We start from the raw sequence: 61,882 nt of genomic DNA, 5'->3' as shown, positions 1-61,882 counted from the left end.
TTTTCCGAGATTCTGAAAGCTCAACACACCCACTCGTTTGTCTGAGCAGAAAGCAGAGGAGTTACATATCAATCTTACATCACTCAACAGTCAGCCTCAGACTTTTTTCATAGCGGCAGTGAATGAGCATCAACACTGCATGACGCACACCAACTGTCAGGCTGAAGAGTTTATGCGTGTGTGTGTGTGTGTGTGTGTGTGTGTGTGTGTGTGTGTGTGTGTGTGTGTGTGTTTTGTGTGTGTACATGCATGTGTGCTTGTGTGTGTGCATGTGTGTGAAAAGGAATGCAAATATGTGCAAATGTATTAGTGCATGCAGATGGTAAATTTATGTACATAAAATATTTCAAATCTTGAGAGAAAGTAGTTCCATTGAATCATATAGAATCGTAAAAGGCTGAGAGAGTTATTCTCCATTCCTTTTTCTCTCCAACTTTTTAAGGGTTAACAGTACTCATAATTGGACAAAGCAAATACAATTGCCAATCCACACCTACTCAGTATACGTGTGCATGCTGTTTCCAAAGCTATACATCTCATCGTGCACAATGACAGCATCCAAATTACTAGCTATTGCACTGATTAATAATGCTACACGTAGGATTTTCAGTGCAAAATTAGTGCTGATGACACATTCTAATGCTGGCAAAAAACACAAATTGTGACACACAGTTCCACACAATACTGGTAATCATCTGCTTTGTGCTTTCATTTCACGAGCCTCGTAAAGGTCTGTGACGCTGAGTAAACCCTTCAAGCTTTCTGGAAAAAGTGCAAACGCTTCCGGTGCAACTGGAAAGGCAGATAATGGCATAATCTTACTGAAAGCAAAAGAAGAAACACGAGAACAACATGAGGATGCAGCACTGATGGTCTCATCACAATTCACTTGACAGTGGTATAGTCTGAGGAAATCCTCCTCGGGTTACATGTAATCAAATTGCCTTCCCTTGGAGCTACAGGCTCCCATGGTGAGTTAGCTAGATTACAGCATCTCTTCTACAAAGACACAGAAAATGAATGGCTGGTTTGTCAACTATCGATGTTACTTACAACAAACTCATTGCTTCTATATCCACCGAGAGTAGAGCATGAGCGAGTTTACCCCTCTGGGGGAAGAAAAGGGGCTTAAGGGGACAAAGAAAAAAGTGAGTGAACAGCTCATCATCTTTCTCAGTGGTGGTGAATGATTGTACAGACAATCAGACACTCAGACAGCTGTGAAGCCAGCAGATGCAGGAGCGAGAAGCAGAACAAGGGAATTGGTAGTGAGAAGGTGGAGACGTAGCAGGTAATTCTCTGTGCGTGTGTGTGTGTGTGTGTGTGTGTGTGTGTGTGTGTGTGTGCGCGTGCGTGCGTCTTATTTCTCTTTCTTTCTCTCTCTTTCTCTCTCTCTCCCTCCCTCTCTCTCTTTCTCTCTCCATTAGTTAATACTGCACCCGTAGGAGTCATTAAGCTCTTACAAGATATCCCATAATGCCATGCGGGTGAGACAGTCCCAATTCACAGAGTGACATCACAGGCAGGGCTGGAGGTAAGGGTAGTTGTGTGTGTGTGTGTGTGTGTGTGTGTGTGTGTGTGTGTGTGTGTGTGTGTGTGTGCGTGCGCCTCCTGTGCGTCTACTCATGCGTGTACATATATACAGTACATGCGTGTTAACTTGCATTGTCCGTGTGTGCGCATGTGTGTGTGTGTGTGCATGTTTGTGAGCATGTGTGTGTGTGTGTGTGTGTGTGCATGTCAGTCTGACGTCAATACTCCTCCTCCAATCCATATGGCTAGTGAGGGAAGGCACCCAGCACCTTGTAGGTTTCTTGTCTCAAAGTAATTATAGACGGAATTCAACTGTGTCAGTGCGGCAGGTGAAGTTTCTCCTTCTATCTCTCTCTCTCTCTCTCTCTCTCTCTCTCTCTCTCTCTCTCTCTCTCTCTCTCGCAGACAGAGGCAGAGGTGAATTAAAAGTATATTTCTGGACTGGAATCACATAGGAATCTATTGATTAGGTAAACTCGGCTTTCCCCTCCATTTCAGAGCGAGATAAGGAGGGGGGAGTGGGAGGAAGAAGATGATGAAGAAAGTGATGAATTGTTACATCATCATATTACACACTTAATTGTAAACTCTGTTAAATGAAAAATGTACGATAAAACACTTGAACACTGTTAAAAAAAAACAGCTATTAGTGATGTACCTTGCATTTCTGGGTCAATTTTGTTGCTTAATTTTTCTTAATCCCACTGACAACTGGCCAAATGTAGACAACATGATGTCACGCTGAGATCTTTCCAGCTACATCCTACAATGTTTGATTACATTTTTCAGCTATCTAAAACCTCAGCAATAAACGTCAGGTTTTGGTGTCAGTACCTCAGAATCAAAGCACGACGGCTTCTTTCTAGATTCACCATTTTTCACAGACGCTCAACAACCATACAGGGAGAAATCCATCGTAGAAGAGGCGGAGAGACCGATTTCTCCACCGACAGCAGCCTCAGTAGACCAGAATGCAATGCAGCCGCAAGACATGCTGCGTTTTTGAATAAGGAGCGCGACACTTTTTCTCGACTGGAAAACGTCCAGCTTTGCTATCGGTATCCTTATTTCTGTCGTTCTCTCCACCTGCACCTACAACCCACAGCTGAAATTCAACAAGTTCAGCACTGTTCTCTGGGCATTGTCGAAAGGCATCCTGGGAAATGTAGGAAAATCAGTAACTGAAATAGTAGAAGTAGAAGTAGAAGCAGCAGGTTGAGGGAAAAATGGGAACACAAAAAAACATAAATTACAACACAAAAATATACAAAAAATAACTCCTAGAATACACTGAACATCACAGATTGATGATATATATGTAAGAGTATCAGAAGGTAGAACTTTGCTTTATGTATGACCATATATACTGTATGTTGTATGATATTGTTGTATATATTTTTCCTTTTTGTCAAACTGCTTGGTCTGTTTTTTTTTTTATATATATAGAGTTTCAAGGTGTTTTCTTATTGGAGCATCCTCTTATCATTGATGACAGTGCTGATTTTTTTATGCTTGGACAGAAAGAGTATGCTGGACAGATAATAAAGGAAGAATAACAAAGAATATGGAGAAGATGGTCTGAGCTTATTACTGTAACCAGTGAATCACATCTGACATATATCCAAATCCTCATGGAAACCGTCATCTCCGGGCTAACATTGTTTATATTTACTGATATTCATTATTTTTCAGTTTACTGACACTTGCCTCTCAATGGATATGAACAGGAAGCGCTCTGAACTATTTAAAAGCTCTGTTCCGTGAAAGTCTGGTCATTACTGACATCACTGAGGGGCCATGGACCAATCACAAGGCAAGGAGGGATTCTGCACATTAAATAATGTAATGCATGCTGGTTGACTTTTTGAATATTTGATGAGCGTTACTGGAGTGAGAATTGCATAATTTATTGACACTGTTCTATAAAAAGAAAGTGTGAAAGCCGAAAAGTGGCGGCATGAGAGTCGAAGCCATTCCTGCGCTGACGTCTGCAGACCACACGACGCTTCAGCACACTCTTTGGTGAGATAGATAAATGATGCACGAAGGCATTCATCATACAAAGTTTCAAAACATAATCTGGTGTTTTAGACAAACACACAGAGTGCTTTCAGTGGCTTCAGAATGCTGATCCACTGTGTTTCCCTTCTGTGCAAATCAAATCTGTCCTTCTGCACTACAAATTATGCCGAGCGCTAAAGACATGAGTTGAACGGGAATAGAAATCACAAGCTGTCTCAAGGTGAAGCCTACTCTAACAACAAAGCCACTGAGCTGGTTGATCCTTGAAGTTATAAATACCGTATTAGTCAACAAAGTACAGTTGGCATCTTAAAGGAGAAAGCATCAGCACATTATTTTCATTTTTTTTTTTTTTATTTAAGTCACACCCCTTAGGCAACATTTTTGCCACATAGGGCAACATAAATTAGCTGTGTCATTCCGACTTTTTTCAATGAAGGTGTACCTAAAATTTACATTTGCTTTTGTAATATCTGCATTGCAAATACCAAATAATGAGAACTTGAGAACTAGCTTTCTAAATCAATCAATTAGTAGTTTAGTTTGGTTTAGTTTAGTTTAGTTTAGTTTAGCTTGTTTTCTTAGTTTCTTTCTTGAGGAAGACACTGGACCCCTAACTACTCACTCAGGATAAGAGCATCCACAAAAATCCCTAAAACATCATAAGCATGTATAAATGAAAGAACCAGTCATTTAAAATGGAGCAGGATGAGAGAGCGTTTATTTGGGTTCAGGGTTGATGTGGCGTCAGGATCTGAGTACAGTGAACAGGAGAGAGAGCGCAGTGGACCGCCAACCTAAAATCTCTGTCTGGCTGTGGCTTCCTCCTCTCTCAGATCCCCCACCACACAAACACACACAAACTCACACTGGTGCCACACCCAAAATCAGTCTACTAATGGGCTGACTGAGAGGGTTGAAGAGAGGCAGAGGATGGTGAGATGAAGAAGAGGAAATGTGTGAGGGGGGAGAAAGGGAGGGAGGGGAGGATGGGAAGTGGGGGGTGGGGGTGGGGGTGGGGAGCTGACAGACAGAGACGGTGAGAGAACGAGAACAAAAATGGAGAGAACGTTTATTATCATCAGACCCAGTCTCGACGGTCTGTCAGTCGTTTCCTATTCATTTAATAATTACTTTTGGTTCATCGTCGTCTGATCATCACTAGATTATAACAATGTGTCAACAACTAGAGGGCGTTCAAAAAAAAATGAAATTAAAAAACTCTAAATATCTTCCCCCTCCATCCCGCGCTCGAACCGGCAAGAGATTTCGGCACAGGGGAGGGAAAATTACACCCTCTCCCTCCTCCTCTCCTTCTTCGCCCTCACTCCTCCTCCTGCTCCTCCATCTCTCTGCCCGCCCTCGCCCTCCATCTCTCCACCGCTCCCTCTCTTCCTCGCCCTCGATGGATTTCACTTGGCGGACATGGTGTAGCAGCCATGGGGATGCCACTGCATGTCGCGGATGCGCCTCATGGACTGCATCTGGGGGCAGCGGGCGCCGTACTCGTTGAAATGCCTGTACTCGCCCTTCTCCAGCAGGTACTGGCTGCCGCGGTAGCCGGGGAACTGGTAACCCACCCAACTGGAGAGAGAGAGAGAGAGAGAGAGAGAGAGAGAGAGAGAGAGAGAAGGAGTAGGAGGGGGGAGGAGAAGAGAATTTACATTTTGAGAGAAAGTGACAATGAATAGAGTGATTACAGGAGGAAAAAGGTGATTGAACAGAGAGAGAATAAAAAGAGAGGAGGGAAAATAAAGTATGTGGAGCAGAGAGAAAGACAAAAAAAAAAAACATGAGATGAGATTGAGCAGAATGAAAGACCAGCAGGAGTGAGAGAGAGAGAGAAAGATGAGGCAGGGAGAAAGCTGGGATACGGGAGGATGAACACCCTCCAACAAATTAAGGTATTGATCTGTTTGTCGTGCTTTCAGGCTGCCAAACCGCAAGCCCTTCTCCTCTCGGGTTGTTTGTTTCAGCTCTTTCCTCCCAAGCACCGGGGAGAGTTATAAAATGATGTAATCACAGTGTCTGCTGCTGCCACATCGTGACACCCTTGGCTAGCTGCCGATGAGAAAAGAAAAAAAAAAAAAAAAAAAGGCTCTATTCTTCAACTCCTTTTCCAGACAAACAGCTAGAGCACTCACACAGCCTGCTAATGACAACACTGCTGTTTTTCTGAGTTCGAGAATGACGTCTTGAATCTGGGAATTGTCTCAGACAGGCAGAGCCACATGGAGCTGAACTTTATAGACCCAACCATTAGTAAATCCTGGAGTATTTACAGAAATGTTGGGTGCTGGCCCTGTTGAAAAAAATGTGTCTTGTGTGCATTCCCTATCAGAAACGACATATGGAGCAATGATTAGAGCAGTAGGCTATAATTGAGGTCCTGCTCCGTAGGCGGCTATAGGAAAGCCACGGGCGTTTCTTCTTGATCTTTAAAAGAGGTGTATTGTGTTGCCACGCGTCTCGAAAGCTCTATGTAGGCAAATAACCCCATTAAGCGCTTCCTATGTGTCAGTCTGAGCTGTTTTCCGTGGGTGTGTGTGTTTGAGATCGTGGTAACGGCTGCCACTCACGTTCCGCAGCTGACCATGATGCTGCCCACTCTGTCGGTGAAGCCGTAGGAGAACAGGCTGGGGACGTCGTCGTCCATGATCTCCATCTTACGGCCCTTGAACTCTCCGACCTCGTACAGGCAGATCTTGTGCTTCTCGGGATCCTGGGAGACAGAGGGGAAAGAAAACGAGGGGAGGAGAGGAGTTAGAGTAAGGATAGATACAAGGGTGGAAGTAACTAATTACATCTACTCCCATTACTGTAATTGAGTCGCTTTTACTTTTTGATTATTTTTCAAAGTCAATGATTTTACTTTTACTTAAGAACGTTTTTGCTTAAGTATTGTTCTTAGCTACATTTTAAATCACATCCATTACAGAGTACAGATTTTGTGGCTGTCCATAAGGATCAGAAACTGGACCAACGTAAATTAGCCAGTTGTGGAACCAATCATAGCGAACGGTCAGTCAGCAAAGGAGAGAAGAGATCCACTTTAGTTTGTAATTTATATTTTTTCCAATTAAAAGACTCCAGTTTGAACTCTGTAACCTTGTATTCAATATTTTATAATTACATGGAAAAGATTACATGTAGCAACGTTCTCTTCTCCTCAACGTACTCTAAAAAGTAACTTCTGAGGACATTTTAAAAGAGCTACTCTTTACTGTTACTTAAGTAGATTTTTACACCAGTATTTTTACCTCTAGTTAAGTACATTTTTTGCAAGGTAACAGTACTTCTACTTGAGTAGGATGTTTTACTACTCTTTCTACACCTGGAATGATAGAAGATGAAGAAAAAGAGAGCTACCCACTGTGGGGAATGTTTTAGCTACATGAATGAATGATAGATGAATGGATGGATAAAAGCCACCAAAGCCAGGTATACATTTTTTTTTTCCATTTGCAGTCAGACAGACAGACAGCTAGGGGGACAGAGGGACAGAGGGACAGAGGGTTTACCATGCGGACGGGCCTGAAGGACAGCAGGTAGTCGTTCTTCTGGCAGTTGCTCCAGGAGTCCCAACGGGGATACTCGCCCTTCTCCAGGATAAACATCTCACCACAGAAGTTCATCTGCTCATAGCCCACAAAGCTGCGGAGGGGGAAAGGTCAGGAGGAGCGGGGAGGGTGGGCGAGGAAGAGAAGGAGGAGGTGAGGTAAGGAGAGAGGAGGGAGGAAGAGTAGGGTTTAGGGAACGAGAATTTCACCTCCGCAAAGCTCAGAATAGGATGCATGGTGATCACATCGCTTTAAGTGTAAAGAGCAAGGGGATTATTTTATATGCAGTATACACATCGCCTGTATGCCTTATCCCATCTCTTTATTCTCCCTCCTTCTTTCTTTCTGCTCTAATTTGCTCTTAACTTGAAAAAAAAACGGTCTCCATTTCTCCTTAGTTCTTATATTTATTTATTTTCCTTGCACCTCTCTCTTACATGATCATTATATGTTCACAGGAATATTGTCATGGCAATATGTCTCTGTCCTTCACAGTCATTGCTGCTGGTTGCTTGTTATGTTGGTGTTCCAGCAACTGAAGTTTCCTCTACTGTTGCGCTCATTGTTAGTCACTCTGGATTAAAGCATCAGCTAAATGCCTAAAATGTGTGAAATGTAAAATGTAGCTCACAGCAAATGAGTGTGTGTGTGAGTGTGTAGTGTGGGTGCATTGCTTGCGTATGTGTGTGTGTGTGTGTGTGTGTTTGTACGTGCATCCATGGGCTACTTACGGTCCGCAGTCGACACGCAGGGAGCGCACCCTGTCCATGCCCATGTCACACACGTTCATACACTCGGCGTTGATCTCGATACAACGGCCCTGGAAGTTCTCCTGGTCGAACACACACATCTGGAAGGAGGAGGGGGGGGCGGGTTTCAGGGGGTGGTGTGGGGGGTGAGGGGAAAGGGGGGGGGAAATGGAGGTTAACGTGATGGAGAAGGATCAGTAAACAAAGATAGACGGAGAATGAGAAAGGAGCAAGGTTTAGGGTGATAGCAGTGACAGTGAGAGGAAAGGGAGGGAATGAGGGATTTGGAGGAAGGAGAAAGCAGGAGGAGGGGGGGAACAGATGACTACAGAGTCGTTGTAGTAGCACAGAGGTGGATTCAGCAGCTGGGATGTAGGAGGAAGGCAGAGAGGGGAACAAAGGGAGGAGAAAGGGAGCGATCAAAGGAAAAGAAGCGTGCAAACAAGACACAGAGAGAGAGAGAGAGAGAGAGCAAAGGGAAGCGAGTCTGTTGTTGTCACAGCTTTCTCCACAGAGGCTGAACTCTGAGAAGCCTTACATGGTCTGTTTTTTTTTTTTTTTACATGGTCTTGTTCTGTCACTTCTAGTTGTCCACCGCCCCCTCACATAGCTATGGAAACTAGCAGCTGTGTGTGAGTGTGAGGCCAGCTGCTTAACAAGGTGTCAAGGTGTGAGATGACTGTATAATATTATGTGTGAATGCTTTTTCCGAGTGTGCATTGTGTGTGTGTGTGTGTGTGTGTGTGTGTGTGTGTGTGTGTGTGTGTGTGTGTGTTTGTGTGTACCTTGTAGGACATCATGCCCATCTCAGACCTCTTAGACTGGGCGGCCTTCCCGTCAGTCTGGGAAGCAGCCTTGGATTTCTCTCCTCCAGCAGACATGATGACTGGAATGATGAACGAATGGAGAAGAGAAGAGAAGAAGAAGAGAGAGGAGAAAAGAAGAGAAGAGCAGAGAAGAAGAGAGAAGAGAAGAGAAGAGAAGAGAAGAGAAGAGAAGAGAAGAGAAGAGAAGAGAAGAGAAGAGAAGCTGTATTAACACTGTAGCTCTAACAAAGCTCAAATTCAGTCCAGACTGCACCGCACAAATTCCTATCCTGTCACCTGATCCTCCTCACACTGATAGTTAAAGCATCAAACTAGAGCACAAAATAATCCCCCCGGTCTTTTGAAGTCCCCGCTACAAAAGGAAATAAAGAATCAGACTAAAAAAGTATAAAAAAGTATTTAAAAAAAAAACATTTCAATTTGGAATTCAAAAGGAGCATTTCCGACTCGTACACCCAGCAATCTCGGTGCTGCGTTTCTGGAACCAATGCGATTACATTTGACTTTCCAAAGACATCAAACATTAGCCGTAGCATAATTTATATAAAGAATAATCCCTAATGTATAAGTAAAAAACACCTATGCGTGATAGGTGCTGTTCTTTTATTGATATTACATTACATAACAGGAATGACCTTTGTGTCATCCTTTTGCTGTAGCTGTAATCTACTCCCTATTTCACTCTTCTCTACATCTGGTGTTTCTCCCTGTCTTTCTCTCTCTCTCCTCTCTCTCCCCCCCCCCTCTCCCTCCCCCTTCTCTTTTTTTCTGTCTGTATGTTGTTTGTCCACTGTCTTACCTGTGGCAGTGTGTGCGTACAGGAGTAGACTCGGGGCTGAGACTGGTGGTCTGTGTGTGAGTGCGCTGGGCCCCCCTGGGCTTTTATATGCTGGCGCCCAGAGAGAGGGGATTATACACACAGAAACAAACTCGCTGAGCCCACAGCCCCCACAGAATAGAAATACCCCCATCATCAAAGAGAGAGAGGCAGAGAGAGAGACAGAGAGAGAGAGAGAGAGAGAGTGGCAAAGAGAGAGAGAGGCAAAGAGAGAGGGGCAGAGACACTAAGTCCGAAAGTGAAGGAGAGAGAGACTTGAAGAGGGGGAGAGAAAAGAGAGTAAGAGAAGGAAAGAGAGAGGAGAGTGAGAGGGAGAGAGAGAGAGAGAGAATGAGTATGAGTATGAGTATGAGAGACAGAGGAGACAGAGGAGAGAGAGAGAGACCCAGAGAGGAGTATAAAGATTTGATTTGATTTGATTTGATTTGAGAAATAGAAAGAGACATGATGAACTAAAATCCCATGTATATTATCAGGTTTAGGTTTACTTAAAACAATTATTTCCATTGTGATCCTCGACAGAAGACAAAATAAAATTAACTTGACACGCAACACAAAACACAATCAAAACACAATCATCTGTTCGTGCTCGGCACTCATGATTTATTTCAGGCTCTGTGATCATGTCACGAATCCGTGAACTGAATGAATGTATTTGTGTCTGTCTCCTTGGACACATTTTGAACTGAGCAACACAGCTACTAAAGCAGTTTAGAGAGAGTATAGTGAGACAATTACACTGTTTCAACACTGGTTGCGAAATGTTAAGTTATTCTAGCTTCATTGGTAGCATTACATACTACCTGACACTGTTGAATCTACATATAAAGTGTTTTCTAGGCCCTTTAACGTCAACATTGGTTTCATAATTGTGAAAAGCTGGCCGGGTGCACACTTTAGAGCCAAAATGATTCACTCTTATTCCCTCAACAATGTAGCGCTCTAATCAAGAGGTGCTGAGGCAAATAATAACAAGAAAAGCAATAAGCTGAGAGAAGCAATAACCTCAGTGCAATGCCACTGGGTGAACAAAGAGGTTAAGACTGTGCATGGACGAGTTTTGAATGGAGTTTGAATGGAGTTTTGAATCTAAGTTCATCACAGCGGGAGAAAGCTATTTAATTAAAGCCTTCCACTTTTCTCGTATGGGTGGTAAGATATTATGACGGGTGTAGCTGCAGGAGCATCGCTTTTACGTATTTCAATGTACGGACAGCGCCAAACATGACACATGGCACGTGTGGGTCACATGGTGTATGACATCGAGTCGGGTCAAGTGAGCAGGCGTGCTGACGAAGGCCAGGAAGGGGAGGGGGGGTGATACAGATCGGGTGATACAGATGTGGGTGATAGCTTCCAACAAACAAAAAACTCCAATACATTCTAGGAGAAAAAAAGGAGTGTGCCACTACTGCAGCCAAATACATCTCAGCCCGTCATCGTCTCAGGCAAGAGAACCGACGACAACGTAAAAAAATAAACATGTGTGTGCAACACTGTTTGAGAATGTATGTATTTAGATAAATTGGTTGACTGTTTATTGTTGTATTTACTAATTTAATGACACATTAAAGTTATTCATTCATTAGATTGATTACTGTCATTTTAATTTGATTTTGTTAACTTTGCTTTGGCAATAAGTACTTTGGTATTTCATGCCAATAAAGCACCTTGAATTGAATTGATACAGACCACTGAGTTTCCACAGGCTGTTGCTCCAACCAACAACATGACTGAAAACTGCAGCGATCCATCCATCACTCCGTCAGTCCATCCATCTATCTGTTTATCCATCAATAAATCAGCCCATTTGTAAGAGATAAGACTGCAGATGTGAAAGCCCATGAAGTTAAACAGTTTTTAGGAAACTCTGCCTTGATTAACTATAGTTAGTGTGCCATATAAAACAAACAATATAAAACAAACAAACCAAACAAAACAAAATAAAATAAAAATGCACCTGAGAGCAATGCTCATCAATGTGAGAAATGAATTTGTGAATGAATCTCTCTCTCTCTCTCTCTCTCTCCATTAATTAATACTGCACACCTAGGAGTCATTCTGGCTCTCTTACTATAAGATATCCCATAATGCCACACGGATATGAGACAGTCCCAATTAGTAAGTAAGAAAGACTTAGTTTATGTATCGCTTTTCAAAGTCGTTTACAAAGAGAAATAAAACAAAAGGCAAGTGTGTGTGGGTGCACACACACGTATTAGTAGAGTTGGTGGAACTTGGTCCCACCTGCCTCACACGCTCTGGTTCAAAGGTCAAGGGTCAGGTGAGGCAAGGGGTAGTGATGGGTGGTGGCATGTTGTCATGGCAACTGTGGCCCATTGTCACACAGGGAGGTGTGGGGCGGGGAGTATTGTATCACGCCTATACAGTACAGTTACATTACCAAAATCATATCACTGAAAAGACTGCTGGGGTGCTGACAAAGGTTGAAAAAGTGCATTATCCCCTGTGGATTTGACACAGTTGCAAGTCCATAGACTTTCAGAATGGCCTTTTCACTTATGAAATGTGTATTTATGTTGTATTTATTGCTGTTTAAATTTGTCTTAGTAGTATTATATTATTTTTTCTTCTTTATTTGTTGTTTTTCTCAAGATTTATTATCCTGAAAATCACTTTGTAACACTGTTTTGAGAACTGTTCTTTATTCATTATTATTATTATTAGTAGTAGCCTAGTAAAAGCAGCAGTAGTAATAGTAGTAGTAGTAGTAGTAGTAGGTAGTAGTAGTATCGTCGTTATCAGTATTATTATAATTATTATTATTGCTAGATCCCAATTTGCTCGACTTTTGTGACATTCAAACGCTCCCCAGATGTCCAAATCCTTCTCATTCTCTGCCTATAGCCCGGGCCTTTGTTGCGCTATACGATGGCACTGCTGACCTATACGAATAGACCAACAACAGCTCCCCATTCACTGCCACCTCCCTCTGTGCTGTATATGATCTGCTGAGTCGACAGGCCGCATAGGGTTACACGGCGAAACAAAAAGAGACAGGAGAGAGAGAGAGTGAGAGAAAAAAAAACTGGGTGGCAAGCACACCGGCGCGCACACAGGATGTTTTACGCACAAACATTGGACACACGGACGCTCGGGCCGTTCACTCTCAGCAGCGTCAAGCTCGTCACAGTCAGCCAGAACGATACCGGAAAGCAAGCGATTTTGCCTTCAAAATAAAAGTGCAATATTTGTTACTGTTGAAAATAATAACAAACAACATTTTAAAAAATAATAGTATTGTGTATTGTGTGTATATATATAAATACAAATAGTATTCCGTTTCAGTTGAATCAGTATATTATACATGGGGTGTAAAAATGATTATATTGTGGTACAGAATGCCTTGTTATATGGTGAATTTAAGGCTAAAAATAAAATTTGATGACTTAAACACATATATATGATTCCTGGATGACTGTATTCTTTATTTTCACTTTGGTACTTATAATAAATCAAAATAACGTCCCAACACACATTGGGCAACAGTCGTCAACGAGAGCTTTTATTTTGAAAATAAAATTGACCGGAAGTGTCTCCTTATCATTCTGGCGCGCTTGACACGTGACACTTTCGCCGTGCTCATAATTGTTTATGCGCTGTGTGGAGACACGTGCACGCGCCCGGTGGACAAGCGCCGACCGAGCGTGGACGCCGGTATAAAACAGAAGCGCCAGAATGTCACAAAAGTCTATGTAAAGAGGATTGGTGCGTGACGAGCGGTAAGGAGAGTGGAGAGCAGCCAGGTAAGCTCAGCGGGGAACGGGGAAACGGTGCGGGACTACTTGACTGTTAACAGAACTTTCCCACGGGATGGATTTACCGGAGGAAATGCTTATTATGGCTTTGGGTATTTTTTTAGTTTATATCAGGCTGTATGAATATTTTAATAATATTAATCCAGGTTGTGAAATTTTGACATTTTGACAGTAACAACTCAACTCTTGACATTATTGGCCTACTCATTAAAAATGCATATTATAACTTAATTTAAGTTTTTAAATTTTTAGATTAGAATTTTTTTTTCTTATGGTGTTATGCACTAAATGTAGTAATAAAGGCCTCTGGTTTATGTGGTTTATACAATTTGACTCTGTTTAGACCTCTGATCCATTGTTCTTGTTCTCTCTCTCTCTCTCTCTCTCTCTCCCTCTCTCTCTCTAGAATGAATAGAGCCACTAAAACCCACATGACCTCATCCATGTTCTTCCCTAGCATGGGAATGGCCCCTTTCTACAAGGTGAATTCACACACACATCACACACACCACACACACACATACACACACACACACACACGCGCACACACATACACACACACACACACACACACACACACACACACACCTTCACACGCCTCCTCTGTGCTCCTGTGTGCAGGTGTGTGTCTTTGAGCAGGAGCACTTCCAGGGCCGGTGTCAGGAGTTCACCTCCGAGTGCTGCAACATCCACGACTGCGGCCTGGACAACATCCGCTCCATCCGAGTGGAGAGTGGAGCGTGAGTCACACCCCCCCCCACCCTGTACGCCTGCAAGTCTGTGTGGATGGCTGTATGAGTATGTTAGTGAGTGAGTGTGTGTGTGTGTGTGTTTGTGTCTTTGTGAGAGAGAGGGAGAGAGAGAGAGAGAGAGAGAGAGACCAGGAATGGACCAGGTGCGTAAAGCATGTAAACCCTGAGGTCACTGACTCGCTCCCACAGTGCATTGTGTACACAGCATAGGTGTGAGGGTGGGTGGGTGGAGGGGTGGAGGGGTGGGGGGCAGTGGGTCGCCCCTCCCCTTTTTGTCCTAGCGGCCCTTTTCAGACTGAAACACCCAGATGGAGTTTGTAAAGGAGCATCGCTAACACCGATCACCTGAGGAGCGATAAGCTAAAAAAAGGGCAGGTAACCAGTGTGAAGGGCTTTTATACCGCAGTATTTCCACTACATGTAGGCTGGTCAAACCTGCTGCACATGCCTTAACTGTTGAATGCTTTCATCCTCTCCATAAAATCATACAGCTCTTGCTTCCCTCTCTCATCCACTGTGTGCGGAAAAAAAACGTAGAGCTTCTTTGGATGAAAAAAAACAGACAAAATTCGGAGAGATTCCAAACTGCACTGAGAAACAACTATCAGGGGCTGTAAACGTAATTTCAAACCCAGGCCAAAATCTGTTTCTCTTCTCTAATTTCCACACTGTTAACTGTATGATTACTTTTGGTCTGAATATCAGCCATAGTTTTTTTCTTTTGAAAAGCATGCCAAACTATCAATAAAGTGATTCTCAAAATGCTTCTTCTCTTCCAGCAGCCTAGTGCAGTTTCACCTGGAATTCTTCAAGGCCTCAAAAAGAGTTTGTCTCATATTAATTTGTGGATCAAGGTGGAAATTTCAATTATTGAACACCAACATTGTATAAACCAAGTAACTGAATTCAGGAATAACAATACTGATCGAGTGCTTTCTTATCTAGTATAGATACATGTTTTTAATTAGTTGCTGGAAAATTGAAAAGGAAACTATCTTGCCAAACAAAGAAACTATTTTTGGCATGGTCCTATTTGATATTTCAGAGTTGTTTAAGTTCAAATTGTATTTCATTTTATACCTATAATTTTTATATTTGATCACATAATCTGGGTGAGAGATGATACATGCAAGATTATAGCATTTTCTGCCATGAAAGGATATGTACATGCCACTGTCCAAACCTCAGTAACAGTAAAGGAGTTTCCGCTTTAGAGAATGTTGCCCCTGTCCCTTTCAGGGTCAGTGAACGCCACTGGGACCCGGTATTTTCTCCTCCACTTACTCTCTGTGTCCAAATTGGAAAGATCACTGTTGTTGTGTGAAAACCTTGTAACTCCAATTTTAGTGATTGTCATGTTGTAAATTCAACCGAAGGATTACATGCTCCTCTATGGGTTGAGAACATTTTCTGATCCACTGGGCTTATGGAAAACCTTTCAAAGCCAACTGAATAAATTCAAAAATGCTGTTTCAGCTTGACCGCCAAGCATATTTGAATTTTGAACAAAGCTTTATTTCTTAGTTCATGAAAAGTTGACATTTAGGAGATTTCGGTTTTAAAAGAGTTTTATTAAAAAAAAGAAAAAGAAATGATACATCCATTTTGAAAAAATGTTATCTAATGTTAACTGCTCATCTGTCTTTCATAGCAATCGTTTTATAAGACTACGAGTCACATTTTGTAAATACTGGATGTCTCATTTTGGAATGAAACATGCTGATATTTGGGCATTTTGCACTGTGGGACTATTATATAAAAAACTATTACATCAAAACAGCACATCTTTATGCACCTGGCCCATCATTGTTGCCTGTGACCACTAGAGGGACAAATCTGGTTCAATCTGAATTTGGACATCACCATGTATCATTTCACTCCGCCATGTTGACCCTGTCCCCCCCTCCCTCTGTCCAGCTGGGTCGGTTTCGAGCACCATGACTTCCAGGGCCAGCAGTTCATCCTGGAGAGGGGCGAGTACCCCCACTGGGACGCCTACAGCGGCTCCCTGTCCTACCACATGGAGCGCCTCATGTCCCTGCGCCCCATCTACTGTGCCGTGAGTACCTGCGGTGGGGGGTGGGGGGGGGTGGAGGGGTGAAGGGGTGGAGGGGGCGGTGGCGTGTGGGGAGAAGTGGGAGAAAGAGCAAGAAAGAAAGTACGGAAGAGAGAAGATAGTGAGTGGCAGAACGACAGAAGGAGGGAGCGGATCAAATGAGTGAGCTCAAAAATAGAAATATTGTGGAGCGTCTTCTCTCTGTGTTCGTCTGACAGTCTAACTCTTCCTCCCTCTCCCTCTGCACCCCTCCCTCCCTCCCTCCCTCCCCCTCTCCCTCCCCCCACCTCCCTCAGTCTCACCCTAGCAGCCGTATGACAATCTACGAGAGGGAGAACTTCATGGGCCGCTGTGCGGAGGTGTGTGATGACTACCCCTCCCTGCAGGCCATGGGCTGGTGCATGCCTGAGGTGGGCTCCATGCACGTGCAGTGCGGAGCGTAAGTCAACACACAGTCATACTTATACCACTCATACCGGTTCAGGCAATTTTAGGAAGCGGATTACCATCCCAAGCGTTCTTATGTTTGATAATCTGCCATTTCAGTTTCTTTGTTGTTAAAAAAAATAATCAGTTCTAGAGTAGGATTTATGACAGTGCGAGATCTTCTGGGATCTTCTTTCAACATAATGTATTGCCATTCTATCTTTAGTCATTAATGGTCCCTTGAATTTACTCCAATAATGGATCCATAACCTGAGTGAAGTCCAGAGCTAAAATGATATGTCCCTCCATGTCCCCTAAAATGTTATTCACCTCATGAAAGAAATGCAGGTCTTCCTTATTAGGTGCACAGATGTTGCATATGCCATTTCAGTTTCTTGAATCATTTTTCCCAGTTTACTTCTGAAAACAAGTCATCCTCAACCCTGATTTACACACTTTATAACTACTATCATGTGTACAACGTCACTGCTGAAGTGCTGCCACTCCATGTGTCTTTTCTTTTCTATTTTTTATGCCTGCATCTGTTTTTTATCCTCTCTCTTCACCTCCTTCATTTCTCACAAACCAATCAAGTGTTCAGAGACATCTGGAAATTGGCTCCATGCACTACAAAACCAAATCCCTTCATTTTTATCCCTGAAATGTCCTTAATTTCTCCATTGCATAAACATGAACTATCCATTAAAAATAACATAGCTTTTAAAAAAGTAAGGCTTACTATCGTGGGTGTTTAAGGGATTTTGTTCATGGGATTTTTTATACCTTTTATTCATGGTTGACAGGGTTATTAATGAGTTAATAAGGGAAAGTTCCTTTCTCCCTGAATTTTTCATTATATCTGAATGTGAAAAATGAACGGGGTGTTTCAGGAGGTTTATGGATTCTCCTGCATTAGTAACTCCCTTAATTTTAAAGGGGATTGTGGATGAATTAAGGGGTGAATTAATGTAAAATAATGTACATGTAAGGTTATTTTACATGTGAAGTAACCCATGAGATTCAAGCCTCACTCTGTCTCTCTCCAGCTTCGTGTGCTATGAGTACCCCGGCTACAGAGGCCAGCAGTACATCATGGAGTGCGAGAGGCACAGCGGAGACTACCAGCACTGGAGGAACTGGGGCTCCCACTGTCAGACCCCCAAGATCCAGTCCATCAGACGCATCCAGCACTAAGACGGGACGGCTCAGGACCGGCGGGGGCGACAGGGCGTCCCTCTGGGTTTAGGCTTAACGTCTGGATGCTGAGGCTTAGGACGCAAGCCTGGACTTGGGTTTGGTTCTGGGTTTTGGGCTTGCCTCATTACTCAGAACCATAACCACAACGCCTAACCAAGCCTTAAACACTTTACACTCGTCAGTCAGACAGCATCTACTTCTTCATCTTTATCCTCTTTAATTCTCTGTTGGATAGCTCACAGAGTATTTTTTTTTTTAGTACGACAAACAAAATAAAATTCAGATTCAGCGCATGAGAAGTCATTTTCATAATTCCTGTGTGAATGCGTGTGGCGAGAGAATGGCTGCCGTTTACAGTTCAGCGCATCTGTGAGTGAACAAAGGGGCATTAGTCCGCTAGCAGCAATAATTTCAGAGGAGAGAGAACAAAAGAGAAGAGGATGTGAGAGAGAGGGAGAAGGAAAGGTTACCAAGCACTAAACCCACGCTGACCTCAAACCGGTGCAACGTCATGTTTGCAATTTCACTTTGTGCGTGTGACCTTTCACTTCAGGTGGAAATTATTCAGGGAAGCGAAACTTGTCACGGGTTAAAGAGGGCATGAGCATGAAAAACTCTCCCAACAGGCCCTTCCACAGATGTACTCTACCTTTATAAATATGTAGGCAGACATATATCACTTCTCACTTACAATGAAACATGTTCATTTGGTCTTGTTATTGTTACTTGGCACTGGTCTCACTTTCAAGTTTCCATGGCGATAAGTTTTTGTCTTTCGTAACGCAACACCCACAGCAAGACAAGGGAAAGACAATCACAGACGGCAGAAGTCAGCTTCAAATGAATTTTTTGTACAAATGCAGCCAATGATTTCACACACTGTTGGTCTAATATGTTACATAAACAACAAAGTACTTCATGGGGATCAGTACAGTATAAAGTAGCACTGGCATCAGTTCACTAAAATTTCAAGAAGTGGATTTTCAGTACAAAAATGTTTAATCTCCATTATAGAATTTGGGTTATGTTCCATCTACTGATAACTGGGTTAATAATGTGTCTTATTGTAAATACTGTCTGAATTTGAAAGTGAACCAACACCAACTCTCATCTACATCAGTCTATAAAAAATCTGAAATATATCAGCATGAATATCTGACAGCTCACAGTCCTGAGTGGATTACAGCTTGGGCCTGCTTTTCTCTTAATGTTGCCTGACAGACTCGAACCAACTAAAATGTCCCAAAAGTGACACAGAAATCCAGGTGGGCTCAAGCTAATGCTCAGAGGTCCTTGCAGGGTATCTGCAGGTTTCAGGAACACTTTCTACTTTGGAATGGATTTTAAGGCCAATTTAAAAACCAAGATAAAGCAAACCCAGGCTATTTCCAATTGAACATTTAAGTTATGAATCTATAAATGAGTAGCATAAGACAAATTACACCAGGAAATTAACTGGCATGAATTGAACTTTATGTCAGTTAATTTCCTGGTGATATATATACTGGATATACAGTACAGTATGTTGCATTACACTACTAACCCTGTTATGTAAAAGTCAACATTCAGTGCAAATGCAAGCATTGTTGCATAGTGAAAAGATAAGACCTCTTATAACTGTACATAAGACATTTTGATACTTTTTAAGGCCTTAAATTAGGTAATTTTAAAGACTTTTTCAGACTAATTGAAACATGAGTTTACAAACATGCTCTACCCAGTCCTAGTTAGTTATCACTAAAACTCTAACTGAACAACAAGTAATCCTAAGATAAAGACACTTGAGCCAACAGAAACAGACCGTTTCTGAACCAGAAAGTTTCAAGCTTCTGACAATGTCTAAAGTTAGCTTACTAATGTGCACAAGTCAAGGTGTTGAATGTAAACATAGATATACTGTAGCTATGACTACACATGCAATTGAAGAACTATTTTATAACCACCAGTTTCCAGGCTCTTGAATCCATCAAAAGTGTTATTCTAAACACAACTTCACCCTGTAGTTAGAAATTCAATTCCTCATCCTCTTTCAGTGACTTTTCATTATTTCTTTGCAGATAAGTTCTCCAACCTAAAAGTTTGCAAATTACAAAGTAATTTTACTATCTAACCTTGAACCAAAGTAACTTTTTTGCCCTCTCACAATAATTGGTACCCTTTCATAAATATGAGCCACAAAAGCTGCAGCATATAAACCAAGAAATGAGCTGTCTGTAAAAGTATTTTTATCCATAGAGATGACCTTTAAGATTTTCCTCATTATTGTTCCATAACAGTTTATTTACAATCCGTTGTTATCTTTTATCTTGAAAAAAAAGGATCATTGTCTTAATTATTGTTGGATAGCTAATTACAGCTTTTATTTTGCATATTTTGTTTAGTATAGTATGTAGTATAAATGCTTCACGTATGACTCATCTTGATCGTGGCGTATCTTCACCCAGCGTCCAAAGACTCACAGAAGCAGCGTTTAGCTCTTAGCTTAGCTCTCTCTTTCCCTCCTGCATCTCTGTCCTCTTCTGTCCACTTTTCTCCCCTCCACTTCCCTCCTTCCTCCTCCCTCATCCTCCCTCATCTTCCCTCACGCTCTTCCTTCTCGCCCTCCTGCCCATGGGCGGCGTCCTCCTCCCGTCTCCGGCGGCACCCCCTGGCCCCTCCCCCCCTCCTGGCCTGGGCCCCTGCGCCTCGGCCCCGGTCCTCCCCGTCCGCTGCTCCCATCTCCTCCGCCTGCTGCTCTTCATCATCCCTCTCCCTCTCCTCCTGCTCCTCCTCCTCCTCCTCCTCTTCGTCCTCCTCGCTGTTCTCTGAGTCTGACTCATCGGAGTTGTCTTCTTCCAGGTAGCGGTAGCCTTTGACCTGAGGAAACAAATAATGTATTATAGTGATGACTGAGAGGAGGAGGCAGTGATGTGTGAGGCACTTGTGTCAAAAGTGCCTGCAGTAAAACTCGGCTACGGAGACCTCAGCAGCGACCTTCCGGTTTCCAGATGAAAACGTTCTCATAATGCCGCTGTGACTCGTCACGTGTTCGTCTGTAAGGTTTACACGTGCAGCTGGATTGACTCGGTTAGCTATGTCATGGAAGATCTCCGACTTTTTTACTACAGCGTTATCTCAAAGAAATGTGCGCTTGTTTTGCAGTTGTAGCACCGTGTCGCACATGAGGTTTTCCATCGTGGCTCACAGCAACATCTGTTACCATGGCGACGAAATTAAACGCAATTAACAGAGCTATGTGGCCAAAACCAACCATCACAATCATGGTAGTGTAAACTCATTGAAGGTATCAGGTATTCGATATATACCGAGGTGGACATTTTGGATTTACAAAATTTTTAAGGCCACATAACACCCAGGTTTAAACAGAGAAACTGATTTCTCTGTGTATTTTTACCAGGTACATTAGTGCACTGGTAATGTAATGTTAAATACATTTTTTGCAATACGTAGGTCACAGTAAGAGGGACTTTAATGTTTGAGCCGCAATGGAATAAAAGCCTCTTAACTCCTCACCTGAGTGCATTAAACACTCTGAAAGAGCACCAGTGGAGGTAATACAAATCTCCTAAATAGCACTCCACATTGGGGGTTTTTTTCCAACATGAATTTTACATTTTGTCAACAGGATATGTAAAGCAGCAGTATTTACAAACATGTTTCTTATTGTTTAAAGTGCTGAAATGTAAAAAAAACAAAACAAAACATAACACATATACAGTGCGATTCCTGACGCTTATTCTCACACGTCAAATGGACACCTATATACTGTTTGCAATGGAGGAAAGTGCCTTAAGTGCATGCATTTTTACCATGGATGGCCCCAGTGGAAATCAAACTCCGCACCTTAGTGGTTTTAGTCAACTCACTGAGCTAAACCAGTACACTTTCCCTATGGACTGTAAACAACATATTTTAATCATTCCTCAGTAGACAGAGGCATCTTTAGCAGTGATGTTTTCCCTTTGGATAAAGCAGGAAATAGGCTGTGACCTGGGTAGATCCAAGCGGTCACTCATACCAGACTGTGACTGGTTACCTTGTGCCGTGGGCGAGGGATGCGAGGCAGTCTGAACGGCACCTTCCTGGCCAGGCGGCGCTCCATCACCCAATAGCAGTAGCAGGCCAGCAGCAGAGTAGCCAATAGGATGGAGAGTTTGGCCTGAGGAGGAGGGAAGCAAGGAAATATGCATTTTTCCTCTAAACTCTCAGATTCTCAGATGTACTGTACTCTCCACAAGACAAGAGCACTGAGCAGTTGTCTTTTTTCACACAGTACAGAAAAACATTATCCAGAGAAGTGCAATTTCACACTGTGCAGTTATAATAGTATCTTTGTCTGAGTCTGTATAAGAAGAGCTCATTTCCAAAATGTTATCTGTTTTATGAAAAATCTTTACTGAAGTTCATCAAAATGTACGGGAACCACTCTGTAAAAGTGCAATATTGCATCAAACAAGGATGTTAGTAACATAATTTATTGTTACTTTCTGTTATACTTTATTGGTCGGTGTGAAGATGTCACTTTGTACTGTACTGTCCACAAGACAAGAACACAGTACCAAATACGGATACAAGTGCACAAACACACACACTTACTCCCTCTCAAAACACACACACACACACTCACCCTCATAGGCAGTTTGGACCAGAGGTAGACTATGAAAATGGCTATGGCCTGCCACCAGTGATAGATGGTGTAGACGAAGTCCAGACGCTCCTTGTCCTCATACAGCATACCGAGCAGAGCTGACAGACAGAGGGGAGTTCATACAGTCAGGACCGGATCAGTACAGACAGAACATGCACACCTGGATGTACCTGAATGCACATGTACACACATGCACTACCAGTCAAAAGTTTGGACACACCTGATTGAATATACTATGTTTATTTATTTATTTATTATCTTAAAGCCATTTTGGTCTAAAGGCTTATGCTTAAATGCTTGAAATTTGTTTTTTAGACAAATATAAATTGTGAAGTTGATCCTATGTATGAATTTCTTTCCAAAGCGTTTGCCTTTCCATCAAGGCAAAGGGCGGCTACTTTAAAGAATCTAAAATATAAGATAGTTTGGATCTGTCTAACACCTTTTTGGTCTTGATTCCATTTGTGTTATTTCATAGTTTTGATGTCTTTGATGTAGAAAGAAAAAAGTGTGTCCAAACTTTTGACCGGTAGTGTATATCAATTGTACTGCAGCACATTTATATTGCAGTGTTTGGTATAGAGTACAGTCTGTACATGTTTTTGTGCGATTATGTGTACATGCGTGTTGCTGCTGCTACTCACTGCTCAGGCCGGTCTTGTTGAGGGCCGTGCCGAGTCCCCAGAGCACAGACAGCACCAGAAGGGGGGCCAGGAGGTTTGGCTGGCCCCTGTATGGAGACCAACACAGGAGAACCACCAGCAGCACCAAATGCACGGCGGCGCCCCCTAGCAGAGAAACCCAGCGCGGGAGGCGCAGAAGAGAGAGAGAGAGGATGGAAAAGAGGGAACAGGAGAGGCCATAGACAACTATGAGGAGCCAGAGTCTCTTCAGGCCCAACACACATACACCATAGGACTGAAGGAAAGAAGGAAGGAAGGAGGGAAGGAAGGAAGGAAGGAAGAAAGAAAAAGAAAGAAAGAAAGAGCAAGTATGACAGGTAGGCAGGCAGACACACACACATACAAGAGTTGTTTAAAGCATGATATTGTCTCTGATATCTCTGTTATTTATGAATGTAAAAAATAAAAATGTAAAATGAAAATGAAATGAAACCATAAGACCCATATGAAACTGTCCATATCCACTGTCCCCATCACTAAATTGCAAATATGCACGTTTTAATTTGAGTCAGCTTTTACACTTGCACTTCTGCACTTCTGCAATTTCCCCCCTGAAAAAAGTACATAAAACTGGCCATGCAAGTAACAGCTACTCTCAGCTTAACAAAGTCCATTGACAGCTTTGTACCAGGGAGAGTCCACTGACGGCAAAGAGCACTTCAAAGCCGCTGTAGATGAAGAAGGGGCAGAGCAGGCGCAGCCGGTAGTCTCTCAGGTGTTTAAAAGGCAGCTGGAAGATGTTTCCCCAGCCGATGCTGCGCAGGTCGATCTCCTCTGTCGGCCGGTAAGCTGCTCCACACAACACCAGGAACTGTGGGTATAAACACAGAGCGATCGCTTTACTTCGAATCCTATTGGATGACTGGGACAGCTATAACATAACTCACCAAAACACACCACACCACAACACTGGCAACACAATCTAGTGAAGTACGACACTCAACAGGATGGGAATCCCTGAAAGTCTTCACAGCCCTCTAAGATCACCTTTGCCCACTGGCAGGAAAAAGTACAGCAGTAAGTGGTTTCTCTCTATTCATTCAGCAGCAGTGAGCAGCTGAAGCTAAGGGTCTGTGACTGCTGCTAAAAGAAATGTGAAAAGGAATGTATCACTGTAATCTAGCCCAATTCCCTGAAAAAACACAAACAACAGAACCGACCTTATGTATTATATCAAGCACCGAAGCAAGAATAGTTTTAGCACTGCAACCGGGCCTAGAAAGCTAGACTGGGACTAATTACCACCCACCACTGTTAGAAAAACAATTAAACTAAGAAAATAATTCAACTCAATATAACAGCAAACAATCTCTCTCTCCCTAGCGTGGTTGTTAAAGTTTGGGATTTTTCATTAGTTTTAATTTTTATATGCTAATTTTTATTTCAATTTCAGTTTAGCTTTAGTTCATTTTCAAAGTGGGTTTGGTAGTTTTAGTTCTAGTTTTAATATTTTTGGTAGGGCTGGTATTTTTTACAGGCATAATGATAGAACCCTAACCCTTTGCAAAAGGTATTGCATAATGCAAACATGTTTCCTTACATCCACAAATAATTTAAAGTTGGTACCATGTGGATTTGTGCTGCACAAAAGAAATGCACTAGCAGACACAACAGTTCAACTCATTTAGCTCAAAATAATCCCAAACAGGACTCTGGCGTTTCAATGGCTTTGTATTTAACACCTAGTTTTTTTCTTAGTTTTAGTGTTAGTTTACTATAATAACCTTGCTCCCCAGATTTAATTTCTCTTATTTATTTTCCCAGCACTTCACATGACCGCTCTCACCGCCACGGGAAGCACTATGGCACTGACTCATGTACTCCTTACTACTGGTTGCCTTTAACGTTGGCGAACTAGGAATTGAGGCTCATCTTATGTACAAGATTATATATGGCTTGACGACTCCTCCGCTCAGACAGTTTGTCAACATAAGAACAACTGCATATCGGTTCACCAGAGGTGCAGCACGAGGGGATTGCATTATCCCACTCAGGAAAAGTACTTTCAGTCAGTCTGCTTTCTCTGTTAAAGCTGCACTAGAATGGAACTCCATCCCAGCAAATATTAGAGAATTGGACACATACGGTTTATTTTGAGCTCATTTAAAGAAACGGTTAATTAGTACTCAGCTCTGTCAGCACTAAAACTCAGTTGCACCTTACTGTCCTCAGCCTGTCTGTGCTGAACTTCCCTTGCCGTCTGCTGTCACCTGTCGCTATCTTGCTATCGCCAGCCTGCCCTCATGTACCTGCATGCATGTCTTATTGTGGTTTTGCTTTTATTGTGTCAGACTGATTTATGTATTTTATACACTGTGCATGCTTTTTATGTCTGTGATTAACATTAATAATAATATTATTAAATAATATTATTGTTCTGCATGCTTATAAATGATCTCAATAACTTTAACATCTGTCCAGGGACTACAGATGAAAAATAGCCTCTTGGCTAACTCCGGCACATTTACAGCAATGTTTATTAATGTGCACTGTCCCTGTTAAATAAACCAACAAATAAATTCTACTACTCCAGAGTGCTGCACTCATTCTGAGTCGCTCAGGATAAGAGCATCAGCTAAATGGCTAAAATGAAAAATGTACTAAATGTAACGGAAACAAGCAGAGCAAAGCAGAACAGACAGAACAAGCCACACACAACCTGAACACATCAACTGTTGCAGGGTTGTGTGTGTGTGTGTGTGTGTGTGTGTGTGTGTGTGGGTGTCTTACGATGATCATGGCCAGGAAGGCAAAGCCCATTAGGACGCTCTCCACCTGGATGAGCAGCATGGAGCGCGGCAGCTTCGTCAGCACAGTGGTGTTGAAGCCCGGGATCACTCCTTTGATCTCCGCACCTAGCAGCGGAAGAGTGGAGATGAAGAGGCAGCGGGAGGGACAAGGAGTTTGGGTATATTAGAGAGGGAGAAGTGGAAAACAACTGACACCGTTTCAGTCCTGCGTGGATCTTCGTCAAACCAGACCTGATGACGCTGCATGTGTGAAAAACCAGCTCATACTGTGCAGGTTTTATCAACTTTCTACTGATTCACCCTCGACCCTTCAGAAATAGATAGACAACAATAAAAGTGAACTAAAGTTGCTCAAATGTGTAATGGAAAGTTGTGAGTAAAACTATCAGACACAGAACAGAGCAGCAGAAAGTTATAAATAAAACAAGGGCCTGTGTCTGATCATGGGTTTTGGAGTTTGTAGAAGTCTTTTTTTGGTTGTGTGTAAACTTCTATTCAGTGCTGGCTTCTATTGTTGTTGTTGACAATGAAAAGGAAGCACTGTTGCCAGAAATGAGACCTTTTTTCAAGCTCAGCATGCCAGAAAAACATTTCAGCTTCTGCAAAAAAATTTTGCACTTCACTAGTTTCATAGCAACAGTGGGAGGCCAGCCAGTGCTTCCCCAAGCACCCTGCTGCCTACAAAAAACAGCGTTTGGTGGACACAAAGTATTGTGTATTCATGCCTAAGCAACGTTTTTTATAAAGTCATGAGTCTACAGGGGAACGAAAACTGAGCTGTTGTCTTTTTTTCACACACTTCATACAGAAAAACAGTAACCAGAAAAGTTAAATTTTGCACTATACAGTTAAAATTAAGCTCATTGCCAAAATGCATCTGTTCTGAGAAAACTGTTGAGCTGAAGTTAATCATTCAATGTTAATATAGTTGTAATACTACAACCAAGCATAGTTACATAAGATAGTGTGGCTGCTACTACTACTCTTACTACTACTGCTAGCCCAAATACTACTAATGTTTCTTTTACTATGACTGCTAATACTACTACTACTACTATTATAACTACTGCTACTACAACTACAAAATATTATTACCTATTCTTCAATGTATGATAACTAAAGGACTGCTGGCTAAGAAATTAATTGCTTTAGTAATCAAAGTATTTAAACTTTTTCTAATTTCTAATGAATTCTTTCTAAGTTTCCACACTGAAGCAAGTTGAACAAATTTTCTACAGAAAATTTAACCTTTTTTGGGTGTGAAGATGGCACTTTTTTTTTACTTTTTTAATCTAATTTTGAAGTTGTTGAATCATGAGAGATGAATAGGGACAGGACAACAGCAGTGGAGGTGAAGTGACAGGTGTCTTTACCGCAGTACTTGACGTGCCAGAGAGTGTGGTTGTACGGATGCAGGTAGTCGTGGAGGAAGAGACGCATGGGGAACTCCGCAAAGACAAAACTCAGCTGATGAGGAAGAGAGAGCAGACATGGACTCATGTACATATTTGTTGATTTCTGCAGCTGTGCAAACATCTTTTCTGAAAAATTACACACAGCCCCACCATCCATCTGCACAGTGATTCTCAACCTTTTTCATATCAAGGACCCCTAATTTACTGCACATTAGAGCCACGGACCCCCATTTGATGAGATTTTGTCTCTCGGACCCAAATCTGAGAATATTTTTATTGTTAGATATAATTTTGTCCAGAATTCAATGACTATCTGTATTGTAGGTAGAGAGATAACAGTGACGCTATGATCAAAATAGTCATTCTTCTACATTCTCTAATTGTGTTCACAAATTAAATAATGGTGAAGTTTAACAATTCATCAATTCGCCGGCGACCCCCTGCAACCCCCTCAAGGACCCCTGGTGGTCCCTGGACCCCACGTTGAGAACCACTGACACAAGCTCACAAACAACATAAACTAACTTGAACTGTTGTGAAATGAAAGATGGTCTGACCGTTGAAGACTCACGTGGAAGATGACGTAGAAGACGGACTGGAAGATGATGATGTAGTTGTGGCACGCTCCTTTGGGAAGCTTCTTCTGCTCCTGCACGTGCTCCTCCTTGTAGTTGGCATACTCATAGTACTGCTGCGCCATCCTGTGTGTGAATGCGTGTGTGAATGTGTGCGTGTGTGGTGTGAGAATAGAGATAGACAATGAACAACAGTGAGAATACAGACATATTAACGGCAAAAAAACCAACTCTCAGCATGACTTAGATGTATTTACGCATGAAATGTGCAATAAATGATAATATGTGCAAACCACGTATGTGTGTGTATGCATGCATGTGTGTTTGAGGTGCGTGTGTGTGTGTATGTGTGTGTGTGTGTGTGTGTGTGTGTGTGTGTGTGGTGTGAGAATAGAGATAGACAATGAACAACAGTGAGAATACAGACATATTAACGGCAAAAAAAACAACTCTCAGCATGACTTAGATGTATTTACGCATGAAATGTGCAATAAATGATAATATGTGCAAACCACGTATGTGTGTGTATGCATGCATGTGTGTTTGAGGTGCGTGTGTATGTGTGTGTGTGTGTGTGTGTGTGGTATGAGAATAGAGATAGACAATGAACAACAGTGCGAATACAGACATATTAACGGCAAAAAAAAACAACTCTCAGCATGACTTAGATGTATTTACGCATGAAATGTGCAATACATGATAATATGTGCAAACCACGTGTGTGTGTGTGTGTGTGTGTGTGTGTGTGTGTGTGTGTAGTCATCTGTGCATGTTTATGTCTATGCACAATCACATAATTGAAAAACAGATGAATACACTCCAGGTTGAGCTGTAACTTGGTCCGTATTTATATTTATATATTTTTTATTTTATTTATTTTCTTAAAAGACAGCAGTAGTATAATCAATGATCAGTTGTTCCTAAGCTGCCTCTTCTGCCATCAGCCCCATTTGGAACGTGTCAGTGTGACATCTGAAGCATCACTCGTTACATCCATCTGACAGACACATTTCAACATATGGCTCATTTCACAGCACTGGTTTGAAGCAGATAGTGTGAGGTAAAGTGTAGGGGAGTATCAAGCCCCGGCAACATATGAACCACATCATACCCCATCCACCCCCCCCCCCCCCCACCCCCACCACCACCACCACCACCACCACCACCACCCTTCTCCCTCCTCTTCCTGTTTCTTACCTAGTGATGTAATTCCCCAAAGAGGCCCACAGCGGCACGATGGCTACACCAATAGCGACGGCCGACGGAACCAAGGTGTAGTAACGCTCCCAGTAATTGGTCGAGACAAAAAGTGCGTAGATTCCCGAAGCCAGGAACATCATCCACTTAGTGCCTAGAAACCTGTTAGAGAGAGAAAGAGAGGGTGATAGAAGGGGTGAGTCGTGAGTGCATCATGCATTCTGTTTCTGTGTGTGTGTGTGTGTGTGTGTGTCTGTGTCTACCTGATGAGTACAGGAGTGTACAGCAGGCCTATGATGGGCGTGACGTTGATGCCCATCAGCATCTTCTGGTCGATGTCCTCCAGTCCGAGGTTGCTGTACTTCACCTCCCGGTAGGTCACATCGTAATGTAGGATCAGCTGCATCTGCAGCAGGCCTGGTAACACACACACACACACACACACATACACACACAAATGATAAAAGTAAAAACATATTATCATAACATCATAACTTATTATCTGCCTGTTCGCAAGTCTGCCTGAATGTCTTCACCCTCCCTTTTACTATCTGTCATCTTACTCTCTCATCAAACACACACACACACACACACACACACACACACACACACACGGTCACATGACAACTGTCCACTTTCAGACACTTTATGAAGACTATGACACTTTATGTCACATCACTGCAGTAGCCATAACCTGCACTACATTATTATGTTCTTATGTTTTTTTGTTTTTTTTTTCCTTTTAACTTTTAATCCTATTCTGTATTTCAATTCCTTATTTATGTTTGTGAATTATATGTCCCTATTCTTTTTATACTGACAGGACCCAGCATACAAGCATTTCATTGCACTGTTTATGTTACATTACATTATGTCATTTAACAGACGGTTTTGCGCAAAGCGACTTATAATAACTACATTTTTTGTCAGCACCAGTCAAACGGACCATATGTTTACCTTGTGTATGCTGTGTATATGAGAAATAAACACACTTGAACACACACACACACACACACACACACACTCTTAAATCAATACCCACCCATGTATACACTGTATACGATCATGCCTCCAACACTGGCTGCCAGGACGTTCTTGATGACCCCCAGCCTCTTCCTCCTGTAGTACTTCCTCTCCTCCTCCTCTTCATCGTACTCTGCCTGTGGGCCCAGAAACTCCTCCATCTGACAGAAAAACAAACCAGGAGGGAAAAGGGAGGGGAAAAATGCAAAGAAGTGAGTTCAATGCTTAACAGTGATATAATTTGTAAGGGAAAAAAACTTGAGGGAGTCTTACAGGAGACAAGTACAGATTTTTATTTTTTTTTATTTTTTTGTGCCTTTTCCCTTCCAAACCGGCCGTAGAAGTCCACTGGACTCTAGCTTCTGTAGTGTTTTTAGACCACCTAAATACCAGTTTTTGTTGCGACAAAATCAATTTTAATTGTCTAAATGTTATCAGATCTCTTATTATAACCCCAATATTTCTGCTGCCGAGAGTCCAGAGTCCAAATAGCATAATTAATTCTGGGTTATAAAATAAAATGTTACACTTGTTTATGAATACATGTGTAAATTAAACGATTCAACAGATTTATCTACTCTAATATCACCCATTTATCGTTAAATAGTGTGTTAAAATGAGCTGAGATGTCAATTTTGCTGTGTCTGCCTGTAACTCGTTTGGCCTCCGTAGTCCTAATGATTGTATGCATGTGCACAGGAAAATACTTGCTAAATACGAACTGTACAGAGGCCAGAAGCTGCTGGTGTTGCTGGAGTTTACCTGTCCCTGAATGTTTCCCTCCTGGCCCACATTCAGCAGTTCGTTGATGCCGCCGTTAGGAGGCGCTGCAGGTTGCTCGGCCTCCCTGACCAGGTCTTCTCGGTCGGTTGCCTCCATCTGGTGGCCAATATGAGTCGGTGCATTGGATTAATTGACTGTAAACTGCATCTTCTTCCATAACCACACTGTACACCACGCTGCTATAATATCCCTATAGGGACTTGCCATGCCTGTGGCACTCAATAGAAGACTGTAGCTGCTCTCAAGATTGTGTTAAATGCTGATAAAACAAAATGTATGTTGTTTTCCCAAACCATATACATTGACTATGGTAATACTCAGATTTGTACTCTAAATGTTTAGAATACAAATCTAATTGGTACTCATTCAGAGTAGAAACTAAGGCTAGCCAGATCAGTAGGCTATCATCTTTTAAATCACTCCTCAAAACGTAGGCTACTTCCAAGAACAGACTTTCGCAAAATTCGCCTATTTTATTCATAGTTTTATGTTTTATTTGTTATTTTACCAGTTTATCCTCTCTGGTCTTCTTGATCCTAGAGGGCTCTCTCCACCTATCCGGTTTTGTTTTAAGTTTTATTCAGGTGTAATTGTTTTTTTGTGTTCATTTTATACTATTTTATCCGTGGTCCTCTCTTTTTATGATTCAGTAAAGCACTTGTAACTTGTAGGCTACAAGCTGTACAACTCAAGTTTTTTTTTTTTATAGATTTGATTGATATTGTTTTCTTATTATTTCGTTTTTTGTAACTTGGCACCGTTGTAAATGAGGGTCTTACACCCTCGAATGAAGGCTTTTAGGCTATAATAGTGCCTTATAAACTTAATGTACGCTATAGTAGGCTATCACTATAACATCCCTATGATATTGGGCCTACACTTACAAAATTGTAAACCTACATGGCCTAGTATGCTTTATCGTATCCTTACAAAATTGATAATAGACTTAGGCCTACTTCATGTCTTTTTTGTACAGATGCAGCATCCAGTTTGCCTTTCATGTATATGGGTGCAAAGCATAGGCTGGTTACATGTTACAGGTCTAAAAGGGCCTTATCATCATACAAAAAACAGTTAAAATTCACAATGCTAGCCTACAGAAAACGCAGCACTAATTCCCAGTGAGCTGTCAAAACAACAACATAGCCGAAATTTGGTGTATTTAGGCTGTTTAACAATTCAAGTTAGCTGTAAGAGCCTCAATATCACAGCAACAATACAAACTAATTTTCCTAGATTTCATCTTTAAAACATTTCCAGTTTACCTTATGAATCATTTTTTACCAATATCTGGCCACATTCCAAGGGATTCTCTAGAGAGTTGGCCATGGGTGCCAGGCACCCACAGCGCCCATTCACATTCTGCTTATGAGGACATCCTATGTTTATTTTTACAGTATGCTATGCTATGTTTATGCCTTGCACTGTCCTTGTCCACTTCATGTGAGGTCCTGTTATCTTTTCACCCAGTGTGACAGTAGACTACGGTCTGTGAAACTCTTTAAAGCTGGCAACGTGTCCCAACGAACAATCACTATATTACTATTTTTTGTTTTTGCACTATGCCAACAATACAAATTAATTTAAAATGTATTGCAACTGCTATCGTTGTCTACTTGTTATATCCTACTCTGTGCGGAATCATTTCACAGACAGCTACCCATGAATAAACACTTTTTCCCCATTTACAAACATAATGAAAAACACTTAGCCTACCATGTTTCCAGCATGGGGCGCCTCGCTGTTACCGGACTGGAAACCTGGGTTTCTACCTGGGTGTCTGTAAGACCGAAAGCACCGATCACTGATCACTGACCCATTCTCATGATCTGCAAACACAGTTCCCCTTTCTGGTGTAAGGGTGTCGGTATAAATAAAACTTTCGCGAGGGAAACGAAACTAGAGCCCGAATTCACTTCCTCATTGAATCGGCCAAACTGTTTGTCTTAAAGGTGCAGAGTCAGTTTGTAAAGCCCTGATGTGTTTTCTCCTGCATTTCCCTCTCTTTAATTGTTTTAATCCAGTAATTTCATGTAAAACACTTTGAGTTACATTATATGTCTGTATGATGCTATAAAAATAAAGTTATTGTTATTATTAATGCTGGAATAAAGACAACTTGAACCTATAAGCTTGACTATTGCAAGTGTTTGTGTTGGTGAGGATGTGTGTTTTTCTGTATTATAACATCACTGACAACACCGATACTGTTAAAATAAAGGACGACAACTTTATTAGGCTAATGAATAACCGAGATAACATTGTGCAGCTTCACCAACACACAGATAAAAAGCCCAGCAGAGCAGAACAGCCCTGTCGCTCACCAGATAAAACCCCTCTGCTCACACAACGTGGTTCAGTACATGGAAAATCAATATATCACAGTCAAAAACATGGTCCACTGACATATGACACAACACAGTCTATACAAGCATGAAAAACGACTGCAACAAAGTTAAGTCCATCATAACTTATATATATACTTTTTTTTTTAAACTGATGTCCACGTAACCAAAATCAGCCTGTTGGCAGTCTGTATCTGTGGTGTCGTGACGTACAGAGCCAAAAACAGCACATTTTGTGCCGAAGAAGAACAGTAAACTATGCATAGTGTCTCGTACAAAAAGAAACTATTTTGGCTCAAACCACATTTTTTTTCCATACATAAATTATTGTCAGCACACGCCCCCTTCCCCTCCCCACTTCCATTCCTCAGGTAAGACCTGAGAAATGCAGTATTTTTTTTATTTTTTTTTTACTATTATTTGTTACTGTATTTCAGTTAGAAAGGTTTTGTACAGAAGTGACTCTTCTTTGTCTGCATAACAGACAACTCATACTTGTGAAGAACAACTGCTCTACACACTACATCTCTACCTGAATATTATGTTATGTTGCAACCTTATGAACAGGACCCATGCTCCAAAAAAAAAAAAAAAAAAAATCCCTTCCAGATCTGGGTCAAACAGCATTACGCAAACAATTCTTAGTGTTTGTTTTAACCTGCCTGTAGTGCCAGATGGGTGGAGGTTTGCCACACAGGACAATACAATGAGTACCAACCTTAAACCACCACAGGGAAGTATGTGAAAGTCAATTTTGCATACTTTTCTGTGATTGACGACTTAACTGACACCATCTGACTCGTCCTCATGCGGTAAGCTCCACCCTTCTAGTACTCCAAGCACATGAAAACAAGCACTAACATTTTGTTACATAATGCTGTCCTGTGAAAACCATGTATCTCCAAGTTTGGTGATTTTCATGTTTTCACTTTCATGTTTTCAGTTGAAGGATTACATGCTCCAATCAAAGAAAATCCACGGGATAAAGTCAAAAATGCATTATGATCAAATCAACACAAGGCTGTTTCTCTTAGTTCCTGAAAACATGACATTTTGGAGATACAGGGATTTCACCTGACAGCGACATATACTACATGACCCAGGTCTGTTCCCTTCCAGTCAAATCTCAGGTGGCTTCCAGAGGACAGGGCAACGTTGTATGTAAAACAAATCTGCCAGAGCCAGAGGAGGCTGACGGATCGCTGTTACCGGTTTCAAGATGTCCTCATACTGTCTTTCCAACCGCTCACCTCACAGATGGGACGGCCCATGTAAGCTGTACAAGCCTCAGTCAACACATCTGAGGGCGATATTTGACCAATCCCACCCCACCAAGTGCTCCACCGCTTCCTCCAAGCCTGTCTTTTGCATCATCCTCCAGTACGGCAGAGAAGGCAGTTTCTCTCACTGGCTCCTCATCAGCATGAATATGACCGTTAAGATTTTTATTTTCTTTTTTTTTTTTACCCAAGCAACCCACCCAACCTCCCCTCTCTTTGAAACAGCAGTCTCTCATCTAGAGAAACCAGATACGTTAACCCCTTTCCATTTTCCCCTCCAATCCCCCCAAAACTCTCCTCCTCTCTTCCCCTTCATCAGCCTCTCTAGCCACTCCCGACGGCCGCCTTCCTCATCGTTTCCTCGTCCTGGACGGAGAGCTCGGTCAGCTTGCGCCCCAGCCTCTCGTGGAGGTCCAGGTATTTGGCCACGCAGCGGTCCAGGCACACAGATTCACCCTTCGTCAGGTCTGCCTCCTTGTAATGGGGGGGCACGCACTTCCGGTGGCAGGCGTTGGTCATGCTGGGAGGGAGGGAAGGTGGGAGTCGGTCAGATTCTTGAACATTACGCTTCTAATGCACAGTTGAAAGAAAGGCATGCTATAGAATAAGGGCACAGTGTCCTTCACAATGCACATAATCCATACACTATAATGATGAATGATATGCAAATAAGAGTAAATCAAGTATGTACTGTAACTGATGCATTTTTATTGCAGGTGTAGCAGACTGGCTCAATCAACAGGATTCACAATTTCTTATGACAGCTAGCACTAGGGCTGCAACTAACGACTATTTTCATTTTTCTATTAATCTATCGATTATTTTTTCAATTAATCGATTGATCAGTTAGTCTATAAAATGTCAAAAACAATGACAAATGCCCATCACAAGTTGCCAGAGCCCAAAAGCCCAACTAGTCAATTAATCAACTAATCATTTCAACACTAGCTAGCACAAGCTTTAGCTGTTGGCAATGGGAAATAAATAAGATTTAGGATGGCAACTTGATTCATTGAATGATGATTATTGGCGAAAATGTTTCAGAGCGAGCTCCAGCAGGGCCACAAGCCCTGTAAACATGAGAGAAGGATCAAGCTGCTGTCCTGAATCTCCTTTTTTTCCCCATTGCTACCACGTTTAGTTTAATTCGCTTGAGTGAGCAGCAGCACCTCACTACTACTTACACAAGCACATTTGACCATATTCTCCATATTTCCCCCTGGGCTCAGTCCTCAGCCCAGCTTCCTATTCAAGCTTTAGTCATCTCCCGTCTGGATTACAGCTACTCCTTCCTGGTCATCCTACTGAAACATTCCCTCCAGCCCCTACAACTCATCCAGCGTGCTGCAGCACGCCTCGTCTTCAACCGTCCCAAATTCTCCTATGTCTCTCCCTCTCCCACAATCTCAGTCACATCAATCTCAGGAAAACGGCTACAGAGCATCAGAGCTCGGACCAGCCGCCTCAAAGACAGTTTTTACCCCCAGGCGGTTAGATTACTGAACAGTAGCACTTTACATAACTCATAGTGATTATTATTTGTGGGATCTCTTATTTATTGTTTATTTATTTATCTTATTTATATATAGTTTTTAAGGGCTGAGATAGAGCCAGGGCAGATGCATTTCATTGCATTTGAATGTACATTGTAATTTTTAAACGTATGTGACAATAAACTTGGACTTGAACTCTCCATCACTGGCTGTCCATATCAAACTGAAAACCCAGGCACTGGCGTGCAAGGCTGCAAAGGATCCAACCCCCCATATCTCCAGGACATATACCAGCCCTTTTTGCACTCTGCTACTACCAGTTGCATTGCTCTCCTTTCATTGCACCAGTCTGGTCATAAAGCCACCCAGTTTTAACTTGGTCAGAACAACAAAGTAAAGATTACTTTGTTGTCGTTATCTTTTTGGGAATAACTTCACATCACCCTCTGCCCGCTGAATGACGTCCCACCTCAGCTAAGTCTATAGAGGTGGATTGGAGCCATAGGTTTGAATGTGACTGTCTGTCTATCTAGCCCTGTGATGGACTGCAACCAAGACTGCAACCTGTCCAGTGTGTTTTTCCTGCCATTTCCCCTAATGCATGCTGGGATGGACTCCAGCCCCCGTGACCCTGAATAGAAATAAGTGGGTTAAAAAAAAGAAGAAATAAACGTACACATTAGTAAGTGCCGTCTCAGAAAACCCCTTGGTTTTTCTTCTTAGCTCTTATTCTATTAATCCCCATCCATTCTATCTTTAATCGATCGTTCAATGATCACAGGAATAAGATATTAGCTCAGACCCTTGCACTCCTTATTGCTGGTTGCTCGAACATTTGGTGATTTAGAAATGTAAGCCTATTGTACAGCTGCACTCACTACAAGACGCTTTGCATGAGACCCGAAATGCCTTATAAGATAAAATGTATATTAGCGCTCGCTCGATTGATCTTGTCTGACAGTAATTAATCAGCATTAGCTAACTAATTAACTAACGTTAGCAAACCAAGGATGTGCTCTATAACGTATAGCTTCTTGGCCTTGTAAGTACTGTCGATGCAAAACGTGAAACCATTTGTACGAGAAGGTGGATGCAAATATGAATGAAGGCCATGAGGCAGTTTACAGTAAGATATATTGGAGAATAGCTAGCTAGCTAGCTTGATATAAAGCATTACCGATTGTACATATCAGCCATCATTTCCACTTCCAGCTCCGCTGCCAGCTGCTGTGCCTTCATAGGATCCATGTCTGCGTTTCAGTGCAACACTCACACCCGGCTTTCTCCAAAAACACACCGTCCTGTGACCCTTCCCTTCCCGGCGGACACCCACGATCCTGTCCGCGGCTTCTTCTCCGTAACCTTCAAATCTGGAAGAAAAACACGTGCGTCGTTTCCCCACGGTCAGCGGTGAAAACGCACCTACTTCCGCTGTCAATAAAGTTGCATTCAAAACGTCTGACGATGAGTACTGTCTAGATCGCTTAAGACGTTTTTATTAATTTACAAATGTAGCCTAAAACATGATGCTGCTAGGAATAACACCCGTGACATTTAGCATATGTCAGACTGTTTTTTTTTAATAAATTATACTTTATTTTACATGAAAAAATAGGCTCAAAATAAGTCCCCCCCCCCCCCCATACGTAATTATGAATAATTTTGTAGGTAAACAATTTAAGTGCTTCTCTATCTTAATGAGTCTGACAGACCGAATTCTAATTTCAATCAATTTGTAAAATTAGTAAAATAGTGGACAAATATAGATGGTACTGCAGTTAACACCAAAACATTTTTTTTTTTTTTTACCTACTTTTATCACTTACCAAATTATTTAAGGACATGAATCATCCATTTGAACCATTTGTATGTAACCAAAAATAAGTCTGGCAGCCTTGTATGTACACAGCCTAGGATCACCACACTTCGACTGATGGTGAAGATCAACAGAAAAGGGGCAAAGCAAAGAACTTCTTTACATAGCTTCACAGCAAAATGCACTTCATTTGGCAAGTAAGTAGTGTCATCATGAACCTGAGTAACAGAAATACAGTACGAACAACAACAGAACATTACAAATGGCACACTGCAGTTGAACAGATCACACAATGTAGTAAAAGCTACACACAGACAGCAAGTACTTAAAGCAAAGGGAGAGCTGCTTATTCTGCCTCATCTCCAGTCACATCAATCTCATTCACGTCTTCATCCTCTTCCTCTTCTGGAGTCATTTCCATGATGTCAAGTCCCCCCGCACACTCTCCGGTCTGCAGGCCTTTGTCTGGGGAGCAAACTAGAACGTCCACCTCGCCTTCCTCTTCATCCTCCTGGTCACAGTTTGAGCCCACGCCGACCCTACCGACGTCCGGCAACGGCTGATGGATTCTCTGAGGAGTCTGGGGGTTCAGGTCGCAGGCCGTAGCCATTTTGTTTTCTTGAGGCAGGTGGCTATCATCACGACTAAAGCCCTCATCAGTGAATGCAGACTGCTCCGTGTTTGACACTCTTGGGCTAGTGGGCGTTTGCAGTACTGTGGGAGTGAAAGAGGGAAATTACATTACAGAAGTTTCAAGCTACTGTGGCACCTTGTTTATCAGATCTTCAGTTCCGTAGTTTGATGTGACGATATGGGGGATGAAAAGCAGAACTTGGGCTGGAAGACTTTGAGTGACAATAGGATAAAAGCTTAAGTTCTTCAGTGACATCTAGAGGCATCTTCTAAACCCGCCTGCTAAACAAACGAACTAAATATGTGGTGATGCAAAAATATACTGTGACGCTGATGGAATATCCTTGCTCATACATGTAACTAAGAGCATTTAAACTCCAAATAGCTCTATATCGACCGTTTCAGAATGCCTCTGTATGCGTTTCATAAGCTTTGATCAAAAATCTTTGCTCCTGTCAGTGTTTTTAAACATTTCATTTCCCAGAATAAACATCCATTCCCAGTGGCACAGATAAACAAGGTTCCACTGTGTAAGAAAATTACAATATTGATATTGATAATACATCCAGGCAATAAGAAAATAAGTTGCTGAGTAACTTTTAGGTTGGGTAAAATGAAAATGAAATTGAAAATTGATGTTTTGACTGCAGGACTGCATGTCTATTGATTTTAGTACATAACAAAATTAAAATAATCTAATATAAATTTAATAAAAATAATCCCAAAACTAAAATCTACCATGACCACAGACAAAAAAAAAACAAAAAAGCAATTTACCTTTTTCTTTATTCTTCAGTGGATCCTCCATCTCACCTCCTCTGTCAATTCCCATCTTAGCCTCCATTTCTTCCTTCACATCAATGTTTTCCTCCTCTTCTCTTTTTCTGCTCAGTTCCTCTGTAGCTGAAAAAAAAGCTACTGGACAGTCCTCCTCAAAAAACAAAGCAATCTCCTCACTAGAAAAGTCCACTTTGTCCACTTGCCCAATCACACTCCTCTTCAGTTCCAGAGGTGCCTCTTCTTCAACTTCTGCAGCAGCGGTCATAGGAACCATCTTGGCTAATTTATTTGCTTTCATATATCCATTATGCTTGTTATCCTTGCCAGTTAGTTGGGACTCCACGATTCCCTTCACTGTTGATGATTTTCCATCTGATGATAAATTGTTCACCAGCGCATCAATGCTGCTGTACTCTTCTCTTTCTTTTTCAGTTTCAGTCGATACCTCGTTGTTGTTTTGATCCTGCCTCTGGGGCCCGTCACTCTTTATCTGAGTGCTTTTGTCATCTTTTTGTGATCTGTGATCCTCAGCTGTGAAGCTTTGATACTGATTTCTATCAAATGCGATATCAAGGATGACATCAGATGTTTTAATCCCACCTCTGTCTTGAGACTGATGAATGTCTACGTCCATTTCCGCCTCCTTGGCTAGTTCTTCATAACTGCTGGGTGTTTTATCACAAGCCTTCCCTTCACTTTGTACAGTTTTTACAGTTTCACTTGATTTTTTCTTCTCTTTGTTTTCATTTGATTTCCTCGTCTTGAAGTGTCTGTGTTTTATCAGCTTTTGAATTTCCTTCAGAGTAACTGTTGGCGTCCGTTTGGTCGCCCTGTGTTCGTCTGCCGGGGTTATGCCAGTGTCATTATCTGCTTTAGCCCTATCAGCACTCTCTGGACTTAAGGTCCTCTTCCAATTTATATTTGGCTTGAGGGCACTTGTGCCCCCCGGACTGCATGCCCCATTAAGTTGCTGTCTACAGGGCTCCTCACTGATAACAGAAGATTTCTCAAGGCTTTGGGCTGAAATCCCCCACAAGGGCTGACACAAAGTTTGGTCTGAATTCACTGCGTCTTGTGTCATATTCCTTGGAATTACCTCCACTTCTAGACTTCTATGCCTCTTCCTTTTCCTGCATTTTTTCTTTGGTTTGTCCTCCTTTTCTTGCAACTCCTTTGTCTCCATCGTCTGTTCATAAATTTGCTGCTTACTGTCCCCATTGTGGCCCTTGTTATCAGTGAAGGGAAGAGCACAGTCAGGAGAGGTAAGATCTTCAAGCTTTATCTTCCGCGGTCTTCCACGCTTCCGTTTAGGGGTGTCTTGTTTGTTCGCAATCTCAGTTCTCTTGACCACGGGTCTTGGAGCTACTGACATTTCTGGGCTGATGTCACTTGGTGTCCCTTGTTGAGTTTTTCTTAAGAAACCTCTAGTTCTGATCCGAGTTTGGTTAGCAGCATTCACACCCGTCGACTTCGTAAGGGCCCCAGGGCCTCTGGCATTCTCTCTCCGACTCTCTGTGATGGTTGACAGCTTATTTGGTTCCCCTGCAAATTGGGATGGCATGTTCCAAGAACTGGTGGCCATTTCCCTTTCCTTCGCCAAGACATTGTTGCTTGACAAACTGACCGAGCAAACGCTCAAGTTGATTTGACTCTTTGTTCCATCACTGACTTTAACCTCTTTGCATCCCAAGAGAGGACCAAGGGCATCTCTTCTATAATTAAGACGTTTTCTCTTCCTCCCTGTAGGTGCTACGGTGTCTCTTGTACCGTCACATTGTTTCCTTTTTGACGTTAATCTTTCCTTCACCCTCTTGGAGTCAGATTTAACTTTTCCCACATTTTGACTACCAGCAGATATCATTCTTGTCTCTTCTATTTTCTTAGTACATGATCCAGTGCAACTTGCCCCATTGTGTGGATTGAACTCCAGATGTTCCTGGCATTGCTTTGACTGGCAACAGTAGTTTGTATCCTGTGGTAAAGATGTCTTTTCTCTGTGAACCATGGTGCTCAGAGGAAATTGTAGTGTTCCTGGGTTTGCCATGAGCCAGGATAAGCCCTTTATAAGTGGCTGTGGCTGAATTTTATTGTCATGTTTTGAGAAGTATTTGAGGACAGGCTGCTGTTTTGTCACTGAGGTACACGGCTCTAATGGAGAGAGACATCTGGGAAGGCACAAATCCTCCATGCAAGGCAAGGAATCAGAATGGGAAGAAGCCTCATTTCCATGTGACTGAGGTGAGAGTTCTGGGAAGCAACGCTCTTCTTGTGAAGAGGATTCCTGGCATGCTGGGTAATGTAGTTCCTGCCCATTGGAGTAGTAAACCATGGGTACGATTGATCCTGTTCTCTGGGCTTCAGGATATAGACGATCCTGAGTTTTGGACAGAGGCATACCCTGGCAGCTCCTTCCATCTCTTTGCCCTGTGTATCTGACAGATGAGTGACACTGAGGAGAGCGTTGGCGCTGGATAAGCATAGTGGCAGGCTGCGCAGATGAACTGCTTGTGAATTTGGGCCGTTTCTGAGCTTTAGAGGACCAATGGATACCTGCACAACAGGTGGCAAGGTCACCATCAATCCAGTTTGAATTACCACAGTTGGGGTGGTTGGGGTAGTGAAGTGTGGAAGAGTGGCAAGAGGAGAGGCAGCAGCGTGGGCATTTAGATTGTGGACTGGGATCTGAGTAAGGCTCAGCCGAGACAGTGCAAGCGGTGGCTGTTGCAGTGACAAAATGAGAAGTGTCGATGGAGTGGAGGACTAGGAAGTGGGAAATGGAAAGAAAGAAAATTACGGAAAGCGATAAGAAAGGCATAAAAGAAATATACTGACTTTTTAGCAATTAGCTCTTTGATTCGCTTTGCTGTTGTACAGCAAGTTTTGGTACATGCTAACACTTTAGCACACTGTGCATGTTTAGTGGAATGTACAAGCTAGTTTTGCATTATGTTAACAGCACTGCATTGCACCTAATATTGAACACAACAGAGGTGAAATTGCTAGCAATCTTCTCTCACAATAGTAAGTTGATCAAAGAGCTAATTTGCCAAAAAAGTCGATATAGTCCTTTAAGGTGAAAGGGCAAGTTTAAGAATGTTAATAAATCATAATGCAGTGGATAAAAAAATTGTCCTTTTATAGCGGAGTGCTGTGAATTTAAATATTGATTGCAGTGATTTTTAAGTGTAGTCAATATTGTGCAAAGACTGGTGTGAAGCAATCAAATATTATATAAAATAAATGCATTTTTTTCTTTCAAATAAGGAAAACAAGGTACGTCAAGAAAACAAATGCCATCTCAATACCTGTATCTGTTGATGATGTGTCACCACTTCCTGTCCCATAACCATGGTAACACTGCATAACACTGCATGGTAACGCTGCATCGACAGTCGCATGCATTTGACTCTGCCTTGCTTCACCGTCGACAATTGGGAGCTGGCAGGTGGCTGGTGCTCCGTCGTGGCTCGGCTGAAGGTGGTGAGATCTGCCGCAGTCCCTCTCCAAGTTCACAGAGGGCAGAATATTCAGGCCCATCATTATATCCTCCAAGAGCTTCTCTATCTGCTCATCAGATTCCTCTACAGGGCCCTGGGGCTGGGGAAGAGGGGCTGACTGGGGGTCATTGTTTGGGTTTGTGCTGGAAAGATCAATGAAGGGTGGTTGGGGGTCGGAGGTGGTGTTGGGGTGAGGTGGAGGTTTAGGGGATTTGGGGGCAACAGGGTGACGGATTAGGGTCTCTGGTTTATGAATCTGATGTGGGTGGGCAGTAAAGGCGGGGTGCTGGACGTGTATGAGGTCTCTCTGTGGCCTTAAGAGTTTTGAGCCATCCTACAGAAAGATGAATGAGAGGAGAGCATGCACAACCCCTTTGTTAATTTCCCAAATCAGAACCATTAAATACAAAATGTGTACATATTTAACAATTAACAAAAACATTACAAAGTAGTCTCCCTGGTTATAGGTTTTCTGTTATTTTGTTTTGTTCTGTTATTTTTTCCCCATAAAAATGCTTTTTAAGTAACTAAATATGTGTCAGAGAAAAATAGGAAAGTCCCAGAATCATCTGAATCCCAGAATCATGTAGAAAATCATCTAAAATACCTACTGCTGCCTCTAGATGTCACTGAGGAACTTAAGCTTTTATCCTATTGTCAGTCAAAGTCTTCCAGCCCAAGTTCTGCTGTTCATCCCCCATATTGTCACATCAAACTACAGACATTTCTGCAGAATAGAGTGCAGTTGTATAGCTGATAAATGTTATTTCAGTGTTTTATGTCCAGTTAGACTCCCCAGATTGACTGAGGATTAAGCAGCCGAGTTCTGATGTCATTTGCCATACTTGCTGTATGTTAACTATGACAAAAAAATATTACCCTTTGATTAATAGGTTATATATTGCCAGGGGATGGATTTAGCAGTTTTAAGCATTTAAAACGTTATTATTATTTTATTTATTAAGCATGAATGAGACATGAGACAGCAAAGCCTCCCTCAAATCATCAGCATCGCTCTGGCACTCCCAAACTCCACAACAGCTCCACAAACACAGGGCAGAGTCTGGGTGGGACACAGCTGGCAATTTTGAACTTTAAGCAAAACCTGTTTCAATTGTTGAGGTGTAGAACTTTTCCAAAATGATGAATTGAGCTTATATCATCACTGTCACTTCATTTCCCCATAGGCTTGGACCCCACTAATGGTCACTAATGGCTATGCTATAATCTAAATTATAAATATTGGCTATATTATCATTATTCATTAATATTATAATTTTAGACAGTTGTACCGAATTCCCCGACCCTACACGTTTCTGTCTTTAGTTGATTAGGGTTACTATAGGCTGGAATAGCATGTGCAGTTTCTTCCTTCTTTCTCCATTATCTTTGCTATGGTCCACTGTCTCTTTGAACTGTGTGTGAGGTCCTGTTGTCCTCGTCTCATTTGTCAGTATATACTGTGTTACTATACAAGTAGTCATGTTACTATATTATTTCTCTACAGTGCCATGCCATTTATTGCACTTAACACTTGAATGAAGTGATTCTAACTGTGATATATTCACATAAAAAAACTCACTCTCTCAACATAAAATCAAAGTCAACTGGATGACACAAAAATATGATTAAAAAAAAAAAGTGCCAATACTGTGTTTATAAATTCAACATCATCATTCTTATCTACCTGCTTCAGGGCAGCAAGAACCGGAGAAAACCTCTCATTTGAGTCTTGCATGCTGACTACCTCCCACACCTCTCCTTTTGTCCTCCTCCTCAGCTTCACCTGCATACAGGGAAGAAAATGTGGCAATGATGAGAACACCCATCAAAATACCCACACACATGTGTGGGTAGCCTATTGGAAAGATCACTAAGGACATTTTAAAAAGATCACTAAGACATCATCACTTAGACATGTGTCATTCTGTTATGCAACTGTTAACTCGGAATTTAATTTCCCACTTGTCCTTATTTCTGAAAGAGAAGTCATTATTTCTGTAGTTGTGATCGTGCTGGAGGGGAAAAGGAGACACATTTTTCATGTGATTGTGTCTGAGTGATTGTGATTCATTGAATAATTAGCTTGATGGAAATGAAATCAAACACTACAGAAGGTAGCTCCAATCAAGCAATCTGATCTCTGTTCAATTAATAAGGCTATCCAGCCTCAAGTTCAATCTACTGACAGTGAATTTCACTTAAAGCTACAGGCAACTTCACACATTGGCGGCTCCAAATGGCAGCAAACGGAAACTGAAAACTTGAAAAATGTGAACTTCGATACTCAGAAATCACCCGACGTGACATTAGTAAAACGCACACAGCACACTCCTGTTTACGAACCAAGCCGGTCTGTGATAGCTTTATATGAAGCAATACCACAGGGATGAGAGGGGCATCTTTCGCTGAATGGAGCGCTTGCTCGCTGCCGTTTAGGAGACAGTTTGGATATCGTTACCAAGTTTCAATTCATCACCTGCTGTGAGCATTTGGGCAAACAGAGTGAATCTACGGAGTCTCATTTTGGGGGGATGGGATGCTTTTCTCTGTTGCAGCCCCACTTTGTGATTTACGTTGATAAGACGGGTGTATTTTTACATTGAAATCTTTCCTAATCTTCATAATCTTAAATCTTGCTTTTAGGTTTATATATCAAACTAATTTTGAAAGAGAATTCTTCCCAGTTCATTCATCGGCAGGGAAAATAAACTTCTCCTTCTTACCTTGATGGAGATCTGTGCGGTTTCCAACATTTGCATCCGTTTCATCTTGGCCAGGCTCTTCATCCCTATGCTGCCATTGGCGTTCCTCTTTTCCGCAGACATATTTCCTTCTTCTTCCTCTACTGCATCATCTCTCTTGGTGTGTGTTGGCTGCTCCCTTTCGTCTCTCTTTCCGTCCACCTTGCCCTCTGTCTTTCCATCTTCCACTCCTGTCCACACCTTTACGCCGTTTCCTAACACAGATGACTGTTGGTGGGTGTTGTCTTCCTGTGGCCTGGGGCGGCTGGAGTCATCGCTAGGGGATACAGGAGAGGTCATGATGTCGCTGGAGAGGACCGAGGATGAGGTGGGATCTGTTACACTGTCAGAGGAACGGTGTAACATCAGTGGAGCAGCCTTCATGTTCCACGTTTTCAAAAGGCATTCTGGGCGGACATTGCTGGTTATTCCTGGAATACTGGGAATGGGTGGGCTTGGAGTGGAGCAGTTTTGAGGTGTCAATGAGAAAGAAACGTTGTCCCAACTTTGAGCTACAGTGGGTACAGGTTCTGGGGTTGGAGGTTTAGTCTGGCCTGAGAAAACAAAAGAACTGTCCTGCCCATCCACTTTCACAGTCTGTGTCCCCATGGATACACACCTTCTCTTTTCAACTTGAGTTTCTGTATCCCCTCTTCCCTCCATCCCAGCCTGCACCTGCGCATCACTTTTCCTACTATCGTCCCTCCCTCTCGATTCTTCACCTCTCTCTTTACACCTCCTACAGCTCTGCTGCTCCTCCTCCACTTCTCCCTCCCTCCACTTCTCCCTCCATCCCTCTACAAGGTCACTGATCCCCAGCTGGTGCGCTGCAGCCAGCACATCCTTCTGCTCCATGCTGCCCTTTACCTCCAGCTTCCCGGAGTACAGAAGACTGACCAACTTCAGCAGAGTCTGGGCCTTCACAGCCTGAAGCTGGAGTTGGCGTTGCTGGCCGGCTGGAGGGGGAGGAGAGGTGGACAGCTTTTGAGAGAGGTAGGGGCTGAGAGCAGCCAGGATGCAGCTGTGGGTTGGGACTGAGACACCTTGATGACAGAGGAGAGAAAAGAGAAGAGGGAGACAGAGAGAAAATTGTAAAATTAGATAGTTATGACCATTTATTGAAGCATTTAATTCCCCTGATCGCTATGGTAATGACTTTCCTTTCAAGCTCAAACCATTCCCACTGATCCAGCAGGATACACCTCTGACCTCTGCTCCTTCCTCTGTATCTCCCAAAATATACTGCGTTTTCATTTCAGCATCACATTATCATCAGATATAAGGCTTGCCTCTCCCGTGCCTCACCCTCAGTTTGTAACACGGTATCGCAGAAAGGGTGCTGTTCTGTTGTCTCTGCAGCTCTCCCAGGAGCCGCAACTCGTAGCCTGGTAGCTGGTACCTCCGCATCCCCACGCTGGCACTGGGAGCGGGGGAAGGAGAGAGGGAGAGGGAAGAGCCATGGGCAGAGGAATACGGTTAAATGCATGGGTAAAGTGAGATGAGAGCGAGAGTTCAAGCCAGGAGTGGCTGGGTCAGAAGGAAAGAATGTTAAATGGGAAGTTAAGTGTTAAAAACATAGGGCTGGTATTGATTTTTACACCATCAAAAAGGTAGGCCCTATTGAAAATTAACAAAAAGCTTCAACCTGTCGGATTCATAAACAACTCGTATTTTTTATTGATTTGTTTTTACTGTGGAAATAAAAAAATAAAAAACTGATTGTAGAAAAGCAGGTGGCATGTACAAATGATAACTTGCTCTATGGCAGCATGACTTCTGCTTATGCAGTCATTCTTCCATCAAAGAGAGATAACAAGGGCGGGGGGGGGGTCCGAGTGTAGTTTTTTGAGGTATCAGAACTGGTATCAGTATGACAATTTTACACACTAAAACCCAGCATATCACAGCCTCCATCTGGAAGCATTTTAGCATGACAGCCATGTGACTGTAGTAGGATTTCCACATAATATACAGTAGAACCTCCTTGGGTATCACTCATGGACGCGGAGAACGGCGCCTGCGTAGTAGGGCGAATGGTGGACTTCGACATGGAGTTTTCCGTTTCTGAAACGTTCAAAGTTGACTTTAACGCCGTAATTGAACTTTTAAGTGTCTATTTTCCCCACAACTAACTGTTATGGCATTAGATCATGTCTTCGACTAGCGGTTTCTCGCCGCATGGTAGTGCAGGTCAAGATTTCCTCCAAGGTTTTGAAGATGCTAGTAAAATGCAGATAACCTGCAGCGACATCTCGAGGCCGTTCGGGCTAGTAGCTACATCATTAGCATAAAACTTTTATTAAAATTTGCCTACAAATTAAACATTCGTGCCATGCCCCATAAGAGATCCATGAGTAATGATTTAGCAGTGTCGCTTAATGCTGTAAAAAGTTAATTTAGCCAAAGATCGTTTGAGTTGTCAGTTGAACAAGTGCGGCTAGCTAAAGCAAACGTTAGCACACGCGCGTGCCGGAGAAGTAGGTTGAAATTTGCACTTAAGTTACCTTTGCTCTTGCATGGGTAGGACCGGTCTGGACAACTGAGCTTTCTTCTAAAGTAATTCGCAAATCCACGAAATGTTTGGCTTTTCCCCCGTACTCATATCTGTAATTTTGAGTCGCAAACTGACAGCGGCACTTCTAGGCCTCCGTCAAAAGACATTGAAGCTCCGGATCGCGCTGTCCTTCAAGGTAATGAAGGGGAACTATGAAGGTGCACTGTGGAGAGTTTACAGGAAATTACCCCAAAAATGTTTTGGTTTTTTTTCTTTTGGCAGAGGGATTAAGGGAGCATTTCCTCAATTAACCCTTCTCCACCTATCAAAAGATTAATTATAATATAGTGTAATATACTGTATATGTATGCAAGATTCAAAAGAAAACAAGGCTTCTGAAAAATCATGTTTTTGTTTTATTAAAAACAGTATTGCTTGTTACATATTTCATTCATAAATGAGAATGTGCAACTTTAAGAGCCAAGGCAAAGAGATTAAGGTGTAATCCAGAATCAGCTTTTCGATTAGTGTTCCAGTATCTGATGACTGACATGAGTTGGAGGATTTCTTTTTTTTTTTCTTTTTTTTACTTGTTTTCTGTTTAATTAAAAGATATAAACTGTGAATGTTTTCAATCAAACATAAAAACTGATTGCATATGCGTTCACCCAGAGCACCCAAAACAATTAAACCCAAATCATAAAATATAAAAAAAAAAAAAAAAGAAATACATAAAACCATTAAAATTAACAAATATTCTCTTGTATATATAGTTTAAATGTGCTTTTATTTTTCCCCACTTTATCTAATAGCAGTGTGCTCTATGCCTCCTTAGATTGAGAGTTTGACATATAGTTGACCAAATTGAACCCTTGCTCTCCTCTCTTCCCCTCTTAATCAGTCCGCTCTGAAAGGCAACTTGTTAATTTGAGAGAATTAAAATCTCTCTGTAGTGTTTCAATTGGCATGGGAAAACAGAAACAGGGGAAAGTAAAAAAAAAATAAAATAAAATAAAAAAGGAAAAAAAGAAAAAAAAAACACGTTGTTTTTACCCCCCTAGTGCTTCTTTTAATCATCCACTCAGTAAATATCTACATCTTACTCGGCACTAAGAATATGCAGTCTTCTACAGAACAAGCACTGTACTAAAGAAATTATAGGCAAACAGACAGTAATGTGTCCTCTCCCAAGTACTGCTCTGTAGTCTTCAACAGCTACCAGCCAAGCCAGGTAGACCATGTGTTTGTGGGGCAGGAAATTACACACAACTCAGCAGTTTTATATTCTACAGAAAACAACCCGAATAACAAAAAATCCAAGACTGATCACATACAGTCTCGCATACATACACACACACACACATACACACAAGCTCATATATTCCATTATCTTGCAGGATATAAAACTGCTGAGTTCCATGTATTCTCAACTGGCAACTTGCTACTGAGAAAAAAAAAAACACACACACACCCTGATTGTGTCGTCTCGGACACACCCATCGGACCCCATTGAGAATGAGCGAGGCACTCCAGTTAGCCCACACAGACGCTGTTAGAGGCTCATATTTACACATTCATAATAATATAGATTTGCAGAATAAAGGAAATGCACTCACTGAATCATCAAATCCTGCGATATCTCCCAAAAATTAGAAAGTAGAGGGTTTTTTTTTTACATTTAATGGAAAGAAACATAATGGTAGAAATGCGTCGCATAGCACAGGCTATACTCCCTATTCCAACATGGTGGAGAATTACTTGTGTGCTCTATGCGGTCTATTTCTATATGTATCTGTCGTGGAATTCTCCATACTTGGACCTCCACCCCTTTTAGTGTATGAGGGACAAATACAGGAAAATGCAACACTCCCATGCATCTTAGCAATGGACTGTCACCGACTCTTGACACAACTGCATACACAACAAAGCAAATGATTTCAGTGTAACTGTTATAAGAGTGTGTGTGTGTGTGTGTGTGTGTGTGCCTGTGTGTGTGTGGAGAAAATTCTGATGAGATTGCATTCAGCATTGGCAGTTGCAGCAGTAGCAGTAGGAGTCATTTTGGCACATGTACATTACTGTGGTACAGCGCAAAGCAAGAAGAGGAATAATCACCATCAAAAACAGAAGTAGAAGCATCACAGACGTCTGATTAGATAAACATTGGTTGTCAGTTGTAGGAAATAGTTTTTTGTAGTATTTAACCATCAGAGAGAGAAAAGAAGACGTGTTTTCTAAATTTCTTCAAAACATCTTGTAATACCCATTTTGTGAAATTTCCTCAAGAGAGGGCGCTGCTCTGTTTTCCGACAGTTCCCTTTAAGTCGTTTGGCAAGTCTGGTGTAGCTCCGACTTCCAAAATTACAAAAGTTCCAGGTTCCCAGATGAAGCCACAATCTCCGCTTTTGCTGTCAGGAGTCGTAGTTTTGTCAGAAGGAATAGTAGTGATGTTGAGTTTGGGGGGGTGGGGGGGGGGGGGTGTAGTGTTGTGGGAGGAGCTTGTGGCTATGGTCACCGGTGAGTGGTTAGTGTTTTGGGTTTTTTTGGGGGGGCTTGAAGAACACAAAGTGGTCATAGTGTCATGTCAGGTTGTCCACAGGGAGGGAAGAGCCACGTCGGTTTTCCATGTTTCATCAGTGGCTAGCGTCCGTTTGTCAGGTCCGACGGAGGAATGTAACACAGAGCGAGAGAGAGAGAGAGAGAGAGAGAGAGAGAGAGCGAGAGCGAGAGCGAGAGCGAGAGCGAGAGAGAGAGAGAGAGAGTGAGGGACAGAAGAGTGAATGAAAAGAAGAGAGTTCAGTCCGGTCGGCGGTGTAGTGGTCCCTCGGCGAGTGTCGTCAGTTCAGCAGGGGCAGTAGGTGGGAGGAGGCTGTCGTCGAGTGATGCACACTATCAGTTTTTCTGAAACAAAAAACGAGAGACAGTGTGGGAGTGTGGGAATTGGTAAGGCCGAGCGGTTAATAATGCCACGCTCATGCCTCGGCGTGAATAATCGGCACACGGAAACATTCAAAATTCATATTCACAGCTTTGGCTTTTATGATACAGTACACAATACGACACACAGCGATACAATTAGCACATGTTAGACAAAATCAAACTATGCGCAAAGAAAATTACATCTCACGACAACAAAATTACTTTACATTTATCGCCAGCAGGGGGAGCAAGAAAACAGTCCAGTTACAATGGAAGATCACTGTCATTCACACTCTCTAAGACACACAAACACACTCACACACACAGTCACAGATACACAACTAAGATGTTAAGGCCATGCAGTGAGTTGAGAGGAGCAGCCGGTGGGACACACATACCATGCGCTGACATGCAGTGTGACAGTGGGTGTGGCCTAACCATCATAAGAATCCATGAGAGGCACAGAGGCCTGCCTCTCCCCATACATCCCTCCCTGAGAGAGAGTGATAGAGAGACAACGAGACGGAGGAGGAGAGAGAGAGAGAGAGAGACCGAAGGAGAGAGACAGGCAAGACAGATAGAGAGGAGGGGATAAATAAAGAAGAGAAACAAGGAGAGGGTGAAAAGGAGATGTGTGAAAATCCACGGGAGAAGATGAGGAGAGTAAAAAAAAAAAAAAAGGAAAAGAAAGAGGAATGTGTGAAGGGACACACAGAACAGCCAGAGAGAAAGTTGGCCCAAAAAAAAAAAAAAAAAAAAAAAGAGGAGGGAGATAAGGGCATCAGACACGGACGAGAAAAGAAAGAAGGGTTACAAAAGGTCAGTTTGCTGTTAGGCCAGGTCGGGGAAAAAGAACACCGGTGAGAAATTATGTGTAAGAAATGAATTACCTACAGTGCTTTAACAAGACATGCATCAGCATGCTGCCTGTGGGTGTGTGTGAGAGCATGTCCGTTCACACGCTAACGTTTTAATGGGAGGTGAGGATGCTGGTCTCCATGTGTAGTCACTAGACCTGGTGGCTCACAAGGTGTGTGTGTGGTGAGCATGATCCTTTTTCAGCTTTTTCTCTGTAGGATGTTGTGCAATCATTTCTTGGTAATATTAAGTTCTGTCAATGCTTGTCAGCCCACTCTGTCCTTATCGTTTCTTCCTTTCACCAACTTTAATTTCGCCCCATTTCAGAACTGTTCTGATGTAACCTTCATTGAGGTTTCGCATAGTTTCACACAGAATAATGGGCAGTTAAGGTGCCTGTGGGGAAAATACATGATACAGCTTTGTGACGGGATGGACTGACGGCCTCTGAATAAACTGGAATCGTTACACAGAGGTGATGCAGATCCAGACAAGATCAACAGATACAGTATAAAGTAATATTGTCTGCTCACAGCAGAGATGTTGAAAGATCTGTTTACCCAGTGCTGTTGACCATGACCGATTGATGAGGAAATGATAGTGATATTGCTGCGATTTCATAGTAGGCTCCTGTTAGACCTGCTTTGTCCTTTAACCTTTACATTCAGTCCACACACACTGTTCCATGTCCTTTCCTCCATGCACTGTTGGCAAAACTTTTACAGCTTATTAGCCAGTGCCTGCTTTGTTTAAAAGACGTTATAGAAACAGATGATTTCATGGCATTTATCTATTTTGATCAATAACTGAGGTGTGAAAATAAATGGAAAAAGCATATCCCAAGTTATAGAAACTGTATGTGAATGAGCTATGTTTTTACTATTTTGTGGGGTCCAAATGTCCAAAAAACCGTAGAGATTTAGGTCAGATTAGGGCTAGGAAAGGGAAGAAGGCTAGGTATGTATTAGTCAGAGTTAAAGCTAGGGGTTAGAGAATAAATGTAACTCAATAAGAATATCCTCATAAAAGGTACAGTCGTGCATGGAAGACATGCATAGGTGTGTGGTGTGTGTGGTGTGTGTGGTGCATGTTTACCTGTACTGCATCTTTGTCAGCAGGTTCGAGTGTGTTGTCCAGAGTGTTCCTCCTCCCTCTCTGGTCCAGTGTGGAGTAGGCATCTGAAGATGAAGAGGAGACAGATACATGTTAAAACACGTGTGTGTGTGTGTGTGTGTGTGTGTGTGTGTGTTCTGCTTTCACACTTGCCTGGTCCCAAGTCATTCATTGGAATCATGTCTCTGTCCCGGTCCCCTTTTGCCCCTGAGTAACAAAGACACACAAACACAATGAGCATAGATCAACTGTTTCACTATCATAATGTTAAAGGTTTCTACCAACTCAGAGATGTAGTGTTAATTGTGTAATAAATCAGTAGTGTTAAATGTGTAATAAAATAAAAGTGTGTGTGGGTGTGTGGGTGTATCTGTGTCAAAATAGTATTTGCAAATACTTTTATCATCTCACTTAACTTTGGTATGTGATGGGTGCGGTTTGCCAATACAAACATTGCGTAGAGTGCCAAAGAGTTTAGCCAATGATATGAAAGTATTAATAAAATCAGTTTAGTATACTTCTCGGTTATTAACAAACCTAGCCAGCACTATCTGAATTGTCCCAATTCTGTAAACCCAAACACTATCTGGTATTCCAACAGGTTGAAATAAACATGTTAAGAGTCATTTGCAACTCCTCTTTGACCCATCAGGTGTAGTGTGTGTGCTTCCCTGCAAAGGCAAACAGCAGTAACTCATTTTTGTGTGTTTTAAGGTAAAAGGTCATGATGAAAGATAGGTTCCATATCAACTATAATTATACCCATGAATGCTAATAAAAAATATATACAGTCTGCTTCTGTACCAACAATACTTCTGTCGGAGAGGAGATTAGAGGAGAGAAGACACTGCAGACCTTTTTATCGGTTTCGCCACTCACACCGTTACAGCTGTTTGACTTTGCAGGGCGAGCACACATGCATGCGTTTTTCTCTCTCGCTCCCTGACCTTTGTCTATAAGCGGCAGAGTGCTGTCCTCGTATCCTCCATTGGCCCTGGTGTTGTTGCTGGGAGGGTTTAGGTTGATCATGAAGTCCGTCTTCTTCCAGCCGTCCTTCTCCAGGGTGCGCCGCAGCTCCTTGTAGGCCCAAACCGTCTGCAGCACCAGGCCGGCCCCACGCACCTCCCGTTCAGATCGATTGCTAGTCATCCCAGCAGGCAGGAGAAGAGGGGGGGAGAGAGAGAGAGAGAGAGAGAGAGAGAGAGAGAGAGAGAGAGAGAGAGAGAGAGAGAGAGAGAGAGAGAGATAGAGAGATAGAGAGATAGAGGAAATTAAGAGGCGGTAGGTGTTAAAAAGCATGCATAAGGAGGACAAGTACTCCAGACTTGTAATCCTAACAGGGCTGGGCGATATGGTTGAAATCAATATCACGATAATCATTCAAATCAAGGATTTGTTCTATATAAATATATATCACGATATGAGCTCATTTATGCAAAATCACATGTTCAATAATCAAATTTATGTTGGAATGGAAATGTTAGGTATGATGTCAAACAATACTGAAATACTCAAATAATATTCCTGAAAATGTTTCATACCGCATTTTTGTCGGTTTTTAAATGTTATCATCAATTTAGACAGCAGAATTGTGTGTCACGATGTCCCAAAAAATCCAATATCACCCAGCCCTACTAACATTTAGGCAAGTAACTTGCAGACCTGGATACAAAAATATCCCACCAAAGTGAAAACGAGCTGACAGACTCTCATAGGCAAGAGCCAGCCATCACTCCCTCATCCATATTCATCAGATCTCTCTTCCTGACATGTTCTCACCCACACACTCAGTCGATCGCACCCTCCCATCCTCACACACACACACACCTATCCCACATCGGCCCTTACCCGTCCTTGTTGATGAGGACCAGTCTCTCGATTCCCTGCGAGGCCCTGAGGGTCTTGGCTGCGTCCAGACTGGAGCCCAGCACCTCGTGGAGCGTGCTCAGTACCGACACCACCGTCTCCTCCGACAGCGCTCGCACCGGCTGGCTCTGACCGCCGCCTGGCAGGTTGGCCACCAGGTGAGGCACTGCGTGTTTACCTGAGAACACACACACATACACACGGAGAGTGGTTAAACATTAAAATGCTACTAAATACCAACATTGCCCTAATATGGTAAACCCAGCCGTCTGGTACTCCATCCAGGTTAAAACAAATGCAGAGTAGTATTTACAAATACTGTCTGTTAAATATGGAGGACTCCAACAAAGTCTTACCTAATAGGTCTCTGTTGCGTGCGTCGATGGCCAGGTTGCGGAGCGCTCCAGACATGGCCCGGACCACGCGGTCGTTGCCGTGGGCCAGCAGCTCAGTCATCATGGGTAGACCCTTCTCCTGACGCAGCAAGGCACGGATGTACCGACCATACTAGACAGGGACAAACACATTTTTGTTTTTAAATTAGAGGACTATATAGGTATGTAAAACTGCGAGTGACAGTGGTAAAACAATGACTTGTCATTTAGAGAGTTGGATACACAACTATAACAATAACTCAGGGGATGAATAACCACCTTTTCCACTGCAGTAATGTGTGGATTTCAGAGGTCAGGGCCAGCTCAAAGTATTTGTGAAACAAGATGGAAAGTGCGATTCATTCATATTGCGTGGAAAAGAGTTTTTAGAGGAAACCTGAGCGGTAAGTGAGGTGACAGGTAAGACTGCGTGATATGGGAAGTTACGTGCTCACAATACGATTAGGCACTTGGGATAAAAATGTCCACAGCTTATGCTATCCACCAAACGGCATGTGATATGAATGAGCAAGCTCTGACTAGCCCCGCACTGTCCTGTAAGGACTGTGCACAGGTTTATGTTCATGTTTGTTCAGCTCCCCACTGTCTGGCAAGGATGTGACAGCTATTCTTCCTGGGGTCCGGGTTAGGAATGCCGGTTCCTCCATGTTCAACTAGTGTGTGTCAGCGCAGGGAGTGTTGGTACAGCGAAATGGAATAGGATATTTGTGGATAGCAGTTCAGCGAGTCATCTTACCGTCCAGCGTCCGGCACACAGGTTCTGAACGGCTCCGGCCGAGGCCTCCAGCACGGTGGGGTTCTGGGACTCCTTCAGCAGGGAGGTGTAGATACGGACCACCTCCGGCTGGAACAACAGCTCGTAACCTAGAAGAGAGGTGGGAGGAGAGAGAGAGAGAGAGAGAGAGAGAGAGTGGTGGAGGGTAGGAGGAGGAGGAGGCGGCGAGTGGAGTAGGAGTAATTGATGAGAAATGAGAGAAACGCAGGGGAAAAGAGGAACGGGTAGAGAAAGAGGAAAGAAGGGAGGAAGACACATAAGGTTGAAGAAGGGTTGATAAGGAGAATAATGTAAAGGTTATGAACAGCTGAACATTTGCTTCTCGGTAAAATACATAGAGATGTTTGAGTCAGGGCGTGATGTAGTGGCAGTGCTAGCCGATATTTACCTTTGGCAGGTGTTGTCCTCTTTGGAATGTCTATTATGTCTGCGGCTGCGTCCTCATCTTTCCTCCCTGGAACCAAACAGCAACACCACAGCCTTAGAAACACACTAGAACCGTCTGGAATCAGCGAGGACTCTAAATATGACAGACTGAACTGATTTTAGAGTGCTGGCTCCACCGTTAGTGAATTTGATCTAGTTGAGTTAGATGCATACTGTGAGGTGCACGCACACAAACAGATCAAAAACTGACATACATGCTCTTTACATACAGAGCGGAGAGTGTTTCACTATGACCCTTTCGGAGTGAGAACGAGGCGTGCGTGTTAGTACGAGGACAGTTACACAAACCTGTTAGCTCAGGTAGTCTCATGTTACAACTACTACTACTACTACTACTACTACTACTACTACTACTACTACTACTACTACTACTATTACAACCAGGACAGCAGGCAGTGGAAGCGAAGCGCAGGTCATACAGAAGCAAGAGCTTACCTTTGGAAAACCACTCATCTGTAGCCCAGCCCAACAAGGGAGAGAGGAGGATGGAGGAGTAGATGACAGGAGGGAGGAGAGAAGGAAATAAGGGGCGAAGAGGGAGAAGAGGATGGCAAGAAAGGAGGAAGAGAGAGCAATTAAGTAAGAGGAAAGCAGCCATAACTGAGCCACCCAAATTAACACTTGCTTACATCCCAATGGCACCACAGAGACAGAATCAGCAATGTGACATGCCAAGTATGGAGGCCAAATAGAGCGGCAAGTGAACCAAGTCAAAAAACACACTGGCTCATTTAACCATTTCATACACATTGATCCTAGTTGTTCCATATAAAATCAAGGCACCTAATAATATCACCACAGTTTGGGAATATTTGTTGCTGTGTCATAGTAGGAAAAATTTGTGCAACAGCGCAACACACCTGCCTGAAGTGAGAATCAAACTGCGATGTATAAAATAAAATATATACAATAGAATATACCTAGGCATTAACACATTGCTATCCATGCAAGAGTGTGGACACATCTCCTTGTATGCTCCCCTACAAAATTGCCCATATTGTCTTCTATGTCACAATGCATAATCTAGTCTGCCACCATCAGATTACAGGAAACCTGTGCAACTTTTCTGCAGAGATTGCTGTTGAAAACTAGCAGGCTGGCTATATCTGACACATTCACATTAACGTTGATTGATGTTCATTGTCACTGTAAAAACAGATTTAGTAAAGTAGGCAAATCCACAAACAACCAAAAAGGGATGTTGTAGTTTAAGAGACACAAATCAATACTCTCAGTGAAACACAAACACGAGAGCAGGCGGAGCGAGGATGAACATTCTTTGAGTTGGGGAGATTGTTAACATTCCTGTGCCAGCCACTGGTTTTGTTTGTGTCAATGTGTGTGTGCGTGCGCGTGTGTGTGTGTGTGTGTGTGTGTGTGTGTGTGTGTGTGTGTGTGTGTGTGTGTGTGTGTGTGTGTGTGTGTGTGTGTGTGTGTGTGTGTGTGTGTGTTAGTACCAGTCTACTAGTGTCACTGTAGACACTGGTGTGTCAACAGTGACATCACCGCAATCCTACATCTCCCTCCTACTGACTGAGCAAATACAGCCCTCTCTCTCTCTCTCTCTCAAACACAGACCTTTGCTCTTGCGGGAGCTAAAGCACCCGCCCTTCTGGTTGGTGGGGGCGGGGCCCTGGTTGAGGGGCGTGGCCTCCTGGTAGCGCTCACAGCCTGGGATTTCACGGTGCACTTGATAGGACAAGTTCCTCAGCAGACACACACTGTTCTCTATCAACTGGGCAGATGGTAGGATGAAGGGAGAGTATGTGAGAAAATGAGGGATGAGAGAGGGAAAAGGAAAAAGCAAAAGATTAAAATGCAACCTGGCAACCAGTCAAGTCAACTTAGTCACTGAATCATATCCCCTCTAGTCTTTCAAATTGCTCATTAAAAAAGCCCTTCCTCTCTTAGCTCTTATTTATTTTCCTAGCACTTTTGCATGAACAAAGGTAAGAAGAATAAAATTTGCAGGTTATTCTACTGTTGGTCTGGATAAGAGCATCAGCTAAATGCCTAAAATGTTGAACATTAAATGGATGAGAGTTCTGCATACCTTATTGTCCACGTCTTTACAGTCGATCTGGGATTGGACGATGTACATGAGCGAGTCGACCAATCCTGTGCACTCCCTCAGCTTCCTCCTCGCCTCACTTCGCTCTGAACTCACATTCCTGCAGAGGGGAGGAAAGGTGAGAAGAGGGGAAAGGAGAAAAAAAAAAAGGATTAGCAGAGCAGCAGAGTGAAAGGATGGAGGAATGGAATGAGGGAGAAGGGACGAGTTTAGAGGGAAAGAAGAAGAACTTGAGTCAATTTTGCGTACAAAAGGATTCCTGCACACAATGCTTGGAAAAAAAACCACAGTGTAGTTTGTGTGAAACTCCTGTTAAGTCCACTGGTTTACAAAGACAGTACAGTTTGACAGGATCAGGTTACAACTGTGGGACAAAATCTGCTTAATTGCTCCCTCACTCAGCCCTATTCACAGATCTAACAGGACTGGACAGGTGGAAACAACAAGGTGGAAACTGAGAACCAGTTAGTTCTCACTCACCCCGTTTCTGTGAAGGGAAGCAAATAAAGGAATAGGAAGCAGAAAACTGTGTGGAATGGTATTCAGCCTAGGTCTTTTGTGCTGGCCTGCTTTTCCCAGTGACAGCCACGCCTTCCCACACAATACTAGGGCACATTCCCTACCACAGTGGGGGGGCACTCAGTTCACTTCAGATAGTTCAGGAAGTTTATTTTCATGCTGCACTAGGCAAGATTCTTATGTAAAAATACACCGGTCTTATCAGCCTAAATCACAAGGAGGCTGCAGCAGAGAGGAGCGTCCCATCCCTTCTAATTAAGACACCGTAGATTCACACTATTTGCCCAAATTGCCCTAAATTCTGGTGTTGGGTACGGTCACTGCCAGGAAATCTTCTCCACACACAAGACGAAGTGTGAAATACAAATGTCTCCTAAACTGCTATACAGAGAAAACTGGACACACCAGCGTTAGACGTTCTGTTTCTCTCGTCCCTTTGGTATCCTTTGGTAATATAGCAACGACAGACCAGCCGGCTGAGTAAACATGAGCGCGCTGTGTGCAGTTTACCGACATGATGTTACATGATTTCTGGGTCCATTCATTTGAAACTGTTACCTGTCACTGCCATTTGGGGCTGCTAATGTGCAAAAATGCCTACTGCAGCTTTCATTTTTATCCATAAATTGTAAAACTAATAGAGCCAGATGTTATTAAACAAAGCCTAACACTTTCACTGGCATTCAGTTTATAATCTGAGTGCACTGGATTGACCTCAAACTCATTATAATCATCTGCAGGCTAAAAACTAGTCAAATAGGGATTGCCTCTGGTCTTTTTGAATATGCAGATCACTCAGAGCACAGACCTCTTCTCTCTTTCTTTCAACTTATTGCCTGTGTTAACTGCTCTCTGAAGACAGCATTAGTATTACCAGAGGATGTAATGTGATGTAACCATTATTTTCCCCATCAATTTTATGCTCTCTGGACTGACAATGTCTGTGATTTAGTCCAGCTATGGAGGTAAAAGCTCATATCCAGATAATTACATTTTGAGGGTCCTCTGCAATTTAATTTAAACCGGAGCGGCCATCTCAGTAATCAGAACACCAACACAGTGATTACTTTAAGTTTAGTATTCAAATTATTGTGGAATCTTGCTTATTAAAATCAATTCTCCAGATGCACAATATAAAGTAGCACACTTCATTCAAACTGTAGGCAATCTAGATAGTGTCATAACCATTTTGAGTTTGGCTTAGATAATCAATTATCCATCAAAAGCCTAGCTTCATTTCTTGACTGGATTTAAGCACGTTGGTTGATGTTCAATATGACAATATGATGTTAAGAGTATTCTTCTCATCAGTAAATATCACAATATATTTGAAATTGCAGTGCAGATCTACATCTGCAACATGTAGCCATGTGTTTACTGGGACAATATTTTCCAGTCCTTTCGTGCAGATCCCAAACTTTTTAAGACCAAATTAGTCACAAATACTTCTCCAGACCAACATAGGAACCCTGTAATTAATTGTCTGGCCGAGGGAACGCACAGATAACAGATCCACATTCTAGTACATACTGTTTACACTATATAAGTCAATGCCCCGCTGTCCTCGACTCTGCCTCCTCCCTCCCTGTAACCCTCAAAATCCCTCGTTCACCCTGTCCAGATCTCCCTCCTTAGTTTTTGTGAGGTCCCAGATCCCCTCATTAATGCCTCTTTCCTCCCTCGTCATCGAAAACCACTCCAGATGTCTTTTTTCCGACTTGTCACTCCTTGTCACTCCTCCCTTCCTCCCTCATATATCCCATACCTCTGTCAGTCTGTTGAGCTGGCGAGTTTCCACTTTCCTCTGCTGCTCACATCAACGCTCCCTGATCTCCTCGTTGACGCTCACCCCATCCCTCTTTCCCTCCCTCCATCCCATCCCTCCGTACCTCAGGCAGCCTGCAGTGTTGGTGAGCGCCGTCTCCCACTCCAGATGTCTCGGCTTGCAGTTCTCCTCCCCTCCTCCTCCTCCGTTGCTCCCCCTCTCCCAGCCCGAGTGGGGCACCATCACCTCGTCGGAGAGGGCGTGCAGCGCGTGGTCCACGATCTCCATCTTCACTGAGTCATGAGACGACAGGTTCCACAGCGTCCCTGGGGAGGAAGAGGAGAGAGAAGCCTTCATCAGTACCATCTATTTGTTACATTATCACATGTAACAGTAGCATCCATTTGTGTATGTGTGTGTGTGTGTGTGCGATCTTATATTTATATCCTCAAAACGATGTCTAACGATGTATGTGTGTGTATATATACGTGTATATATGTGTGTGAGTGTATATACACTCGTATACACTCATAGTACTTGTATGTGTGTTTATTTTTAGCCTGTGTGTCATAACTCTAAGGGAGTGGTCCTTAACCCCTTTTTTCCTGTCATTAATGCGGTAATTTGTTTATTGTAAATGCATTTTACTCTGTATGATCTGTTAAGGAGTGACAAATAAATTAAAAAAAATCTATCTTTCTATCTGTCTATCCTACAAAGATGAGGGAATAGCTCAAAAGAAATTAGGATATTTTGCTAGGCTTCAATGTTGAAAAGGGGCCATTTTAGGGAGGTTAGAGATAGATTTAGATTCGGGATTAAATGTTTCATAAAAGATTAGTAGTCAGTGTAATGTCAACAAACTGTGCATGCGCATCTAACCTGTGATAGTGTCGGTGAGGTCCTGGTCACGGGTCTTCCTCAGCAGTCTGACCAGAGCGGGGACTCCGTCACAGTTCTTGATGGCGATCTTGTTGTCTGGATCTCTGCCGTAAGAAATGTTCTTCAGCGCTCCGCAGGCCGCATAGTGCACCTACCACACAGCAAAGCAATGCAACAACACCTTAATGTCCTGTTAGTGATGAAGGAGCTCCACTTAAAAGACGGTGTTGGTTTCACATGCATGGATTTAGTCTAGTTGTAGAAAACAGAAAACTCCCTCCTGGACTTGCAGAATGTGGTGTCACTCCCCTTTAATTGTAAGACTGTGTGTGTTAATTACATGGCTAGCACTTGTTACGAGTAGCACTGTTCCCTTC

At 42.6% G+C, this 61,882-nt stretch overlaps 5 protein-coding genes across 5 annotated transcripts in view; 1 reads left to right on the top strand and 4 right to left on the bottom strand.

Annotated features, from left to right (window-relative positions):
* Positions 1 to 4,967: 4,967 nt before the first annotated feature.
* LOC139642631 (beta-crystallin B1-like) lies at positions 4,968 to 8,745 on the bottom strand. Its single transcript, XM_071517557.1, has 5 exons — positions 8,650 to 8,745; positions 7,847 to 7,965; positions 7,077 to 7,209; positions 6,135 to 6,277; positions 4,968 to 5,139 (listed from the first exon to the last, which is right to left on the bottom strand). Exons 1-5 carry the CDS (start codon positions 8,743 to 8,745, stop codon positions 4,968 to 4,970), a joined length of 663 nt encoding a protein of 220 aa, XP_071373658.1.
* A 4,468-nt stretch (positions 8,746 to 13,213) lies between these two features.
* On the top strand, positions 13,214 to 17,944 carry LOC139642630 (beta-crystallin A1-like). Its single transcript, XM_071517556.1, has 6 exons — positions 13,214 to 13,296; positions 13,715 to 13,790; positions 13,930 to 14,048; positions 15,978 to 16,119; positions 16,413 to 16,555; positions 17,589 to 17,944. The coding sequence occupies exons 2-6, from the start codon at positions 13,716 to 13,718 to the stop codon at positions 17,734 to 17,736; spliced, it is 627 nt and encodes a 208-aa protein (XP_071373657.1). The 5' UTR covers positions 13,214 to 13,296; position 13,715; the 3' UTR covers positions 17,737 to 17,944.
* Positions 17,945 to 18,569: 625 nt separating this feature from the next.
* On the bottom strand, positions 18,570 to 32,710 carry unc93b1 (unc-93 homolog B1, TLR signaling regulator). Its single transcript, XM_071517533.1, has 13 exons — positions 32,530 to 32,710; positions 30,793 to 30,909; positions 30,050 to 30,191; positions 29,271 to 29,424; positions 29,008 to 29,169; positions 27,807 to 27,936; positions 27,194 to 27,287; positions 25,801 to 25,925; positions 23,699 to 23,881; positions 23,032 to 23,305; positions 22,367 to 22,485; positions 21,776 to 21,898; positions 18,570 to 20,595 (listed from the first exon to the last, which is right to left on the bottom strand). The coding sequence occupies exons 1-13, from the start codon at positions 32,530 to 32,532 to the stop codon at positions 20,311 to 20,313; spliced, it is 1,911 nt and encodes a 636-aa protein (XP_071373634.1). The 5' UTR covers positions 32,533 to 32,710; the 3' UTR covers positions 18,570 to 20,310.
* A 328-nt stretch (positions 32,711 to 33,038) lies between these two features.
* timm10 (translocase of inner mitochondrial membrane 10 homolog (yeast)) lies at positions 33,039 to 37,317 on the bottom strand. The gene is made up of 2 exons (XM_071517546.1): positions 37,109 to 37,317; positions 33,039 to 34,958 (listed from the first exon to the last, which is right to left on the bottom strand). The coding sequence occupies exons 1-2, from the start codon at positions 37,177 to 37,179 to the stop codon at positions 34,763 to 34,765; spliced, it is 267 nt and encodes an 88-aa protein (XP_071373647.1). The 5' UTR covers positions 37,180 to 37,317; the 3' UTR covers positions 33,039 to 34,762.
* Positions 37,318 to 48,296: 10,979 nt separating this feature from the next.
* ctnnd1 (catenin (cadherin-associated protein), delta 1) overlaps positions 48,297 to 61,882 on the bottom strand; it is a 20,256-nt gene continuing 6,670 nt past the window's right edge. The window contains exons 9-22 of the mRNA XM_071517522.1: positions 61,506 to 61,656; positions 60,748 to 60,949; positions 58,322 to 58,439; positions 57,847 to 58,003; positions 56,704 to 56,721; positions 56,210 to 56,275; positions 55,783 to 55,910; positions 55,008 to 55,158; positions 54,634 to 54,829; positions 53,733 to 53,926; positions 52,939 to 52,992; positions 52,768 to 52,850; positions 51,253 to 51,307; positions 48,297 to 50,796 (exon numbers count right to left, since the gene is read on the bottom strand). Coding sequence (XP_071373623.1) covers positions 50,738 to 50,796; positions 51,253 to 51,307; positions 52,768 to 52,850; positions 52,939 to 52,992; positions 53,733 to 53,926; positions 54,634 to 54,829; positions 55,008 to 55,158; positions 55,783 to 55,910; positions 56,210 to 56,275; positions 56,704 to 56,721; positions 57,847 to 58,003; positions 58,322 to 58,439; positions 60,748 to 60,949; positions 61,506 to 61,656 — 1,632 coding nt within the window. The 3' untranslated portion in view covers positions 48,297 to 50,737. The remainder of the gene's footprint in view (positions 50,797 to 51,252; positions 51,308 to 52,767; positions 52,851 to 52,938; positions 52,993 to 53,732; positions 53,927 to 54,633; positions 54,830 to 55,007; positions 55,159 to 55,782; positions 55,911 to 56,209; positions 56,276 to 56,703; positions 56,722 to 57,846; positions 58,004 to 58,321; positions 58,440 to 60,747; positions 60,950 to 61,505; positions 61,657 to 61,882) is intronic.

Source organism: Centroberyx affinis, unplaced genomic scaffold, assembly GCF_046629955.1.
Source record: "Centroberyx affinis isolate AG114_WGS23_722 - 3 ecotype Tasmania unplaced genomic scaffold, CSIRO-AGI_Caff_v1 ptg000501l_1, whole genome shotgun sequence".
Taxonomy (NCBI): domain Eukaryota; kingdom Metazoa; phylum Chordata; class Actinopteri; order Beryciformes; family Berycidae; genus Centroberyx; species Centroberyx affinis.
Note: the sequence above shows the minus strand (reverse complement) of the source record. Positions and strands in the feature narration are given on the sequence as shown.

What these genes read in the sequence shown, in the direction of transcription:
- LOC139642631 (XM_071517557.1), bottom strand. Translation starts at nt 8,745, where the DNA reads ATGTCTGCTGGAGGAGAGAAATCCAAGGCTGCTTCCCAGACTGACGGG. An exon ending in TGGGCATGATGTCCTACAAG is followed by an intron (nt 7,966 to 8,649) that starts GTACACACAAAC and finishes TCCTCCTTCCAG; the next exon opens with ATGTGTGTGTTCGACCAGGA. An exon ending in CTGCGTGTCGACTGCGGACC is followed by an intron (nt 7,210 to 7,846) that starts GTAAGTAGCCCA and finishes CCCCCTCCGCAG; the next exon opens with CTTTGTGGGCTATGAGCAGA.
- LOC139642630 (XM_071517556.1), top strand. Translation starts at nt 13,716, where the DNA reads ATGAATAGAGCCACTAAAACCCACATGACCTCATCCATGTTCTTCCCT. An exon ending in ATCCGAGTGGAGAGTGGAGC is followed by an intron (nt 14,049 to 15,977) that starts GTGAGTCACACC and finishes CCCTCTGTCCAG; the next exon opens with CTGGGTCGGTTTCGAGCACC. An exon ending in TGCGCCCCATCTACTGTGCC is followed by an intron (nt 16,120 to 16,412) that starts GTGAGTACCTGC and finishes CACCTCCCTCAG; the next exon opens with TCTCACCCTAGCAGCCGTAT.
- unc93b1 (XM_071517533.1), bottom strand. An exon ending in AGGGAAACATTCAGGGACAG is followed by an intron (nt 30,192 to 30,792) that starts GTAAACTCCAGC and finishes TTTTTCTGTCAG; the next exon opens with ATGGAGGAGTTTCTGGGCCC. An exon ending in TCTTCTACGTCATCTTCCAC is followed by an intron (nt 27,288 to 27,806) that starts GTGAGTCTTCAA and finishes CTTCCTCATCAG; the next exon opens with CTGAGTTTTGTCTTTGCGGA.
- timm10 (XM_071517546.1), bottom strand. Translation starts at nt 37,179, where the DNA reads ATGGATCCTATGAAGGCACAGCAGCTGGCAGCGGAGCTGGAAGTGGAA. An exon ending in ATGGCTGATATGTACAATCG is followed by an intron (nt 34,959 to 37,108) that starts GTAATGCTTTAT and finishes CCTCCCTCCCAG; the next exon opens with CATGACCAACGCCTGCCACC.